This window comes from Nelumbo nucifera, chromosome 1, assembly GCF_055504915.1.
Source record: "Nelumbo nucifera cultivar China Antique chromosome 1, China Antique-T2T, whole genome shotgun sequence".
Classification (NCBI taxonomy): domain Eukaryota; kingdom Viridiplantae; phylum Streptophyta; class Magnoliopsida; order Proteales; family Nelumbonaceae; genus Nelumbo; species Nelumbo nucifera.
The window spans coordinates 56,202,355-56,263,302 of NC_142649.1; the positions used below are offsets into that span (position 1 = coordinate 56,202,355).

General features: G+C 42.6%; 1 protein-coding gene and 3 pseudogenes across 5 annotated transcripts; all 4 read right to left on the reverse strand.

Annotated features, from left to right (window-relative positions):
* Positions 1 to 6,354: 6,354 nt before the first annotated feature.
* Positions 6,355 to 9,963, reverse strand: LOC104591127 (dynamin-related protein 4C pseudogene; annotated as a pseudogene). The gene has a single exon (XR_016082179.1). The product of XR_016082179.1 is annotated as a dynamin-related protein 4C pseudogene (transcript).
* A 12,474-nt stretch (positions 9,964 to 22,437) lies between these two features.
* LOC104586025 (dynamin-related protein 4C pseudogene) lies at positions 22,438 to 24,814 on the reverse strand (annotated as a pseudogene).
* Positions 24,815 to 29,008: 4,194 nt separating this feature from the next.
* LOC104585996 (pentatricopeptide repeat-containing protein At3g62890 pseudogene) lies at positions 29,009 to 31,831 on the reverse strand (annotated as a pseudogene). Its single transcript, XR_016072954.1, has one exon. The product of XR_016072954.1 is annotated as a pentatricopeptide repeat-containing protein At3g62890 pseudogene (transcript).
* Positions 31,832 to 40,767: 8,936 nt separating this feature from the next.
* Positions 40,768 to 50,803, reverse strand: LOC104585995 (uncharacterized). Of its 3 annotated transcripts, none has more exons than XM_088896861.1 (3): positions 49,255 to 50,803; positions 47,334 to 48,973; positions 40,768 to 41,343 (listed from the first exon to the last, which is right to left on the reverse strand). In XM_088896861.1, the coding sequence occupies exons 1-3, from the start codon at positions 49,973 to 49,975 to the stop codon at positions 41,317 to 41,319; spliced, it is 2,388 nt and encodes a 795-aa protein (XP_088752987.1). In that variant the 5' UTR covers positions 49,976 to 50,803; the 3' UTR covers positions 40,768 to 41,316. The 3 variants fall into 3 exon arrangements, with proteins under 3 accessions (XP_088752987.1, XP_010241370.1, XP_010241371.1); XM_010243068.3 differs by having other exon boundaries at positions 40,768 to 41,463; XM_010243069.3 differs by having other exon boundaries at positions 40,768 to 41,457; positions 49,255 to 50,799.
* Positions 50,804 to 60,948: the final 10,145 nt, after the last annotated feature.

Below are 60,948 nucleotides of genomic sequence, written 5' to 3' on the forward strand. Positions count from 1 at the left end.
TTCTCCTCCCATTCTTGATACTCTCTTCTTCGGGCCTCCGAAGACTTGTCACCCGGACGATCAGGAGCAGGGTTCTTAGCAACTTTGTCCAATTTCTTGGACGTCAAAACCAGCATAATGTTTCAGAACCATTCATCATAATTAGGGCCCTTGAGTTTGTTATCGTCCAACAATTTGGTGAAGTTTCCGTTTGCCATTTATGGTAAAGGCAAAGCAGATTTATAAGTCCACAACTTAATTGATTAATGTCATCACATAGAAAGAGCTTTTAATCTATGTTCCATTTCCATTTTGGGCATCTCTGAGATTCCCTTCAGTCTCAATGACAGAGATAGTTGTGTCTCTAGAAATGTGGGAAACCACATGGGGTGCATGGAGCCAACTATTTCAGCTGTAAAACCCCACCACCTTCTGTAAAGGATCTCATCCACTCATCTTATGAGCTTTCCTTTTGGCCTCTGTCAGACAAGGTTCATAGCCATTTTATGTTAAAACTTTTTGTCCAATAAGTGCTCACCCATCATATTCGTGAACGCCAAGGTACCGTGAGAGAGTCTTCTATTTTAGGATAGGCCCCTCCCACATCGGTATATGACGCCCCTATCATCTTATGAAGGAATCCAACCAACTCCATTAGCAGATGGATAGCCCAATTTTATGGTGCATCTCTACCCACCAATACAACCAACCTTCATGCTAATGATGGAAGGCATTTAGAAAACTCATCATATGAAATTCCCTATCACATGCACTTATATTTAATGGAGGGAACGAAAAACCCCTAGATCTGATTTAGGTGAAACCAGAGTGACTCCCACTAACTTTCATAAAGCCAGATTCAAAGTGGGCTCAAAAAAGCTTGGGTTTCGGGGTGTTTCTCTTGGGGAGAAACTGAAGTGGGCCCCACTAAGAAAGGGAAACCATCCAATGATCTTAAGGGCACCATGGCAATGATGTGCATTCAGCCATGGTGTTCTAAAGAGCCACTATCGAATTAACATGGGCCAAGCACTTATGGCCCATGTACGCAGCATATCACATCGCATACATCACATGCATGAAATCCATAATTGATCCAATCAATTAAATAACTGTAAAACCCATAATTAAAATTTAATAACCTTTTCATCCCATTTAAAACCCATAATATTATCAAATAATATTATCTAGGTATATGGGCCGAACTGTTCTTTGCAGTTCGGCCCATATAGCATTTATGCTGAATTGGGCTAAAGCAGTTTTAACAAATCAAAATTGGGTATTACCGATGGGAGCCAAATTGCATCTTGCAATTAACCATCAACCCCTCGGCCCATGAAGGAAATTTTAGGGCTGAGAAAAGCCCCCTATCGAACCATAGACTCGGTCCAACCAGTTTGGTCCAATCTAGTTTGAATGGGTGTAGGGATTAATGTTTAATTCAAGATCCAATTCAAGAAACATGATTTGAAAATAAAGAAACTGATAATGACAATCAAGAATGCAGTAAATAATAGCAAGAGGGCTGTTCATAAGGCTGCAGCCCTACAAAACAAAAATTAGTTTGCAGTTTGCAGTTTCCAAAACTGCAAATATCGCCAAACCAAAACTAGCAAAATTTTCTCCTTCACGCTTCCAGCTTTGTATGTAAATGAAATAAAATAGAAAACCTAATTTTTCTATTAATATTACATCAGATTCAAATTCCTATACATTTCGTCTAAAATTAAAAGAATAATAAAAATTAATTACAGACCAAGAATAAACAGAAAAAACGCAGATGCACAGATTTCTTGCATTGTAGAAAGGTTTCGATCTCCTCCATATGAACAACCCAAAATTCAAGAAATATAAATAGAACAATTCTAAATATATAACAAAATAATAAAGATTTATTTTCAGATCATTCACCCAAAACTGGGAACCGATTTCCCAGAAAAATCGCTAACTGTGCAAATCGGTGTAGATCAAATCTGGCTCAATTTTGGTTTAGGAATCAAACCTAGCTCTGTTACCACTGATGGAGTGAGATATCCATCATATGGATGGCCGAACCTTGAGGAAGGTTTGGCGAATTTTCAAAAATTTCTCTTTCTCCCATCTGGGAATCTTATTCCCTATTTTAGAAAATTGCATTTTCAATGATCAATCTTGAACCAAAACCGGACCAGATCTGAAACCAATAAGGAGTATGACATAGTGCATTGTCCAGGGAGGGTCAATCTTCCAGAAGATGTGCGCTACAATGGCGACTTGGACCCTATTCATGCCGGAGCTCGAATGACCCAGTGCATTGTCCAGGTATGTCTTCTACACATTCTTTATTCTTGCTTCTAAAGTATCTTATTCCGATTACAATTTTTCGTAGGCAAACACCATCGGGCAAGTTCTGTTGGATCACGTTCATTCAGGCCAGAAGGAGAGAGCTAACATTCAGGTGAGCATCAACTTGCTTCAGTCTAAGATGTAGAAGCTTTGGGTCGATTCTGAGGGGGATCACCAACATTTCTACGAGGTGAATCAAAAGATGCAGCGCAAGCTGACCAGGGCTCGACGCAAGTTGGCAAAGGCACAGGCTCAATTGGAAGAGAGGTGATCGAAGTCTGCTCAAGATATGTGTTGAGCTGGGGAGGAAGTTGTTGCTTGTTTCCTAGAATCCCCTGAGTATGAGAAGTAGAGAGCAGAAGACGACATCCCTTCAATGAAGAGAGGCTTCAAGTTAGGCCACCGCTATTTGAATGTGCTGCATCCTTCCTTTGACTTCGGCTCTTTCTCTATGCATGATGTGTCGGGCAACCTAGTTGCACAGGTGGACGAGGAGCCCTTGACTCCCGAAGAAGAAGAGGAGGATGACAAGGGCAGCGACGATGAGGTCTGCGACAGTATTGATGGTGAGTAGCTCGGTTGGTCTGTTGATGTCGTTCTTCTACTTTTTCTAAGGGCCTTTGTGCTCCTATAGGTTTCCTCTTGGAATTGTGTGCCCTTTATCTGAACTGATGAAATCCTTTTTTTTTTGCATGTATTCCATGGGCCTTTTTTTTCATTTCAATGAAATTTGGTTTCCTATACTTATTGCTTTTTGGTTGAAGCCCTTCCTTGCCCCTATAGCTCAACTCAAAATATTTTCTGTCTATCTTGGCCAATTTGTTATTGCACCAGTCGACTATCTTAGTAGGATGTTGTGGTTGTAGCTCGGCGAATTATAACTTCTGTGTTCCTTGGCTAAGTTGTTGGTCGATCTCGTTGCCTTGTTGAGATCTAACAAATTTGTGAATGTAGCTCGAAACACTATTCTTCAGAGATAATATTTACTAAGTTGTCTATATTCCATGCCCGGGGTACTGCCTTCCCTTCGAGTGTTTCGAGCTCATATGTGTTTCCTCCTATAGTTTTGGAAACCCTATGGGGGCATTCCCGATTAGGACTGACCTTACCAACACCGGGCTCCGACACCATAACCTTCCTGAGTACCAAGTCACCAACCCTAATTTGGCATTTCTTGACTCGGGCGTTATAGTGCTGAGCCACACACTACTGGCATGCTGTGGTACGAATATTGGCTAAGTCCCTTACTTCTTCAACTAGGTCGAGGTTTGCTCGCATGTCCTCTTCATTGGACTCATCGTCAAATTCCTTAGATCATAGTGTCAATACTTTCATTTCCATTGGTATCACTACCTCGGTCCCATACATCAGGTTGAAAGGCATCTCACATGTTGTTGTTTTAACAGTTGTTCAGTAGGCCCATAACACATTGGGCAACTCGTCCACCCACAAACCTTTAGCTCGGGAAAGTCGAGCTTTAAGGCCTTAGAGGATGGCCCTGTTTGTTACTTCCGCCTGACCGTTCACTTGAGGATGAGTGACCGAGGTGAAATTTTGTCTTATTCCCATCTGTGCACACCAGTCTTGGAACTTGAGATCTCTTCAAAATGTTTCCCATTGTCTGAGATCAGCACCCTTGGTAGTCTGAATCTACACATAATGTTCTTCTAGAAAAATTGTTGGACGTTGCGAGTTGTTATGGTGACTAGTGGCTCAGCTTCTACCCACTTTGTGAAATAATCAACTGCCACTACCAGGAACTTCTTTTGTCCCTTCGCTAGAGGGAAGGGGCCTAATAAGTCTATTCCCCATTGTGTGAATGGCCATGGACTGGTTACTCCTTTACTCGCTTCTCCTCTTGGTCTTTCTCCTACTTGCTTACTCCTTTACTTGCTTTCTCTTCTCGAACAGCTCGGACCTCGAGCGTAGGGCTTATTCGGCCTCGATAAACTTGTCTGCAATGGCAAGAAATTTCTCCATTGTAGATGGTGAGTTCAGTTCAATCTCCCAGCGTAGATCGGGGTGTCGTATGCCGTTTTTGGCGGCAGTGAGCTACACTGCTGGGTCTGGGTCTAGAGTCTGTAGGCACTCCATATTAAACCTTTTTATGTAGTCTCTTAGTGTTTCATTAGATTTTTGAATTACATTTAACAAACAAGTGGCTGATTGGAATGTCTCTTGCTGGTGGCAAACTAATTGACAAACATGCGGGCAAATTGGTCCTAGCTTTTGATGGAACTAGGGGCTAGACTTGAATACCAGAGTCAGGCCTCTTCTTTTAAAGTTGTCTAGAAAGTGATGCAGATGCTTGCATCATTTGCCCCATGATGCAACATGAGGGCTTGGAAGTTGTCAGCATGCTCGATCGAATCTGTCTTACCTTTGTACGAGGGCGAGCACCCTGAAGTTCTTTGTTCTAGGAGCTTGGAGAATTTCTGGTGCCAACGGGGATTCCCGAGTCAGGCGCGGTTGTTCAGATAGGGCATCTACCCTACTTGTTGCCTTACTGTTCTCCTTCTTCTAAATTATGCTCCCTACTGGAGCGAGCTGGCTTTTCTTCCCGATGCGAAGTGCACGTCTCTCACGCCTCTTCCTAACGCGATGCGCACGTATCTACCCTACTTTTTGGTGCCTTTTTGCATAATTTTTGCATTTTTTGGTGTTTTCCATGCATTTCCTACAATTTTCTGGTATTGTTTTGCATATTTTCTGCAAAAGTTTCGAATTTTCTATACTTTTTTAGTATTTTTTGTAATTTTTCATATTTTTTGTATTTTTTACAATTTTTTTTTTCAATTTTCTGCATCTATCTACAATTTTTGCTTTTTCGGGTATATAGGTTGACCTGACTCATTTTTGTCATGTGACAATCTTGAGAGATTGGTTTAATCTATTTAGAGGATCTATTTAAAAATAAACATTGTTTTAATCTCTCAAATTAAAAACAAATTTATATATAAAAAATCAAATAAAATAATAACCTAAATTCATTTACAAAATAGATAATGGCTGTCAAACAAAAATTTATTAAAATACATACATAAAAAAAAAAGTCAGAATACGAACCCCTTACTTAATATGCGATCATTCTCTAGTACCAACTCAAAAGAGGCCGATAAGTTATAGATTTAAAAACAATATATTTCGTCAAGAAGGGCAAGAAATAGAATAAGTAGTTATTCCGTGGCCGTGCCTCCCTGGAAAAAATTTTCGGCTATAGAAGAAATGGCGAGAACAGAATCTCAATAAGATTGTGTTTGGTACTGTTTCTATCTATAACGTTTTGAGTTGATTAATACAAGTATGTGAAATAGATTTTCTTCTGTGAAACTATTTCGGTTTCTATTCAACATCCGATACCAATCCATAATCTCATTCAACATCCCACCCCTATCCACCACAATGGGCAGTTTTTTGTTTTTTTGTTTTTTGCTTGAATGATGGATTTTTAGTCATGGGATTCTACAACCCGTATGAGTATAAATAGATATGGTATTAGGCTAAACCCGACCCTTCCCAATTTGTATATTGTTAGAAAGCATGCATATAAGCTTTATGTATTGGGTGTTGAATTTAATAATATTTTGAATTTTATGTAAACGATAACTGATAGTTTATATTTTTAAATGTCTTAATTAAATAATTAAAAATTTTGTTATTTATTTATTTATTTATTACTTATATATAACAAGAAAATAAGAAATTAGATACAGCCATTCTAAAATTTGTAAAACCCTCCCCAAACAGGCCCCTTGCCGTCCCAATGTTGTTTTTTTGCCATCCCATTTAATATGGATTTGACATATCCGAAAAACATCTGACCAATCAATTGGAATCATAAACTTGGTAACAAATCAAGTGTTATTTATCAAAATTTATGGGTGGATTTTGATTGGTCAAAACTCTTTCCACACCATATCGTTTTCATATAATAGATTTTCCCCTATCAGACGGTTAGTGAAAGATTGATCAGACGGTCAGGATTTGGTTTGTTCTTGGCCTGTTTTGAGAAGGCAGTACTGCAAAAATTTTAATAAAGAGGCCCCACCCTTGGATGCATCAAACGGTTGCTATTCAAGTGCAAGAGAAACAGAAAATCCATCCAACTAGAGAAATTATAAAAACAAAACAACATACCAAACACCCTAAACATATTACATACACCATCTGTCTATGCTATCTATAATTCACCAAGGGGAGAGAGAGAGAGATGGGCCTGGGCCTGTGGACCTAATCAGTGGAGTTGTTGATGGGAGCAGCAATTCGGTCCATGATCTTGGCCACGACCTCCTTGGATTCTTTGAGTAGCTTGACGCTCTTGTTGAGCCGGTCTCGCTTCTGAGCCACAGAAGGGGATTCCTCAAGCAACCGTTCGACCCCACCACTGTGGGGCCCCATCAGCTCCATCACAATCTCCTTTTCCATCTCTCTGTTCACCAAGTTCTGCACACTGAACAGCAGATGAAGCGCCAGACTATCCACCAGCCTCTGCAACACAATCGTCCAGTAAGCTCTGATCCTCATTCTCAGGTCGTACGCTTGTTGCACCATCCCCCCATATTCTCTTAGATGCTGCAGTTCAACAGTCCCCAACCCTTCAATGTTTACAGAGGAACATTGGTAGGGATCGTTGAAGCTCTTCATGAAGATCTCTTGTTTCGCCATGAGCCCTCGCCAAGTTGACATGTAATCTGGGTTGCATGTATAATCCGTTATCTTCTCCATTTCCACGATCTCTGTTACTCGGTTAATCGATTGGTCCTTCATCTTGCCAATCAGATTCTGCGCTGCTCTTCTGGTGCAAGATTGAAGCTGTGGGTAGCTCTCTGAATGTTTCATCAGCACGCGTACGACCACCTCCTCTACGTAATTCCACACCTCTTGAACGAATTTGATGGGAGTGATCGATACTTCCTTCACTTTTCTCTGTAATATAGCGAGGAAAGCGGTGCGAGGGAGGAAATTGGGAAGTTCAATCCCTTTGGATTCCTCCAGCAATAGGATTTCCTCCATTAAAAACTTCTCCTTGGAGTCCTCTTGCTTCATATTGAGCTCCTTGGAGTACTCGTTGAGCTTGTCCGACAGTCGGGCGGTGCAGTGCATGAATTTGTCATCTGGGTACTCGTCAAACTCCCCTCTCACGAGGATTTTCTTGAGGGATTCCTTTGCAGACCCAAGAATCCGCATGAAAGCAGTCATGGCTTCCGCCGGGGAGGATAGATGCTGGGGCAATTTGTTGAGCTCAGAAACGTTGAGGTTGAGCTTGTCGTTGATGCTCTTCACGATGTCCGGCAAGCATCTCGCGAGACTAGCAGCTTGGATTTGCACCAGTCTCCTGGCCAAAACAGGTATGCCCACGATGGATTTGTCGATCTGCGAGAGAAGGGGATCCGACTGAAACAGTCTCGCCTCCTCAGCCCTGGCCTCCTGGTAGGACTCGTCCTTGATGCGATTCCTCACACAGACGTAGCCAAGCCCAATGTTCACATCGTCGGAAGTAACCTTCTCGAGCAGACCTTCAGGAGCTTTATCACATTTGGTAACCACCGCCAGCGTCCTCTCGCCGGTGGTATCAACGCGCTGAGACATTCTAATCGATTCGCAGGTCGGGAAATCAACAGTAGCCGATAAGACGTTCAGAATGATGCTCTCCTTGTTCATTCTCTTTGGTTTCAATCCACTTCTTTACTTGTCCTTAGATTTGTTTTATTTTCCTTTCCACTCAATCATCCCACGTTGGGGTATGAATGTAATAGAATGGTCTCTATAGACTTGGACAAATCAGTGGCACAGGACTTAAGAGTGAAGGCATGCGTATAGATTCTCCTAAAAGGACAAGGTACAAATAGGGGTGGCAATTTTCCCCATCCCCGATGGGTAATCGTGCTCCCCGACCCGATGGGGCCGGGGATGGGGGTACCTTGCTTGGCGGGGTCGGGGTCGGGGTCGGGGATGGGGACTGGGACGGGGAATGAAATCCCTGCCCCAACCCGTCCCCGATTAATATAATATATATATTACATATAATTTAATATATAATATATAATATCATATATTATATAAGTATAATAATTATTATTCATTTTTTAAATATTAAAACTTAAAAAATAGTAAAATCCTAAAACCCTCGATAGTAAACACAAAACACTTCGACAAAGAGGAGAGAACTTTGCCTCTTAACCTTCGTCGACAACTCTATCTTTGAACCTTCGTCTTCCACTCTTCTTTCGTCTTCGTTGCCAGTAGTCAATTCGTTGACCTTCGTCTCGTTATTGTCGCCACTCCCCATTAGACATCAAACAAAGGACAGAGGACAGAGATACTCGAGTGACAGAAAAGAGCTACTCAAAGAAGAATCATTGTCGCCACTCGCTGACTATTGCCACTTCAACCTTCGTCTATTTTTGCCGAGTCACCGACTGTTGTTGTCGTTGCCCGTCGGACTCTCTCACTGCCGACCTCAACTCTCACAACGGTCCTCTCTGTCTCTTTCTCTCTCTCAGTCTCAATCTCTTTGTCTCGAACTCTCAATAAGCATACATATCCCGTCAGGGATTCGGGTCTCCAACGGGGAATTCATCCTCATTGGAGTCGGGGATGGAGGGGGGACTCCTTTCCCCGCCGGGGATTGGGAACGGGGATTGGGGGTGATTTGGGGGTCGGGGTTGAGGATGGGGAACGTAATCCCCGCCTTGTTGCCATTCCTAGCTACAAATTCACTTTCAACTTTAATTTCCATTTTGTCTAAAAGTTGCTCTCAGTAAATGCTGATCAATTTGTAATTGATAGAAAAAAACTTCAATGCAAGTAATGAATAGCCTCCTTTGGTAAAGTAACGGGATGGGAGTGGGAATAATTGTTTATAAAGTGATTTCGTTTGAGTCTTCTTGTGAATCCTATTAGAGATTTTCTTTTCCTTGTCAGTTTCATAACTTCTAAAGTGGTTGAGATGAAAATTTTATTGCTTTGTATTTTAGTAAATAAGTTGTAAGGTGGTTTATTACTCATAGATTGCGTTTGGAAGGGCTCCTATAGTGATTGAATTTCATTGATAGAGCTGTTTCTGATGGAAGGGCCTCGGAGGAGCCGAGCCCGTGCCTTCTTGCGTTGGTAGCTCGATGGTGCATGCAGCCTCGAGTTGGCAAGTGGGGACCGTGCCTATCACAGGTTTGGACGCTGGGGGATCCTCTCGTATGCGGAACAGCATTCCGGGTGGACCGGTGCATACGTCCGCGGGGTCAATGGGTCGAAACTGGCGGGTTACGGTGAGTGGGTTCGTCGGTTTGCCCAGGGCATCATTTTGTCTTCCAAGGACATGTGCCCGATGGTGCGATGCGGTTGGATTGTGGAGGCGGAGGTCTTCACGGCCGTTGGATTTGACGTGATCTAGGCCATTTCCTGAACATTGTTTCATCTCCCGAGGCTAGGCGCCAAGTGGCATGCCATGGTTGGGTTGCAGAAGCAAAGGTCTCACGGCCGTTGGATCTGGCGAGATCTGGGCCGTTCATTTTTCTATAAATAGGGGCCTTAACCGCAACTTTTCTTTGTCATTTGTCTCTAGGCAACCCTGTTGTCGAGTGAATCACTGCTCCCAGACCTTCGACCAAGACACTTCATCTCCTTCTATTCTCATTTGTCTTTTTAGGTAACATCCCAAATGATGTCTCATTCCGACTCTGGCCCTGAGTGTTGTGAGCTTCTAACTGGTTTGGAAGGAAGCCCTCCTTTGACTTCTTCCTCTCCTTCTTCTCCAAGTCCCTTGGTAGTTGTCCTCCCTCAGCGGGAGGTGATGGTGCTGAAGGAGAGGGTAGCCTCTAGGCGAGGCAATGACCCTCCCTATGAGAGCACCACATCTGTGCACTGAGGGAGCTGGAGGGGTCCGTCTAAGCCGAGGAGGAGGAGACCCAGGATCTCATCCTAGGGACGGTGGCCGAAAGCGCTGCCCAAGGGGTGGCCAGGGCTAACCTTCCATGTACGGAGTTCGGTAGTTCTCTGGATATGCAGCCGGTGAGGTCTTTGGCTAAGAGGTTCTTCATACCTCGGTCTTATATCATTAGGGTGCCCGATGCAGGTGACCGACAGTGGACTCCCGAGGAGGGGGAGATTTGCTTCTACCAACACTTCCTCCAGTTTGGCCTTAGGTTCCCTCTTCACCCTTTGATTTCTGAGTTGTTGAGGTGGTATGGGATCACCCTCAGCCAGCTAGTCCCTAATGCCCTTCAAACCATAGTCGCCATGGTGGTGGTGGCTCGGCTTCAAGATGTGGATGTGATGCCGAAGCTCTTTCAGGCCATTTTCGTACCAAGGAAGCATTCTTCCGAGGCTGACATGTGTTACTTTTTGCCTCGTAGGGGTAAACCCGTCGACAACCCTACGTCTGTCCATAACTGGAAGATCAAGTTCTTCTTCATGTCTTACCCCAAGGGTTGGTCATCCAAGTCGGGATGGGAAGATGCCTGCACGACGGTTGAGAAGTGTGCTCCCATGCTTCGGTATGAGGAGGCCATTGACCTAGCTCACCTACTCATGCTAGGGAGAGTCTGAACCCAGCCTTTGGTGGAGCTAGAGCTCTCGTTGGTGTTCACAGGGCTCAGTCCTGCCCCCTTCGTTTGGAGAGGTCTTGTTGTTTCTTTAACACGTTCCCTTTGTCCGCGGCTAATGATGCTGGCGTCTTTCCCTTTTTCTTGTTTGTAGAGGTACCGATGGTTCTACGAAAGCTTCTACTAGAGAGTTCCCAAGCCAAGAAGAAGGCCCAGCCCTAGAAGAAGGCCAGAGGGCAGACTCCAAAGGGGCCTGCCAAGGAGGTGCCCGCGAGGGACGACCATACGCCTGCTCCCCCTAAGAGGGTAAATCCACATCAAGTCCCCATCAACCGAGGGGACAAAGGAAAAGGGTCGGTTGAGGTGGCAAGAAGCCGACAAGATACCAAGTGAAGAGGCTACCTGAAGTGGATGATGTCAGCGAGAAGAGGTTGATCGAGACAATCGAGGCCGACAAGAAGAGGCTGGCCAAGGAGACTCCAAAGGGATAGCCGCCAAAGAAGGTACCCCACCAAGAGTGCCCTGCAAGGGGCGCTGCGCCGATGAAGCCCCCTATGAAGGGGTGCGCCACCGGGCCTTCGTCTGCCCCCCCCCCCCCATCTGTACGAGAGGTTGTCGAGGACACCGGGCAGGTCTCAAAGATCTTTCGCCCCCATTAGTTAGTCCACAAGGGGGATTCTATTACTGAGGAGGGGGTCAGGAAGGCCCTGGTAAACGGGGTGATCCTGCTAAGGGATCGCTTCGAGATGATGCAGAGCGACCCCTAGTTAGTCTATGACGAGGGGCTCTACCACATGGATGAGGTAAGCTCTCATTTCGCCTTTTCCTTTCATAATTTCTTCTTTTCCTTACACGTTGTGGCTTTGCTGATGTCGTTTGATGCAAGTTTGCTGTCACTTCGTCGACCTGGGAGACAGAATGGATCTCACCCTAGAGTGCCTGAAACGGCTTGAAAAGATCAACGAGAAGCTCTAGGTAGCGGTTACCATTGTCGAGAGCAAGCAAGACAAGTTCTGGGCGGCCCACAAGGACGAGCAACAACTCCGGACGACTCTGGCAGATGATCTGAAGACCGCCAAGGCTCGCCTCGACAAGTCGCAAGAGGCGCTGAAGAAGTCTGAGGAGGAGAGAGCTCGCCTTGACAGAATCGTCGCAGAGGCCCAACGGTGGGTGGCACAGGCCGAGGAATGGGCAACCGAGGCTGTGAAGCAGGCGGCTAAGGTTGAGAAGCAGTGGAGACTATTAAGCAGTCACTCGAGTACCAGCAAGCCCTCGCGGACTATGCGTTTGTGACCTACTTGGACGGGATTGAGGACAGCAAGAGAGCCATCCTACAAATGATGCCTGAGTTCAACGTTGATGGGCTGAAGGTGATTCTAGATTCTCCCGAGGCATCTATTATGGTTGTCGACGGGGCTACTGAAGGCACCAAGGATTCCGCTCTCCCCCCGGCTAGTGGCGAAGCCTAGTGGTGTCATCTTCCTGCTTTTGTCCTTTGCTTGTTTTTCGCCTTCTCTTTTTTTTTATTGATGTACATGTGCTCGGCTCGACCACTAAGGCCATAAAAAGTTTTTGTAAAGGCTTTACAATGAATGACAATCAAGCATTTTTTGTACATTGTGTTCTTCTTCATGTCTTACCCCAAGGGTTGGTCGTTCAGGTCGGGATGGGGAGATGCCTGCACGACGGTTGAGAAGTGTGCCCCCATGCTTTGGGATGAGGAGGTTGAGCTCCCGTTGGTGTTCACGGGGCTCAGTCCTACCCCCTTCGGTAGGAGAGGTCTTGTTGTTTCTTTAACACGTTCCCTTTGTTCGCGGCTAATGAAATTGAATCTTTCCCTTTTTCTTGTTTGTAGAGGTACCGATGAATGCACGAAAGCTTCTACTAGAGAGTTCCCAAGCCAAGCAGAAGGCTCAGGCCCAGAAGAAGGTAGGAGAGTAGACTACAAAGGGGCCTGCCAAGGAGGTGCCCACGAGGGACGATCGAATGCCTACTACCCCTAAGGGGGGAAATCCACAGCAAGTTCCCGTCAACCGAGGGGACAAGGAAAAAAGGCCGGTTGAGGGCGGCAAGAAGCCGACAAGAGACCAAGCGGAGAAGCTCCCTAAAGTGGCCAATGCAGGCATGAAGAGGTCGATCGAGACAATCGAGGCCGATAGGAAGAGGCTGGCCGAGGAGACTCCAAAGGGACAGCCGCCGAAGAAGGTAGCCCACCAAGAGTGCCCTGCTAGGGACGTTGTGCTGAAGAAGCCCCCTATGAAGGGGTGTGCCACTAGGCCTTCGTCTGCCCCCCCCCCCCCCCCCCCCCCCCCACCCATCTGTACGAGAGGCTGTCGAGGACACCAGGCAGCTCTCAAAGATCTTTCGCCCCCATTAGTCAGTCTATGAGGGGGATTCTATTACTAAGGAGGGAGTCGGGAAGGCCCTCGTAAACGGGGAGATCCTGTTGCGGGATTGCTTCAAGATGATGTAGAGTGGACCCCTAGTTAGTCTACGATGAGGGGCTCTACCACATGGCTGAGGTAAGCTCTCATTTCGCCTTTTCCTTTCGTAGTTTCTTCTTTTCCTTACATGTTGTGGCTTTGCTGATGTCGTTTGATGCAGGTTTGTTGTCACTTTGTCGACCTGGGAGACCGAATAGGCCTCACCCTGGAATGCCTGGAACGGCATGAAAATATCAACGAGAAGCTCTAGGTAGCAATTACCATTGCCGAGAGCAAGCAAGACAAGTTTTGGGCGGCCCACAAGGACGAGCAGCAACTCCAAAAGACTCTAGAGGATGATCTAAAGACCGCTAAGGTTCGCCTCGACAAGTCGCAAGAGGCGCTAAAGAAGTCTGAGGAGGAGAGAGCTCGCCTTGACAGCATCGTCGCAAAGGCCCAACGGTGGGTGGCACATGCCGAGAAATGGGCAACCAAGGCTATGAAGCAAGCGGCTGAAGCTGAGAAGCGGGTGACCGAAGCGGTGGAGATTGTCAAGCAGTCACTCGAGTACCAGCAGGCCCTCGCAGATATGCGTTTGTGACCTACTTGGACGGGATTGAGGACTCCAAGAGGGTCATCCTACAAGTGATGCCTGAGTTCAACGTTGATGGGCTGAAGGTGATCCCAGATTCCCCCGAGGCATCTATTGTGATCATCAACGGGGTTGTTGAAGGCGTTGAGGATTCCGCTCTCCCCCCGATCGGTGGCGAAGCCTAGTGGGATCGTCTTCTTGCTTTTGTCCTTTGCTTGTTTTTTGCGTTCTCTTTTTTTATTGTTGTACATGTGCTCGGCTCGACCACTGAGGCCATAAAATTTTTTTGTAAAGGCTTTACAGTGAATGAAATGAATGACAATGAAGCATTTTTTGTACATTGTGTTCTCTCTTTTTCTCTTCCTCTTTTCTTCTTTTTCTTTTCTTATTTTTACCGAGGGGTCCCTGCCCCTCCAACCAAGAGATCACGAGGTACAAAAAGTAGCTTGTACCAGCCCGTTACACACACACCTTAGATAGTTAGGAGGGAGAGGCCGAGCTAGAGCCACGCACCCGAAGTGTGGCTCACCTAGCCCAGTTCCCTGTGTTCACCTTGCCTAGTTCACCCAAAGTAGGGGATGGACCAAGGAAGAGGTGTAGCTCGCCTAGCTCCCTTCCTCTCAAGTGGTTGCTTAGGCAAAGCCGAGGTGGTGTCCTAGGGGGGTTGGGACCTCTAGCTGAGGCGAACCACTGAGTTAGTCAGAGTTGCCGCCTTTACTTAGTCACGTTAAGTGTATAAGACCAAAAGGCCATCCGTCGCCGAGGCGGGTAGTGAGGCGTGCGATGCCTCAATCGTCCTGGTGTATTTTTCTTGGCGGGGTGTTAAGTTTAGTTGTTCGCCACTGGCCAAGTGCCCTGGTGACGGTCCGGCTCAAGCGCATGACCTTCGGGGGAGGCTGCGCGCTTCGACCAGTCGTGACACCGAGGGGTCCTAGGGACTTAGTGAAAACATACACTAAACGTTGAGCCGAAGAGGAACTTTGCTTTATTTATTCATCACTTGTTCATCAAAAGTTACATCCATTGGTAGTTCATCGGGAGGTTCTCTAAGTTCCATGTACGAGGGACAAGTCTTCCTTCTAAATGTTCCAGGTAGAAGGTGTCGGGGCCGATGACTTGTTTGATTCTATAGGGGCCTTCCCAGTTGGGGCCAAGTTTACCCACACCTGGTTCGGGGACCATCACTTTCCTGAGGACGAGGTCTCCCTCTTGGAAATGCCACTCTTTCACCCTTGAGTTGTGGTAGCGGGCTACCCGTTATTGATAGGCAGCCACCCTAACATATGCTTGCTCTCGGGCTTCTTCCAACATGTCTAGGTTTACTCTTAGTGCTTCACTGTTCTCGGCCTCGTTGTATGCTTCAACTTGAAGCATCGACTGGCCAATCTCTACTGAGATAATGGCTTCCTTACCATAGGTTAGTCGAGCGGGGTTTCTCCCGTGGCCGTCCGAGGTGTGGTCCAGTATGCCCAAAGTACACTACTTAGTTCGTCTGCCCATAGGCCCTTAGTTTGGTGAAGCTTGGTCTTCAGTCCAGCCAGTATAGTCCTGTTGGTGACTTCAGCCGGGCCGTTTGTCTGGATAGCCTATCGAGGTGTATTGTTGTTTGATGCTGAGGGAGGCACACCACTCCTACAACTTGGCGTCATCAAATTGTTTCCTATTGTCGGTGACCAGCATGTGGGGGAGGTCGAAACGGAAAATGATGTTATTCCAAAAGAATCTCTAAATTGCCCGAGCTGTGATAGTAGCTAGGGGCTCGGTTTCGACCCACTTGGTGAAGTAGTCAAAAGCGATGACGAGGTACTTCTTGCCCCCCCCGTTGCCTGAGGGAAGGGGCCGAGGAGGTCCATTCCCCACTTGGTGAAGGGCAAGGGGCTACTAAGAGATGAGATGGTTGTGGTTGGCCGATGGCACAAGTTGGCGTGTCTCTGGCATTGGTCGCACCTCCGTACCAACTTGGCTGCATCCTTGTGAAGGGTCAGCCAAAAGTACCCCTGCCTTAGTGTTTTTTGGGCTAGGGCTCTCCTGCCGAGGTGGTTGCCGCAGATGCCTTTGTGTATCTCTCGGAGCACATACTCGCCCTCTTATTGGCGGAGGCATCGGAGGTAAGGCAGGGTGAATCACCTTCTATACAACTTTCCCTCCAGTAAGGCGTAGTGGACTGCTTGACGTCGAAGTCATTTGGCTTCGTTCCTATCATCGGGCAGTTGCTCTATCAATAGGAAGTTGACGATGGGGTCCATCCATGATGGTTCGGCCTCCACTGGGAGCACTTGGGCTTCTTCTATGGAGGGTTGAGGTAGCTTCTCTACATGGACAGTGCGGCCGAGATTGCATCTGAGGTGCTTGCCAACTTGGAAAGGGCACCGGCTCTAGTGTTCTCAGCTCGTAGGACTTGCTGTAGGGAGAAGTGCTAGAAGTGGCAGGCTAGTTCTTGAACTTTGGCAAGGTATTTGGTCATGCTCTACTCTCTAGATTCATACTCACCATTGACTTGGCTCATCACCAGTTGTGAGTCACTGAAGGCTTCGACGTGTAGGGATCCGAGGTCTCTAACAAGCTATAATCCAACAAGTAAGGCCTCATACTCGGCTTCATTGTTGGATGTTGGGAAGTCGAACTTTAGCGCATACTCTACAACTACCTTATCTGGGGTGAGGAGGATGGGGCTCGCTCCACTTCTCTTGGCATTGGATGAATCATCAATGAAGAGCTTCCATCTGGGGTGAGCCTCCTCAACCGGGTAATCCCCTTTAGCATCTTCAGGGGCTCGACAGATGGTTTGACTGAAGGTGCATTCTGCTACAAAGTCTGCTAGGGCTTGTGATTTGATGGTGGGCCTCGGCTTGTATTGCATGTCAAACACAAAGAGCTCGATGGCCCACTTAGTCAAGCACCCCGTGGTCTTAGGCTTGGTGAGGACAGCCCTAAGGGGCTGGTTCGTTAGGGACCATTATAGTATGAGTTTGAAACTACAGCCTGAGCGAACCTCGTAAGCTGTCGAAGGTCTCGGCCAGGTTTGAAGTGTGTGCTTCGGTTTTTAGGCTCTTCACCACCATATTATCCACATAGGCCTCGACGTTCCTCCCCATCTGGTTCTTGAATACCTTGTTTATGAGGCATTGGTAGGAGGCTCTGGCATTCTTAAGGCTGAAGGGCATCACTTTGTAGTAGTAGGTGTCATGCTTTGTGATGAACGAGGTTTTCTCCTCATCTTTGGGGTGCATCTTTATTTGGTTGTATCCGGTGAAGGCATCCATGAAACTAAGTAGCTTGTACCCTACAGTGGCATCGACAAGGTGGTTTATCCTCGACAAAGGAAAATTGTCCTTGGGGTAGGCTTAGTTAAGGTCTGTGAAATCAATACAAATCCGCTACTTCCTGTTAGCTTTCTTTACCATAACCATGTTTGTCAACCAGTTAGAGTAGTATACCTCTCAGATGAAGCCAGCATCGAGTAGCTTTCCAACTTCCTCTCCCATGGCCTTCCAATGCTCTGGTGCAAAGTTTCTCTTCTTCCACCAAATTGGCCTAGAGCTCGGGTCCACACATCCTGTGAGTGATTACCGAAGGGTCAATTCCAGGCATGTCAGCGGTGGACCAAGCAAAGACGTCGGTGTTAGTTTTGAGAAAACTTACCAGTTTGGATAGGCTTTCCAGGAGAAGGCTGGACCCGACGTGGATTGTTTTCTCAAGCTCGGCCTCGTCTAGGTGAACTGAGATGAGGTCCTCGGCTGATTGGCCTCGGCTTGCTAGTTCCTCCCTGAGGTCGAGGCCCTCTAGTGGCAAGGCTTCCTTGTTCTTGCCCTTTAGTGCTGTCACATAGCACTAGCAGGCGGTATATTGGTCCCCATGAACGATTCTGGCACCGTGTTTGGTGGGAAATTTGAGGGCAAGGTGGTACAAAGAGATGGCTGCCCGAAGTGCATGAAGGGCCAGCCTCCCCATGATTGCATTGTAGGGCGAACCAATCTTCATGACCAGGAACTCGGTCATCCTCGTCACCTACCGAGGCTCGGCCCCTACCATGACGGATAGGGTGATTCTTCCCTCCAGTCTAACCACATTACTGGAGAAGCCAAATAGTGGGACGTCGGCTGGCTGGAGGCGCTCAGGCGCTATCTTCATCTTCTCAAAGGCTTCATAGAAGAAGATGTCGGTCGATGAGCCATTGCATCAAGAATCTTCTTAACTACGAAGTTTGCGATGACGACCGAGATCACCAAAGCATCATAATGGGGGACTGTGACCCCCTTCAAGTCCTCATCCGTATAGGAGAGGGTCTCCTGCTGCTTCAGTTTCTTGGGGGTAGGCCCTTGGATGTTTAGCTGCCTGGCATAGAACTTGCGGGCTGAGGCTAAGGCTCCACCCGAGGTCGTGCCCCCGGTGATGATGCCAACTATCTACTAATGTTGTTGTTGTTGCTGCTGAGAGGACGAGGCACCAGCCTCGCCCTCTACATACTGCTTGAGGTGGCCATGGTGAATGAGGGATTCTATCTCATTCTTCAGGTCGTACCAGTACTCAGAGGTTGGGTCGCACGCATCTCTTCGAGCACGGTGGTCATTCAGTACATCACGGAGATCCGAAACGTGTGGGGGAGAGGCACGATGTCGGCTCTCAGCACCTAGAGTGGGCACTGGGAAGACCGCGACGCCCGCCTTCATCCCTTGAGTTTTCCCTTCTGCGGCGGTGATGTTGCTTGGAAAGTTGACGACTGTCTTCGGACTGTGCTGGCTCTTCTTCCCTCCGGCTAGGAGGTCTGACGTTCCTCTGAGGAGGGCTAGCGGGTTGGCTGTTGCTAGACTCCGAGGATTCGGCTAGCCGAATGTTGGCTTGGCCAAGGGTCGGCAGCTCGTCTTGTTTGTGCTGACCCTGGTGATCTGACATCTCGGCAGGGTGGTCACCTCAGGAGGGACCTCCTGCCTGGGGGCAAACTTACTCCACACACCTTGCGAGGTGGTCCCGGCGATCAAGGACCGCTTGGAACTGTTAATGAGTGACTAGGCTTTGAGTGTTCCTGGCTCTTCGTACCATGGTGATCAAAGCTTAGGAGACCTTAGGTTTGTAGTGTTTTAAGGGATCGTCTTAGCAACGCTTCCCACAAACGACGCCAATTGTTGCTTCCCGGATTGATTGAGGGCAACAAAGTAATTTTGTTCCTGAGCTTCGAAGGGTGGCCAAAGGCTTTGAGGGTTTAGAGGAGGTGTGCTGAGGCCGAGGATTGTAGGCTGAGGTGGATCGCTACTTCGAGTACTATAGAAGCCGAGGGCTAGTGGTTGAGCACTGTGACTCCCTTAGGAGGTCAGAGGTTCTACAAGATAGAAGGTGTCAGAGGCCTCGAGTGAGAACCCGAGGCAGAGGCTCTAACGGTCAAGTTAGTATGAGGATAGAAGAGGGAGGTCTGGTGCAAACAAGGGCTTGGACAAGGTCGCTCGTAGGCACTAGGCTCTCAAGAGTTAAAGTCCTGGAGTGAGGATTAGAGTTGGAACCCCTTACCTGGAGGGGGGGTGCCTCCTATTTATACTTGAATTGCCTAGAGGTAAGTGGAGATGAACACTCCCGATGAGTATCATACAAGGGCAAGCAACTGGCACCGTAGGGACACGGGGGTATCCTGCGGTTGGCCCCATCGATGGGAGCAAGGTAGCCCCCTACCGTGCTGGATCGAGAACCCCGACTGGTGCTCGTGGGTTGGGCCCTCCAGCCTGTAATGGGCTGGGCCTGGTTACCCTACATCAAAGTGCAAATACAAATATGTAGAGTACGAATACATACAAAATACAAGATTTTGCACTCTACTTATTTGTATTTGTACTCCTTCCAAATGGAGCCTAAGGAAATAATGATACAGGAATGCTCATGCTTAGTAAAATTAGGGCTCAGTTTTGAAGGAGTACAAATACAAAAGTATATATTATAAATACATTCAAGATAATACAAAATATAAGGTTTTGCACTCTACATATTTATATCTGTAATCTTTTCAAACTAAGCCTAAGTGTTTCAAACATATGAGTGTCACTATAGGATCAAGGTTTTAAATGGCTAAAGGCGTAAGCCTCAAGGTGTTTAAAACCTTCAACAGTCCATCTAGAGGGGGCTCCCATCCTGCCTCCGGAGAACCTGTGCTATCATCACCGCATTCAAGCTCTGATTTCTTTGAAGAAATCAGTGTCTTCTCCCTCAGAATCCTGTCTGTGAAGAGAGAGAATATCATCTTTGGGGGAAGTAAATACATCTAATTCCATCAGCTGAATGAGATCTTAACCCCAACAGGCTACCAAACCAAATACATCTAACAAATTCACAGGAAGTAATAGCATGGTCCACTGATTCTTCCCCCGAGTTATAAATGGGGCATGTGGGGTTCGAGACAATCTTCTTCCCTAGCTAGAACCTTCCAGTGACTCCTAGATAAGGCTGAATGAGAGACTCTAGCCAACTAGTCGAGTTTTCCTTCCCCCTCTTCCTCAGATTTAAGGAGAAAATAGGCTCATCTCGCACTGAATTTTCCATGGATGTCAAGAGTCCAGATAAGCTGGTCTTCTAGGTTCAAGTTGAACAACTTAATTTTGAGGATTTCCTTTGCTTACACTTCCCCAAAATGGAATTGAATTGAACAAAGTCTAATTCCAGATCCTAGTTCCTGGGATAATGTAATCAGCTACCCTTTGGGGGCTCGAAGGGCCCAGGTTGGGCCCAATTGGCTTAAAACCATTAACCGTGAGGACCTAGGGGTCATCCCACGCTAATTTTGCTACCAAAGCTAGATTGAAAAGATAAGGGTCTCTCACCCCTCTCCCCTCGTTCAATTTGTTTCGAGCGACAAAGCCTTCCTTTCACTCTCCTTTCGAAATGAGAAAACATGACATGGCGTACGAAGGAATGGCTTCCATAACTGCTTTTATTCTCTCCCAGCTTGGGATAATAAAGACTTTTGCCACTTGGCAGTTGTACTTCCATGGGATAACAAAGATTCTTTTTCAAATTCTTCTTCATATCAATCACTAAAAGGTAAAGTTGCAACTTTAAATCTCTATTTTTTTTTATAAAGTTTATATTGTTTTTTCTATAGAAACCAGATTCAATAGAAATTATGTGGGTATTTTGAACATTTTTGTGCATCTTATTAGAGGATTTTAATAAAGAGTTCGACTTCTATCGGGACAAATCGGTTCTCGCACCCTTCGAGCAGCCCCTTGCAATCTTGTATTGGGAATATCTCCCATGAAATAAATCACATAACTACCGAGATATTCCCAACGCAAGGCTGTAAAGGCTGTTGGAACGGGCTTTGCCCTGACTGAAGCCCCTCTTTAACAAAAGGGGTCTAATTGCAATTGTACTAAAAAGTTAAGGGAGGTGATTTCAATTACCAAACTCCAGAGGAGGTTTCGGCTATGGTCAGAAACTTGAGGAAAGGTTTGAGCAATTTACCCAATAAAAAAGGTAAATTTCTTAAACTACACTTATGATTTAGTTAATTGACTAAATATATCCTTATTGTTTAAAAATTGACTGGAGTTATCCGTATGATTTAATGTTGGGTTACATAATGTCCAAAGTACCCTCTACATTCTCTCCGGAGGAAGGAGAGAGACCAGAGTCGGAAACGGAAGGGGAGGTCTCAGAATAGAGAAAGGAGAAATCTGACCTCACCGCCAAGTTTCTTTGCTTCCGGGAAGAGGCAAGCAAGTCTCAGCCGCCACTTTATTTTTTGAGGAAGTCTTTGTAGAGAAAAATCACGGTATCAGACCCTGTTCTCGCCTTCATATACTCTCGGGGACTTCCACCAGAACAAAAAGAACCATTCCTATCAAAGCCTGGCCTTCTCCAACTTCAATGAGTTAGGCTTCAATGGCAATGTCAATTTTTGGACTCTTTTCTGTTACAACCCAAATACCCTCCAACGCCTTTGCAACACCAGCATTGGCAGCGTCAATTTCCGCCTTTGCAGAACCGGCAACCTCTCGTGACGCCTTTTCCAGTAAGGGAGATGGAAACGATGACGGAGATGTTCTCCACCCCAACCCCAAATTAAAGTCAACGTAGGATCTTCGTCGGAGGCAGATACAGATCTGGGATCTTCGCTCATTGGCCTCGTGGTGGCGACACCATTCTTCGTAAATTTCAGCCCGTGTTGGTCCCTGCAACTATCACCATCATAGCAGTGATGGGGTTCCTCGCGGTGGGTTTCTTGATGCTAGCGGTGTTATTGTCTATGCAACGCATGCAGGATGCAGCAGGATACATGGGTCAGAAGATGGAGATGATGACGGAGAAGGTGCTCCACCCCAACCCCAAATTAAAGTCAATATGCATCTTGGCCGGAGACAGATACAGATCTGGGATCTTCGCTCACTGGCCTCGTGGTGGCAACACCACCCTTTGTAATTTTCAGCCTGTTGGTCCCTGCAACTATCACCATCGGTTTAGCAGTGATGGGGTTCCTCACGGTGGGTTTCTTGAGGCTAACGGCGTTATTGTCTATGTCTTGGTTACTGAAGTACTGAACGGGAGGGACAATGACAACTCCGCCCGCCTGCGCACGCTCGACTAATGAAGGAAACAAATGTAACTTTGCAGAAGGGTAAAATGGACATTTAATTTTTTCCGTCAATGGGTACATTTAGTCAATTAGTTGAACCATAAAAAATTTACTCTAAAAAAACACTCTTACCAATAAATACCTGCAAAACCAAATCAAAATGAAAATAATTCTGCATTTGCACTCTTAATTACCAAATGCAATCTTGAGAATTTCTCTCTTATTTTTTGTCAAACCAAACATATCCTAATAACAAATCAAAACACAACATGGCATTAGGGGAAAAAAAGGAAACCCAATCAAACCCGAAAAAGAAAAAAACCAAAAAAACTAATAACCCACACACAGCCAAGTGCATTAAATTAATAGCAGTCACCAGAATCCATGAGTTCTTGCACTCCTGGAGTAAAATGATACTCTTGTTGAGACACTCACGATTGTGGGCAACAGTGGGTGATTCTTCCAGGAGCCTTTCGATTCCACCCGAGTGTGGCCCCATCATCAACTCATTCAGGACCTCCTTCTCCAGCTCTTTTTTGTTCACCAAGTTCTGAACATTGAACAGAAGATGAAGAGCCAAACAGTCCACCAACCTCTGCAGCACAACCTTCCAGTAAGCTGTGATTCTCATTCTCAAGTCGAATGCTCGTTCAACTAACATGGGATACTCAATCTCCCTAAGATGCCCAAGCTCAACCTCACCATAACCATCAATGGTGGTGCTATCTGGTTTCCAATCGGCAGTCAGCTGCTGCGTGAAGGCCTCTTGCTGCGTCATGAGCGCACTCCATGTCTTCATGTATTCTGGGTTACATGTATAATCTGTCAGCTTCTCCATCTCCAGCATCTCCCTCACTCGATCAATCGACTGCTCCTTCATCTTTGCAATCACATTCTGGGCTGCCCTTCTTGTAGAAGACTGGAGCTGTGGGTAGTTTTCGCAGTGAAGCATCAACACTCTTACCACCACGTCTCTGGTGTAATCCCAGAACTTCTCAGCCAATTCAACCGGAATGTTGGATACTTGCTTCAGTCTTCTTTGTAATATAATGAGAAAAGCCGTGTGAGAGAGGAAATTGGGAAGCTCAATCCCTCTAGCTTCCTCTAAGACCTTGATTTCATGCATTAAAAAACTACCTGCTTCGGTGTTCTGCATGCACTTCTGTTGGAGTTCTTTGGAGCACTCATCCAGCATATTCGCCATTTGAGCTGCGCAGTGCATCTGTTTCAAATCTGGGTATTCATCAAACTCTCCTTTTATGATGATTTTCCTAGAGACTCTTTTGCTGATCCAAGAATCCGCATGAAGGCTGCAATAGCTTCTGCCGTAGTGGATAGATGGAGAGGCAATTTGTTAAGCTGGGAAACGTTCAGGCTGAGCTTCTGGTTGATGTTCTTCACGATGTCCGGCAGGCATTTCTCTAGGCTAGTGGCCTGAATCTGCACCAGTTTCTGAGCTAAAACAGGGATGCCCACAATGGATTTATCAATCTCAGAGAGAAAGGGATGGGATTCAAACAGCCTTGCCTCCTCCCTCCTTGCTTCCTCATAGGACTCAACCCCGATTCGGTTCCTCACACAGACATAGCCAAGCCCGATGTTAACCTCATCAGAAGTCACCTTCTCGAGCAGGCCCTCAGAAGCTTTATCAGCTTTAGTAACCACAGCAAGAGTTCTCTCGCCGGTCTTATCGACGCACTGAGACAATCTAATGGATTCACAGGTGGAGAAATCAACAGTGGCCAATAAGACATTGAGAATGATACTCTCTTTGGGGCTTATGTACTCCATTATAATGTTGGAAATCTGCTCGTAGATGTCCTCGGGTTGGCCATGAACGGGAACCCTCGTAATACCAGGCAAATCAACCATGGTAAGATCAGGGAGACCTTTCTTCTTCACTACTAGAGTCAGAGGGGTGTTGGAGATGCCCTTACCATTGCCGGCAATCTCGTTGGTGGCGACGCTGATGGCTTTAGCTACATGGGTTTCATCAGTCGGAACGATCTGGCCATGGTACTCCAAGTGAAGCTCTGGTTCGGAGGTTGGGTGGTGTTGCAGGCGCATTATGAGAGGAACACGGGTGCAGATGTCTACACCGCGAGGCAGGTTGACGCCGGCAAGGGACCCAAGAACACTAGACTTGCCGGAAGACTGGTCACCAACCACCACAATGGTCGGGAGTTGTATGCCTTCTTCCATGATCTTGAGGTGGCGTAGTTCATCGACGGCGTGGAGGAGAGGTCGAATCCGGTCGTGGTAAGCCAAGAAGAGTGGCGCAACAGCCGCTTTGGGCTGAGCTTCTTCTTGGGTGAGAGTGAGACTGATCATTTGATCTTCAACATGAGTAGCGTTAATCTTCAGGGAGTTTAGTGTTGCCATGAGAAGGAGAGTTTGAATTGGCTCTCTTTGTATGTGCTTTCAGTTCAGGGCGTAATATTGCATGGCACAACTCTCACTTCAGTTCAATTTATATCTTGTCATGGCCTGGTGATGATGATGCATGAGTGGTGCCCTCTGTTTTTCAACTTTCCACTTAATTAATCCCACCATGAATAAGACTTCAATTCACCATATCCATTTGACTAGACTTTCATTTATGTCAAGCAACTACCAGAGCCAGAGGAGGCAGAATTATATTCCATGGTTTATAATTAAAAATAAGAGAAAAATACCCACTTCAATTCCCCACCATTATCTTGATCTAGTTCTCTTCAACCTGGTGACCCATCAATATTTAGTTGCTAGTTATGACAGAAAGAGCTTGGAAAGGTCAAGCCTCATTACTTCAAACTAACATCAAGGATTCAAGGGTGTAGGGTGTTTGGATGGATTTTTAAGTCCCAAAACCATTGTTTTCTCTAGTGATCATTAACATTTTATAGGTACAGTTTACAAATATTTTAAGATAAACCATGGAAATATGTGCTTCATGATATCATCATCAAAACACTGTTGCACATGGGATCTAATATATTTTACCATTTTTTTGTAAATCTGGGTGCCAAATTTATAATAATAAGCCCCATGTTTTTGGGTAAATTACATATATATTCCTACCTTTATTTTGGGTAGTGGCAATTACCTCCTAAATTTTCATTTGCAACAAATATCCCTGAACTTTTAGATTCCAATAAAGACCCCTTCCATTAATATTCTGTCAATTAATTTTGAAAAAGATTCTCATATAACTGTTTAAACTTTTCTAAATCCTCAAATTATCCTTTTTTGTAGTTGATATTAATTGTATGTTGTATTTGTTGCAATTCCAAGTTTTTATAGAGTTTATTGGTTTTTTTTTCCTTTTTTTTGTTTCTATTTCCATTTTATAAAAATTTCTCAAGTGAATTTATTGGTGAATTGATTTTTACCATCACTCAACAGAAAGGGAGTCTTTGTTGGAATCTGAAAGTTCAGGGAGTCTTCGTTGCAAATGAAAGTTCACGGGGTAATTGCCACCACACCTTTTTCTTATAAACATGTTATGCTTTTACATATGTATATAAAATTATGGTTAAAGACTAAAAATATAATTGGATTGGGTCAATCAATTTTTGGTTTGGATCTGTTCTAAATTGAACCATAGTCTCTTTATAAACAGAAGGAAATCAATAATGATGCCCAATGATTTTGACTTATGGCAATGAAGTTTTATGCATAGCTACCTCACAACAATAACAATTATAAACTCATACCTTTGGTCTGCATTTGGCATACTTTCAGGGAATTAATTTTGATGGATTTTGTCATCCAAATGATCATTTCAAGTATTATGAAACTTGTTGGAACCAATCCTTCCTCTGGGCTCAGAACTCATCCAAAAATGAATTCTTTGAATCTAAAAGAATTCAAAAAAGAATCAATGTTGCCTCAGAAGTCATTCTGATTCTTTGAAGCTGAGTTTTTAATTGGAGGATTAGAGAAGTCAAATACCAAGAAAAAAGACATCAAATGGAATCATTGTGAACTGGTCTCATCACATATTTATGTTATTTTACAGCAAACTCATCTTTTCAAAGTAATAAAAGCATTTGATATTGTGAAGAACTAGATTGAACCTACCTTAGCATATTCAAATCTAACTGCTAAATGATAACCGATTTGGTTGAAGTAATACAGAATAAACTAATGCATCCCATGGGCGGAAACAAGTCAAAGTGGTTTAGATTTCACCCCCATACACATTGACAAGTCAGCTTAACTCAGCCTTAATCTCATAGTTGGTTCTTGCATGATCCAGTATGCATGAGATGAGACAAAACAAGAAGAGAGGTTTGTAATTAATAGGGTTAAACCCTCTAGCTGAACATTTTATTCTTTATTAATGACACCATCGAAACCCTTTCTGGTGCCTTAGAAAATGTAAATATTAATTGGGCCTCCGGTTTGAGACTACATGATAGAAAAAGCAAGAGATGGCAACCTAATCTTTGGTTTTTTGTTCCCTTTTTTAAGCCTAACCTGATCTTTGTTTAGTATATATTTAATTACATCTATTATATACTAAGTATCAATGCGAATCAAGGGGTTGAAACATCTTGTTGGTTGATTTGATATGCCCAATTACAACTCACAACAGGATCTCATTTTGATCACCATCTTCCAATATGGTTGACTAAATGAAAAATATCCATTTATCCGAATTTGAATTTGAATCAATCCAGTTTAAGGGTGATCCAGCTTTGATCCGTATACTCAAAAGTCAAAACGGTATTAGATGTTTGATTACAGAAATCATGAAAGTAAGAAAATAAAAGACAAAGACGCATTATTCTAAACCAACCATAAGAAAAACAGGGCAGATTGCAGGAAAAGAATTAGTGGTGAAAGGATCTGATTGAATGCCCAATATGTTGTTTACCCTCTTAAAAGAACTCTTTGTATCTTAACATTACATAAAGGGTGAAAAAGGTGTTGGACCTCAATAATCACATTGACACCAATAGGAAATAGCAAGGAGAGTTGTCATAATTATACAGTACACAGAAGTTCCAAGAGTAGGGGTGGGTTCGAGCCGAGCCAGCTTAGCTATTTGAGCTCGGCTCACCAAGACAGATGAGGCTCAAGCTCGAGCTAGAACCTTGAGCTCAAGCTCGGCTGCAGTCAAAAGCTCGTAAGCTCAAGTTTGGCTAGGCTCAAGCTCGATTTGAGAAAAATGGTTATAGTTACTTATTATATATAAAAATAAAAACATTATATATAATATCTTATCATATATATATATGATAAACGATCTTGTAAATTGGGCTCAAGCTTGGCTTGAAGCTCAGTTGAAATCGAGCCGAACTAAGCTCAAATAGGCATTTTCATTCTTAGCTTTTCTTCATATTTTAAACTGCAGGATTATGATTTATACTCATAATTTTACAATTATAGGGAGTAAAATGTATCTTTATGATCTAGGAACTAAAGAGTGATTTTCCAAATAAGGACTAATCAATAGATGTTTGAACAGCTCAAGAACTATGTTGCAATTATAGCACAATTGAACATCACTCAACAAATGTTCAAAAGTTCATGTATTAATACTAATAAGAAAAGGTTCACAAAGGTGTGACGAGTTCAGGACTCAGCATAAACCTATGATGAGCTTCAAGCTTGCGATGAATTTAAAGCCTAAAACGAGCTTACGATGAGCTGAAGGCCATTGCAGACCTGCAATAGACCCAAAGTTGTAATACCAAAGACAATATCAGAGCCATCGCAAACATGCGATGAGCATAAAGCCATCGCGAGGCTGCAATGAGCACAAGCCACTATGAGTCTGCAATGAGCTCAAGTCCGTTGCAGGCTAGAGGTGAACAAAGAAACGCGTGCTTCACCAACACCGCACGTGACAAAATGCCTAGTAGGATTAGAAAATACACGTAAGATTAATATCGATGTCATTCGTGCCACGTCAATCTAAGAGATTCGCAAAAGAAAATAGCATATGTGTATTATAAGAATCCTTAGGCAAAAGGAAACATCGTCCTTGGGATATCTCATAAGACACATAACGAGACCCTAGCGGTGCTCCTTAACAACTGACACCGAATCAAAAATTCATTTTCCTAATGGGAATAAAATACTTTTAGCTCCTTCCTTTCGAGACTTTGGGATCTCTCCTTATAAATATAGGTCTAACTCATAACGAGAACATCATTCTATCATTCCATCATTCTACCATCCTATCACTCAGAGCCTTTAAGCTTACACTTTACCCTTAACTTTCCTTTGTCCTTCAAGGAGGCCCGTTCATAGTCTTACCATCACACTCACAGGAAGGATCCAATAATGTGGGCCTAGCAACCCACACATTTTTTATTAATTATAAAATAGTCTCTTGAAATTTGCAAGTACCAAATAGTTTCAAGTAGAAAGTTCACTAGATGTCTCTGCAACTTCTTGGGTTTCATGGAATTAGGTAACCATGGCAAAAATAGATCCAATTTTTCAATCCAAAACACCAGGCCTTTGTGAAGTTGATCAGACAGGTGAAAAGGATTTTGAAGTTTGTTTTTCATGCTCTTCATTGTGCCTCAAAAAAAATTGCCATGATTTAGGGTCCATTTGGTTTGTAATCAGAATTAGAATCAGAACTGGAATCGAAATCTTTTAGAATCGGAATTGGAATGATCCATTCCCATAATCTATTTGGTTCAGACAGGAATGGGAATGGGAATTAAAATCAGTAAGAATAGAATTTCATTCCCAAGGGAGGGGCAGGGAATGGCCATTCCCTCAAATGGGGGAATGCCATTCCAGCAGGAATGAGAATGGGATTCCGATTCCGCCCAACCAAACAGTTGGAATCGAAATAGCCCATTCTGATTCCGATTCCAGACTCTTATTCCTGCAAACCAAACGGACACTTAGTATTGAAAACAAATAACCATGATTTGTTGGTGACTCTTGACACATCAAATTGAAAGCAGAATATTGTTCACCAATAGTCAGAGCACGAACAAGATCCATCAGCGAAGTGGTGGAAACGATTGCAATCTCTGATGATCATCAATCTATTGTAGTACTTAGAGACCATCTTCATAAAGGCATGGCAGTCATCACAAATACGAAGATTTTTGACAATACGAATAGGAGTTCCAGGATCGGTGCTTAAAAGTCCAAAAGCAACAGCCAACTTCTCGCTGTGATGCACAAGTGCTTGCTCCTTTTCATTGACATCCACATCATGCAGTGCAGAAGATGTCCTTGGGACATACCCTTCACTCTTCAGTCTTGCAACCATACCATCCAACATGTCATAAATCTCTTTGCAGCGGGGATGAGCTCTATCCCCTGCAAAGAATTCATAGACAACGCTATCCACCTCTATTGAGCTACATCCAGGCTTTTTAGTTACCCCCCTATGTCTCATTATCTTTCGCATCTTTGCAGCTTCGTCCCACTTACCAGCCTTAGAGTATATATTTGATAGAAGGACATAATTTGCACAACTTTGAGGCTCCAATTCTAAAAGATGAAGTGCTGCTTCTTCTGCTAATTTGAGATTTCCATGTATCCTGCAAGAACTAAGGAGAGTAGCCCACACCACCGGATGTGGCTCCATGGGCATGTTCTTGATGACTTGATGTGCTTCCTCTAAATGGCCAGCACGACCTAAGAGATCAACCACACACCCAAAATGTTCCACTCTCGGTGTCAACCCAAATTCTTCACTCATCAATGCAAAATATTTCATTCCAGTGTCCACCAAACCTACATGACTACAAGCCTTCAACAGCCCCACAAATGTGACATTGTTAGGCTTGATCCTCCTGCTTCTCATATAGCTGAAAACCTCAAATGCTTCCTCCGCCTTTCCATGCATAGCCAGTACCTCGATCATTGTGCTACACAAGAAGGTATCCTTCTCTACCGAACTACTGAAAATCCGCTTTGCATCCTCCACACTCCCACATTTACCGTACATGTCGATCAATGCAGTTCTTACATAAACATCCATCTTGATTCGGCTCCTACCTATATAAGCATGCACCCATTGTCCCTGATCTAAAGCTCCCAAATGAGCACAAGCCGGAAGTATTGCGACAACTGTGACTTCGTTGGGTTTAATGTCTGACAGCAGCATCATTCGAAACAACTCCAACGCTTTCGAGAACTGTCGACTGTGCACGTAACAAGTTATCAGCACATTCCAGGACACCACGTTTCTCTTGGGCATTTCATCGAAAAGTCTCCTCGCGGCCTCACATTTACCAAGCTTTGCGTAACCCGAGATCATTGCGTTCCAAGAGATAATATCTCTCCCCGGCATTTCGTCAAACAGGCATTGGGCGGTTTCCAAATCATCACATTTGTTATACATGTCGAGAAGAGTATTCCACGACGAGACATTACGCACGGGCATTGCATCAAAAAGCTCCCTCGCCCTAGTAAACTCCCCACACTTAACGTAGCCGGCAATCATTGTGTTCCAACAGATAATATCTCTATCGCTAATTCTGTCAAATATCAGGCGCCCGTGGTTGGAGAAACCACAAGCGCAGTACATATCGATGAGTGCAGTCCGAACGATGACCCTCAAATCAAAACCCGTTTTAATAACAAGGCCGTGCAATTCTTTACCTATCCCGATCATCCTTAAACTGGAAACCGACCTCAGCACAACAGGAAACGTGAAAGAATCGCAGGTGACGGAACGGACACGCATCATGGAGTAGAGGCGGAGCGCTTCGTCATGGTCTCCGGTTTCAGAGTGTCGTTTGATCATGGCGTTGTAGAAGAAGAGTTTCGGCTGATCAATTGCGTCAAAGATTCGACGAGCATAGTGCATGGAATCTGAAAGGGAGCAGCACAATAGGAGCTGCCCAACGACGAGATCGTTTCGAGTGAGACCGGTTTTGATGATGTGAGCATGGAGGGCCCTGAGTTGAGGGGGTGTTCTTGGGGATTTGAGATAAGACAACGTCCATTCCTCCGTGGACTTTAGGGTCGACCATGAATTCCAACTTTGAGGTAGGGAAGTGAATACGGTTGAAGGGGCCAATGCATTGGCCATTTCAGTTAATAGCTATCACCTGCGGCGGATTTCAGCTCATTCAATCCCTCCTCCTCCACAAGGCCTATTCGTTACCATCGCTCTCAGTCTCAGATGAGATAACTACAAAACGAAAAACAAAATGGATTTCCTGCTCGAATGGGAATTGTTTAGAGAAGAGAAAATACTAAACGATCATCGCTGATGGGGGCGATGGGTGGTTTGGTCCCGAATGCTATCATCAATTACAGAACGAACAGTGCTCCCACATAACAGTTAGAAAAGATTCTCACGATTGGTGCATTCGGAATCCGATACAATATGGCACGAACAGTGTTCCGACTTCCTGCTCTTTCCCTTTTTCCATTTCGAGCATCTGGAATTCTGGATAAATTGTTCTAGGGTAAATTGATGAAACCTCCCTGAAGCTTCTCTTTATTTCTGATACATCCCATGACATTCGATAATTTCAACCACCTCCCCTGAATTTTGTGACTGATTATGAAAGTGATTTATTATCCAAATTTGCCTTTTATATCAATCACTCCAAGGTAAAACTACAACTTTAAATTCTCTTTTTTAATATTTTTGTTTTTTTAGAAATAAACCTTAATAGTAATTGCATAGTTATTTTGGACATTTTTATCTCTTTCTTAGTGGATTATAACAAAAGGGTCTATTTGTAATTATGTCAAAAGTTTAAGAGAGATAATTGCAATTACCGAACTTTAAGGATACAAATATCCTTGTAGCCAATCAAGGGATGGCTCAATTGATATGTTAATTGGTTCGCACCACGGCCCTCATACTAGTAAAATGGTCTAGGTTGACTTAACAACAACAAAGCCTTGTTATTGGCCCTCGTGATTAATGAATAAATTCTGTATTTTTTTGTTTTTTAATAAATTTATTTATTTGAGAACGACAAGAGCTTAAAAAAGCACATTAAAATCTATAAGTGAAACATCTTTCAAGTAAAGGTCATAAAAAATAGTGGATTTGAGACTCTTTCAAGACATTGTTCATTGTCTTCTTCAAAAGGGTAATTTTTAATTTTGAAATATTACAAATCGCATATGACATCATGTGAGTTAGATAACTAACAAACTACTAATCACGGGTACTATATAGTTTTCGGGAGTTAAGGTACTACAGTGGCATGTTTTGAAGTTTGGGTATTAAAGTGAAGCAGTCCTAAAGTACAAGGTACTAATTTAGAATTTACCCTTAATAATAATAATAATAATAATATATAAACAATTATATACATCAAAATTCATATGAAATAAAATTGGACAAATTTCTCAAACTACGTTAAAAAAAATGGAAAAGACTATTTTATCCATCATTCTTCTTTAAATTTTCAAAATGAAACATTTGAATATAAGATTATTTTATTTTTTGTATCTTTCTTATCTCTTTGAATTCCACAAAAGCAAAAGAGAAAGCAACAGAAAAAACCCTAGATCAGTAAAAAAAATGTAGCACCAACAACTGAATTCCGATTCCAACACCATCCTACTTCTTTATTTATTGTTCATTTTTCCCATCAACAACAACCGTGAAACTCAAAAAGAAAACTTCAACAAATTCAGATTTTGGTTGTTTCATATAGATCCAACACCAAAGAAAGCAACTAACAAGAATAACCACTGAAACCAACTACTCCAACTTCAACAAAAAATCCTCCCCATTTCTACCTCTTTGCCATTCACACAGCCCCACAAATCCTATTTACAATGTTATACATCAAAGCGAAGAGAGTTTTTTCTGTAATTCCCGAAACAGAAAAGAAGATCGAAAGAACTAGGAAAAGGGAAAAGAATGCGAAACAAAAGAGAGCTCTCGATCTCTCTATCTCTTTGATGCGTCGCTGGCAATAAGAGCTGATAGCTAGAGGGTGAAGATGAAAGATAGACAGGCAGAGAAAGGGAGTGAAAGGCGAAAACAATTGATTTGTTAACCCAAAAAGTTGAACAGTTTTCTAGTTGGTGATCAAAACAAATCATCATTTTCAGTTCTAAACGTGTTTATTGCTAAGTGAGGATTAAAAAGGCACGGTATGCCCCTCTATGGAATTGCGCTGTTTCCTCTTTGGGTGACAATTTTGGCCCCGGATTTATTTGAACTTGTACAAAGTACAAACAACCTTGTTTTCCATGGGTTTAGAGTTTCCATAGCCACTATTGAAACCAGTAAATGGTTAGAGACTTTCCACAGCCATTATTTTTATTTGAAAATTTAAAGAATAATGAAGGGAAAAATCGACACAAAAGAGTAATCTTGGGTTTTAAAAAAATTATATGTCATGTGGTGTCACATGTGAATGGATTGTGACGGAATGCTAAGGGTAAGGGAGGATTTAGTTAATTGTCAAAAAGCTTAGGGATACTTTAAATCAATTTCCAAACAGTAGGGGTGAGTAAGTCAATTTCCTAAAACTTAGGGGTAGTTCAAAAAAATTTGCCCAATAAAATTTTAAGATTTTTTTTTTTTAATTTCATGTTTATCTTGTTAATTTATTTTAACTTTCTCATTAATTTTTCAATCTTTCTAAAAAAATTGTGTTGCCCACAGCCTGGATTGCGGCCTAACACGACATAAACCTATTCGCACTTGGGGGTGTTAATGGACCAGTTTTGTGTTGGACTCCGTCCAAATCAAAATCCATTTGAACGGATTGGACGGACCAATAAGACATTGAATTTGGATGGATTGGACGGACCAATATAACATATTAGATTGGACCTAGTCCGTCCATAATGATATATATATATATATATATATATATATATATATATATATATTGTCGTAGTTTTATTATATTTTATGTTTCAAATGGTCAATTTGATAAATAATATATATGACAATATTGGTTGAACTGTTTAATGTATTAAAATATAAACAATTTAGTATTTTACTCATTTTTATTATTCGATTTAGGTTATTATTTAAATAAACATATAGTTTTCAAAATAATCAAGTTTATCGGGTAAAACCCGATAGGACCTAACTATTAATTGGGATGGTTTTGGATCTGTTATTTTGTCCTGATTAATAATCGCTTCGGGACTAGTTCTTCCTTTGCTATCAATGATAGGAGCTCCTGTATGCGAGTCATCTATTTGATTTAAAGGAATTTTAAGAATTCTAGAAATGATTTTTTTGGAGTTTTCTTGATAAATTTTTTGAACAAATAATACTAGATTTGGAGAATTTGGCTTTTACACAGCTCTAATAAATTTATTCATAATTTCATTGGTTTTCAAAATAATTGTATTTATACTTGTTAAAGTGTAGACTTTGTACTTTATATTTTAAAAGTGTCAAATTCATTTGAATAAAATTTTTTTAAAAAGTATGTTTTTTAAAATAAAGCACCATTTACATTTGGAAAAAGTATAATAGTAAACATGTATGACACATGGCTGTCATGTATAATAGTAACATGTGACAGTTATATAATAATAACACATGTCAATTTGTATTGTTATATAACACATGGCAATCAGAAAATAGCAACATCTGTCAGTAACACATGTATAATAGTGATATATGGCAATTATATAGTATGTGTTTGATATAGCTTTCATTTATTAAATAAACGTTGGTACTTGATTTGTCTTCAAAATCAAGAAAAATCACTTGATAAACTGTTTATTGACAATTAAGCATCATTAGGTGTCATATAAGTGGAATAATGAATAAATGCTTAATTGTTGGAGAAAATGTTAAAATGAAGCTTCCCCCAACATTAGCGCAAAGATAAATCAAGACCAACTATTATCAATACCTATGTTTGAGCAAATATCCAACTTGAAAGATAATCTTGGGAAAAGTTGTGTTGTAGGGGTGAATTTGGAGGAGGGAGAGATCAAGGAGAGTGCTGAAGTATTGGGGTGTGAAGTCTCGGGTTGGCCTTTGAACTACTTAGGGTTGCCTTTAGGGGATAATCCCATGAGAGAGAGCTTTTGGAACCCGGTGGTAGAAAGGTTCGAAAAAAGACTGGTGTCATGGAAAAAGAACTACCTCTCTTTTGGTGGGAGAATTACTCTTATTAAGGCCACGCTTGCTAATTTACCTTTCTTTTTCCTGTCGGTGTTTAAAATCCCAGTGAAGGTTGCTAATAGATTGGAGAAGTTAATGAGAGATTTCCTGTGGGAACCGGGAGAGGAAAAGAGGGATCATAGAGTGAGCTGGGAGATAGTTTGTAGGAGTAAGACTTGTGGTGCCTTGGGGCTTGGGAATATTAGGAGAAGAAATATGACTTTGTTGGGAAAGTGGTTGTGGAAATTCCCATTGGAGAATGAGAAGCTTTGGGCTAGAATAGTGGCAAGTATTCATGGGCTGGAGCATAATGGATGGGACGCTGGAATCAGAGGTAGGACCACAAGCAATTCTCTTTGGAAAGCCATTCATGACCTACTACCAGTTTTCTCCCCTAATATCAGGTATGATTTGAATTCCGGTAACTCCATAAAATTTTGGGAACAAACCTGGATGGGGAGTGCCCCTCTAAAGGATCAGTTTCCTTCTTTGTTTGCTCTTTCTGATTTGAAAAATGAGCCAATCTCGTCTTTTACCACCCCGTCCTCTTCCATTTCTGGGATTGGGTGGAACTTGGGTCTAAGAAGGGATTTGAGAGACTCAAACTTTAACATTATTTTGAGTCTTATTGCAATTCTTGATAACGTTGTCTTAGACCCCACTAGGGTGCACTCTAGAATTTGGACACCTTCTCCCAATGGCATTTTTATTTGTGCTTCTTTCTTCTGTGCTTCTTTCTTCAAAGTCTTAAGTCAGTCCACCAGTCCTACCTCCCCTCCTTTTCCTGTTGATGAGGTTTGGTGCAGAGAAATACCTCCTAGGGTTGGTAGTTTTTGTTAGGAAGCCTATCTGGAAAGAATCAACACGGGTGCTTTACTCCAAAAGAAGACACCCAATACTTGTTTGTCACCTCAGTGGTGTGTTCTTTGTAAAGCAGATGGGGAGATTGGTTTTCACCTACTGGTGTCTTGCCATTTTGTGAGGTTAATTTGGGAATGGGCTTTGTCCCTATTTAGTTGTTGTTGGAACCCCCCATCAGACTTGCAAGACCTTTTTTTCCCCTTCTTTTTTCAGGTGGCGGATAAAAAGGGGAATGACAATGTGGAGAGAACTAAGGGCTGCACTTTGTTGGACACTTTGGGAAGAAAGAAATTTTAGGATATTCTCAAAAGCTCAGAGAGGAGCAGCAGATCTGAGGGCTATCATTCATATTAAGGCGGTACAGTGGCTGAAATCTTTGGAGTTTTTCACAGATTACACTGTGGATGACATGTTGAGGAAGTGGGGTGAAATTGCAAGTTGCACACAAACTAAGTCAGTAATGAGTGTGGCTTGGACCCCTCCACCTAGTGGATTCGTGAAATTAAACTTTGATGGGTGTAGCAGGGGAAATCCGGGACAATCGGGGGATTGGGGGTGTTTTTAGGGATGAAAATGGGGTCATTTCTGTCATGCTCTCAAGCCCAATTGGAGTGGGTGACTCCCTTAGAGCTGAGATCTTTGCAATTATGGAAGGAGTCCAAAAAGCTAAGGAGTTGAACATCAGGAAACTCTTAATTGAAGGGGATTCAGAGGTGGTGATAGGGTGGCTGCTTAAAGATCACAATGGCTTATGGAAGTACAATAATGAGAGGAGAAAAGTCAAGTGGCCGGTGCGGGAGATGGAGATTAAGATACGTTGGGTTAAAAGATCGGCTAATTCCCTAGCTGACGGTTTAGCTAAACAAGGGGCAGAAAGGGATTCACTTTTTTGGGCCAAGCTATAACTTTAGTGTGTTTTCTTTCTTTTCTCTTTCTTTTTTCCTTTTCTTGAGATTCTTTGTTGCTCTTGGAAGATAAGCATGTTTGTCTTCCTTTTGTAAATCTTCCATTGATGAATTAATGAAAGTGTTGTTCATCAAAAAAAGAAAAACAGTGACAGATGTCAATTTGTGTTGTTATATAACATGTGATAGTAACGCACTTATAATAGTGATATGTGACAACTACATAATGGTGGCACTTGTATGGCCATGCCACATGACATTTACACATATATTAATAACATGTGGCAATCACATAATAGTAACATATATATAATGATTGATGACTAGACCTGTTCACCGGCTGGGTCGGGACGGGTTTAGGTCGGGCTTTGCCTTTACATTAATAGAAAATGTTTAGGCCCGAGCCTAAGCCCGGCCCGACCATTGGGCATAGGTCATGAGCCCGAGCCCGGCCTGACTATAAAGCCCAAAGCCCAGGCCCGAGCCCGAGCTCGACTAGAAATTTGGAAAAAAAAAAGAGTTTCCTTTTTAATTCAATTAAAAGTTGTTTTATTTATACTAAAAGAGCTCAAAACCTAAAAAAACAATGAAAAGTCTCAGTATTACTTGAAAAAAGAGAAGAAAAATATATTACATATATGCTTTTTTATTATATAAAATATATTTTATTAATATAATACATTATCAAGTTGGGCTCGGGCTCAGGCCAGGCTTTTTTGAGAAAGCCTAAGCCCAACCCAAAAGAAAAGTCGGGCCCGATATTTTAGGCTCGAGCCCGAGCCCGCAGGCCTGAAATCTTGTCCAAGCCTGACTTAGATCGGGCCGGCCTGGCGGGCTACCCGGCCCATGAACAGGTTTATTGATGACATGTGGCAAATACATAACAATGACACTTATATGGTCTGAAATACATATGGTTGCCACATGACATCCACATTATATAGTATATATAATATACTATATATTTATATATTAATATATTATATATAATATATAATACAATATATATAATATATTATAATAATATAATATATATTATAGGTTATAATATATGATATTTTATATATGTTAATGAAGTTCTATTTTAATCAAAAATCGAACTAGAAATTTTGATTTTGGCTTGGTTTTCATTTTTTATTTCAGTTTTTTAAATTTTGGCTTACTCGGTTCGGTTTTTAATGAAATAAACCGAATGCTCACCCCTACATGAAACTAAGTGGAAATCATATGATGAAAAATTTGTATAATTTTTGGAATCCACTTTTCTCAATAAAAGTAATAAAATATTTGTATCTCCCTTAGTTACAAATGAAACAGGGCCCTGAACATTTTAAGGTCTATAAACATTTTAAGGTCCTCTTTTATTATTTTGTGAGAAATTGGTTCTACAATGTTTATTGAATTGACGCATTTGACAAGAAAAAGGCATGTTGAAAATTTTAAGGTCTATAAACAAAACTTTTAACAACTCAAAAATAAGTGAGCAAGACGATAATGCCAAATATAAATATCATCTTTATTAGGACTCACTAACTAAATGACAAACCTATCAAACTTAAATGTCATTGCACTATCTCTACTCTCTAGTGTGTATAAACCATCAACCATGTACCCTCTATTAGGGATCACAATTTCTACCCTACCAAGTGGGTACCCACCCCAATTGTGCAGTTTTTTTTTTAAATGACAGTTTTTGGGATTCTACAACCCATACAGGTACGAGTAGGGTAAGGTATTAGGCTAAACCTGACCCACATATTGTTGGAAATCATATAAACTTAATGTATTAGGTGTTGAAATTAAGAGTATTTTGAATTTTATGTAAATGATAGTTGATAGTTTATGTGTTTTCACATGTCTTAATCAAATAATTAGAAAATTTTTTGTTTGTTTGTGTTATATTACTTATTTATTGTTTATATATAACAAGAAATAATAGGAAATTAGATGTAGATTCTAAACCCAACCCACCCCTACCCTTAAATACGATGAGGGTAGGGTCAGGGGTTTTGCATTTTCATGTGCATAGAGGGATTCTCAAAATCCAACCCGCTATGGGATTTTGGGGTGGGTATGAGTTGGGAGGTTTAGGGAGGCAAGTAGGGTCTAAAATTTACAAAACCCTCCCTGAACCCTTTCATTACCATCCCTACCTTCTACCAATCATCCTCTTTTTAGTCAAATCCTGGAAAACACATTAGTAAGATAGAAAGTTATAGAATAATTCAACGGGTTTGTAATACTACCAATAGATATAAGATTGATAGGTAATTTAGGCACATGAAGAACAAGTGATAAATCAATACCCTGTTCGCTTTTCGGTAAGTTATTTATCCAAGTAAATGCTTACTTGGGTAAACTTTTCCTGGGAAACACTTACCTGGGTAAATGCATTTACCCATGTTCTTTTATTTCTTATATAAATAAGAAAATGACTATTTTATTCATAAAAATCCATTATTAAAAATGGCATTTTTGTCCCATTCAAGTGTTGGCAACTTTCCCCCTAGGTGGGAAAGTTATTTACCCACCTAAGAGACGGGTATTACTTATCCGGGTAAGCGATACCCAGGAAAATAAACTTTCCTTGGTCCCCACATAAATCTGAAAAAAGAACATGGGATTCTTGGTCAATGAGAACCACAATCACATTGACCAACTCCCCCCCCCCTCAAAATCTGAAAAAAGAACACCCCCTAAATAGTTGATTTCATCAAGGAAAATGATGCGCCAAGTGACAATCACATAACGATGACACTTGGAATATACATGATTGTCAGTGATAATCACATTTATAAATAGTAACATACCATCACTTCATGTAAACCAAAAGTACATTTGAATTAAAAGCAAGAGGTATGAAAAGTTTGTACTTCTGATATTTTTTGTACAAAACACTCTAAACAAATGGCAAATGATGCTTTTTGCACTTTCTTTTTCGTACTTCTAAAAAGTTTAATGCAAATTAGAATATCGAATTCAAACCTAGAATAGAGATGCATCAGATCCAATAAATTTGTTCAGATTTGATTCATCAAATTCAATAGGTTGCCAGTTAAGTGGTTATTGTCTTCAAACTTTTAGAAGATGGGGTGGCTACGGGGAGAGAGGCTACCTTCTCGGAAGGTATTGGGTTCAAAGCTGAGCTCAAAAGATCGGAGCAATACAAGCGTCTGACCAAAGTTCACAGGCAGTGGCGCAGCCAACCACTTGGCAATCACTTTTGTGATTGGAGATCAATCAACTCTGAGCAAGAGCTGGTCTTGTGTTTCCCCAGCAATGAATTCTGAGCAAGAGCTGGACCTCCAGACTCCAATAAGTGGGGCATGCTTCTTCTTTGCTTCTGCTTTCCAATTGAAAATTGTATGTCAAAAGAGAACTATATCAATAGCCAATTTGATCACATTGAACTCAATGAATTGATTTAGGCCTTCCAATTGGTAGTTGACTTGGGCCTCATCCTGCAACCTGATTAAGAGGATAGGATGATGTTGTTGCCCTGGAAACAGGTTACTCAAAACAATACGCATGTAGAAATGTGGCAGGCTGGCAGCATCATGGAAAATCCTTCCTCCTGTTTTTCCCCAAATTCATCTGACAATGATGTCCAACAAAGCAAAGATACAACTAAAAACAGAAAACATGAGTAGGAAGGAAACACTAGATCGTCATGTATTGAAAGTGTAGTCATTTACAATTAACTCAAGAGGTTGAGATTTGAATAAGGCAATGTTGATTGGCAGTTGAAAAGTGTTACTGAGTCTAAGGTAGGAAACTTGTTGCATTGTATCAGCACATGTATGTACAACCCCATCTTCCATTTTGGGAGAATATTGCCACTGCTTTGGCTGCAACTGCAAGGCTTTACACAGAGACCAAAGCCACTAGAATCTTTCTTTGGTCACCCACTCCTTGGAAAATGAGCAAGCTTTTTACATCACAATGTAGAGGCATTAGAATTTAGGCATCGGCCCACATTGCAGCAGCTCTTCATAGGTGGAGCCCTATTACCTGTCCCCATAACAAGTAATGGTTTGGAACTTTGGATTGATATAACAACACTGCTATTTCAGAAAACAAGGCCATGCATTATTGTGGAGAAGACCTTCAAGCATGCACACCAATGTTCCATATCTGCAAAAGAAACTAGCAATATTCATTGCTAATCAGTTGTGAAATTATCACTGTTCAGGTGCTTTCATGGAGTCCACAAGACAAACTTCGGCAACGCCGTTTCTTTGAGCTTACCTGAAACTAGCAGATAATCCAATCAGCAACGTCCATTCAATGTGTATGAAAGTACACAAAAGATTCAAAGGATAAGTAGAAAATTTTACCCAAAAAAATACAAATAAAATGAAAGTGCAGAGTATTGCTTAATTCTTTATCAGAGAAAATGATTAAAAGTTTTACATGAAACAACCAAGGGTCAACAATGAAGGATATAGGTAGATTTCAGATGCCCAAAAAACCAAATTGGATCAAATAAATACTAACACCTGCAAACCTATAGAGATCAAAAGGATGACTTTATTCATCATTTATGATAACATGTTTTACCTAATAAACAAATTAGAAAACTACAATTACAATTATTTCTTGTCAACACTTCTTCTACAAAATGGAAAAAACATGCTTGGTGGTGTAGGTTCTCCAAATTTGAAAGCCTTTTGAGCAGGCTTTCCTCTTTCAGAAAAATAAATAGATAAATAAAAGGGACAAATAATCCCATTGTAAGAGAATATACCCAACAAGTTCCTGAAACTAAGGTCTCAGATGGAGTTTTAAGATAAATTTTGGAAGGATTAAAGATAACGAAGATATATGGGGGTGTTCAAATATGAGAACAAGCAAAGATGGATTGGCAACAAAAGACAAAAATGGTTGAAACAAGGAAATTTTGGGTTTCAATGCAAAATAAAAGAAAACATTTCTGGATCAGTTTTGGTACATTATGGATGTTGAATAAATTCTTTGGTAAATAATTTGCAGGTTGATGTTTGTAATGGCAGCTTGCAGAATTAAAGAGAAGTTTAAAAGAGGAAAAAAAACCAGGAATCACTTAAAGAGTAAAAGGGGAACCTAGGCAAGCAAATCAGTTACCACTCTTATCATAAGCTATAAAGATCATAAATGAACTCAAATTATTTATTCCTCCACATGTTACAAAAATTACAAAATTGCCGGGAATCACTTAAAGAGTAAAAGTGGAACCTAGGCAAGCGAATCAGTTACCACTCTTATCATAAGCTATAAGATCATAAATCAACTCAAATTATTAATTCCTCCACATGTTACAAAAATTACAAAATTGCCACCATCATAAGAAAACTCCTAACCTACATATGCAATGCCTATGAACCTTTTATACATAAACCAATTATAACTAGATAAATCGAAGTACTAAGCCAAACCCCATAAAAACGTGTTAAATGACCAAAATACACCTACAATCTAAATAAACAAAAAAAATACATAAAATTCTAAAAAATCTAGTTTTGTCTCTTTGGCTCAGACATCACTCTCCCCCAATTAGGAAAAACAACCTCAAGTTTTAAAGAACTTAAGGATAAAATGAAATTCCAATATAAATATATAGAGCTGAAATTTTTCAACGAAAATTTATATAGATGTTTAAGGTCATTGACTGTATAGGGTGATTTAATTTGAAAACCTTATGAGCAGGTTTTCCACAAATGGACAAAAAAAAACATTTTTTGAGAGACTACCAAATTTCTGGATACTGAAGTCTTAGATGAAGTTTAGATAAAATTTAGTAGGAAGGTGATACAGATTTATGGAGAACATCCAAATATAAAGGCAACCAGAGATGATTTGATACTGTTAGAAAATAAAAACCTATTCAGGGACCTCACCTAACAGCTTAAGCTTTTAGGTTGAATGGTTCCTTGACATGGTATCAGAACCTATTTGACCAAGTGGCCTAGTGTCTGATCCTTAACGCCCATTATAATTAAATTTCAGTACAAGGTATGGGTGGGCTTGTGATTGCCCACACTTCAAAGCCCAATGGGCTTCTGCATGAGGGTGCATGTTAGAGAATAAAAACCTATTCAGGGACCACACCTAACAGCTTAAGATTTTAGGTTGAATGGTTCCTTGTCAGATACAAAAGGATAAAATGGCTAAAATTGAAAGTTTTTACATTTTAATGTAAAATAGAGAAAAGGCATCCTAGATCATTTTTGGTTTACGATGTAATCATAAGCCAGGCTTAGCACTTATGATAAGGGGCTATGTGAATCACACACACACACACACATAATCATCATCATCATCATCATCATTATCATCAAAGCCTTGTCCCAACTATATGAGGTTTGGCTACATGAATCCTGTTTAACCATTCCGTTCTGTTCAGTGCCATATCCATTGTTAAATTATGGGCAGCCAAATCATTTATTATTACTTCCACCCACGTCCTTTTCAGTCTGCCCCTAGCTCTTCTAGCCCCTTCAACTTGTAACAAAATTCACTTCTCCTAACAGGTGCTACCATGCTAGTGCTACAAATTGTCTTCTATGAACATGATCAAACCATCTCAATCTACTTTCTCCCATTTTATCACCTACTGGGGCTACTCCTAGGTTCCTTCATATGACTTCATTTCTAACCCTGTCCTTTCTAGTATTACCATCCATGACCCATCCATCTAAGCATTCACATTTTAGAAAAGAATAGGTTATGTACAGAATAAAACACAGCCCAGTTGTAGGTCAGCAATGCACCAATCTTTCTTTATTGCTTAGACCACAAGCTTCACACTTGAGAGGTAGTTCCCCAATATAACTATTTCCTGTTAGCTCATTGTTGTGCCAGTGCATCAGCCAAGGCATTGGCTGATGTGTCCATTGATATCTTACCACCAATAGTCTTTTTACTTCTCTTATCTATTGTCTATACCTCCAAGGACCATCCCTTTGTTGATTGAACCAGCTAATTTATACATCAGAATCTCCTTTTGCCACAATATTGCCGTAGCGCAAACTTTTCCCAATCCTAAGCCCTTGTAGAATCACCATCAATTCAGCCTTCGTAGAATTCCCTATTCCAATTAGGCCAGAAAATAAGGGTAATATGTTACCATCCTTATCTCTAAAGACCCCATCCAATGCCTGAATTACCTAGATTGCCAAAACACCACCCATCAAAGTTGAGCTTAATGGTGTTCAGATATTGCAGCGACCAATAGATCAGCATCACCTACCTGGTAATCAACAAATGTGCCACAGTGTGTCATTTCCTAATATATCATCTCTAGTAAAGGGCTGAAAGGTCTCCATTATCTTCACCCAGTGGGCTACACTCATTGAAAGGCTTTCTATTATTGATTCCTTGGCATGGCTCCTGTCTCTTAGACTGCGTTTGGAATCAGTGTAAAACGTCATCTGTGTAAAAGTACACCGATGATGTTATACACTGAACTGTCATTAAGTGACCTTTGTGTTTTTGAAAAACGTGATGCAATTGGTGTAAAGTTTTACATTGATTTTATCGATGTAGTATTTACATCGATTTTATCAATGTAGTATTTACATCGATATGTCAATGTAAAACTTTACATATGATGACGTTTTACATTGATTCACAACGTAAAACTCCACTCCATCCAAATGTGTGCAAAACTGAACCGGAGTGGAGCTTTATGTCGATCATTATTACACACTCTTTCCAAACGTAGACAAAACCGAACCGATGTAAATGTTTACATCGCTCTTGATTTACACCGATTCCAAACGCAGCCTTAAAAATCTCTCGTTGCTTTCTTCCCAAATCAACTATAATACCACCGCCCTAGTGCATCTCCAAAGAACCCCACCCCTCTTCTTGTTGGGTGAAAAGAAAGAAATTCTAAATAGGCTCCCCAGTTCCATGGGAAGATCTCACCTGTCACCAAAGAGTGCAAAAAAGAATTCCCAAATTCAAGATACAAAAGGACAAGAGATTACTAGGTAGTTATTAGTTTCATAACTTGCTCTACAAAGTAAACAAATGTGAGGAGACAGGCACCAAAGAGAACTTATATTTTGAATAAGCTCAAAAATATTCCTGCTCTCTCTTTTTGCCTCTTTTCATCACTGATAAAGGATTTCTTAAAGATCAAAGAAATTTCAGTTAAAAAGAAGTAATAAAGAGATAAAATAACATTTGCTAAGAGGTTATATGAAAATTGAGTCATATGTCAGTCATGGTACCCTCCTAATTTCGCTTTTGGTGCTTATATGAACAGACTGGATAAAACAATGTTCAGAGAACTGGACCAGGCATCAACCCGGAAAAGGGAGAGACTTTCACGGGTCAGAAGTTCAACCAGGGCCAAACCCATGATGATGTAATATATAACAATAATAAATAATATATGTTATTTATAACAATTATATATTTATATGCAATATGCTAATTATATAATATACACATAATAGTATTAATTATATATATACAAAACATATAATTATATTCTGCTATAACATATATTATTGTATTCTGGTTTTCATTTTTTTAATATAAAAAATTGATTTGAGGCCAAAAGCAGGCATTTTTGGCAAAAATAGTCATCACACAGACCACGAAACGTTACCCAAAATATAAAAAAAAAAGGTCACCCTAATTGGACAACCAAGCGCAAAGTTATGGCCTCTAGAAGCTTCTGTTTAAATTATAAAAAAATGAAAGAAAACCAGCCGGTTTTCTAGAACCAGGACCGGTTCACCTGTTTTCTGGAACAGTTTGGGTCAATGGTTTTGGCCAGTTTCTTATACGTTCTAGTTTTGGGGGTATAACTGAACCTGCCAAGGGCATGGGCATGGGCATGGTTCAACCAGCCCAACCAGTCGGTCCGGTACATTTTCTAGACAATGGATAAAACAACTATAGCTAGCTGCAGTTTTCTGTCAGAGATTGTCTTAGAAACCTTTTCCGGTGACCATCAGCTTGGATGAACCATTCACAAGATCAAAGCAATCCAGCATAGCCTTTGGACTGCCAATCAGCTCAGCACAAAGGGTTTCAAGGTGGAACCAATTCAAAGAATAACAAACAGCCAATTTGCAGCTGCAAGCTCAGCTTTTTGTCTCAGTGGGGCCAACATCTCATGTTTGTGTTTCAGTGCCATTTCTTCTGAAGTTGCATAGAGTAGAATAGTTGATTTTCTCACTAAATTGGGGGTAGGTCTAGTAATGAAATTTCCACACCCCAAGTTCAATAGAAACATAATACATTCTCCAGTGTTAATGGGTGTAAACACTCTTACTTGTAAATTATTTGTTCGTAAATACTATTACCTGTAAACCATTTTTTCACTTAGAAATTCTGGCCACAACCAAAGCATGTGCACACACACACACATACGAGAATGCACAGAACCCAAAAGATGAGCAGATGGAGGGAGAGATTTGTCAAGCTTGTCCAAATTTCATGGGAAAAGATCAAAAGGCAGGGGAAAAGCATACTCTATCCCAAAGATTAGCATTATATGATCCCCAAAAAATCTCTTCTGATTATTGTTTCTGATAAGAAATATCTCAAAGATTTGCGCAGAGTTTCATAATTTGTATCTGAAATAATTAAAATCAAGTCCAAGTGCCCAATCATTTTGATCAGCAATAACATTTGAAATACTAAACTGGGAACAGGTAGGTCAAGCTAGCATTAAGGATTAATATTGATACAACACACCCATATCAATATCGGTGTAGCAAAATAAACTTGGATACATACACTGATACAAGAGTTTTTTGAAAACTTTAAAAGTTTAAAATAAATGGTGGGACCCTCTAATACCTATAAAATTAAAAAAAAATAAAATAAAATAAAAATCAGTAAGTATCAGTGATATCTATACGCACCGATACTCACTTGAGGGTATATCGATATTTTAATCCTTGGCTAGCATGAAACTGTTAAGAATAGGCAGGCCTAAACTGTTCTGAGCAAAACCTATTGCCATCCCCATGGATAAAAATATAGAATATTGATAAAAATACTTCTATAGAAGAAAACAATGAATAACCCTGACCTTGAGAAACAAGATGCAGGTGTGAATTACTACTTTTAGCATTTTAAATAGAAATAACCATAGACCATCACTAACTATTACAACATACCTTTGAAGATGAAGGAGGTAATGAAGCTTGACGTGCAGCCCTTCCTGGTTCTTTTAACTGCCAAATTTCTCGAAGCTGGGTGACAATATCCTCCAGAAGTTGCAGCTGGAGTTGTTCCTTTTCTCTGTAGTCCACGGAAAAATTTAGCTTCTCTCTCCCTTCTTGCACAATTCGTAACCTTTCTCTAAGCCACTCAACTTCATTCTCAATTTTCCATCTTTCACTATCAGCTGCAGATTTGGAATTTCTCCACAAAAATAAAGGCAAAGCTTTACCATGTGAGTCATTTGCAGGTGGCATCCTACCACTTGTCATGTTTGAACTGCTCCGGTGAATGTCTGGTTCAATCTCTGCCTTACCCATGCTTGCACAGTCACTCACAACATAAATTCCCTTGTCACCAGAAGGGTCACCAAAAGAAAGAGGATACTTCCTTGAATCTCTGCTTACCCCCTTAGAATTATCATCAATGATATGAACATCATGAGGACTTGCTTCTTTCTCCTGCATAGAAATATATACATGACTATAGCCTAGTCCTGTATCTTTCCCATGCTTGTCCAAAGCTTCACTGTCACAATGAAAGGTGAATCCATTTCCAGTATGACCTTGATCACCCTTCACTCCCATTCCTTGGCATTTTAAAGGATTATCCTTTTGTCTTTGGTTTTCATCTATTAAAATAATAGTTTTGTCCAGTAAACCATGTTCTTGAGGGCTATTCAACTTATGCAAGCTGGCATCTGCCTCTAATATCGCCCCATCTTTATTTGGAGCAGATGGATTCTTGTCCATGGAGACCATTCCCTTCTCCTGAAACTCTTGGTTGAATTCATCCATAGATCCTCGTACTTGTGAATAATATTTGTCAATACCAACTTTTCTCTGAATATTACCTCGCTTCAGAAAGTCAGCATCATCATCCCAGTCCACTGATGTTGGGTGTTCTAAAGAAACATGGTTACTATTTAGTTCCTCCATAGTTAGGGTGATGCTATCTGATGGCTTTTTGGTGTTTTTCATGATTTCCTTCTTGCCAATGGATTCACTAATTTGATGCAGCATCAATACCGGATCCCCACTAAAATCAAATGGAAAAGTAGGCTTTTGTTCCAACATTTCGGCCAAATCATGCTTATTACCTTGCAACTTCTCATCTCTAGCAAGTACCACCTGCCTGTAAGATTCAACTTCCTTCTCCAAAAAGTGCTTCTCCCTCTCTCTTCTAATGAGGATCTCTTTAAGGATGTCCATTTCCTCTGCATCATAAGCAGACTTTTCTTCTATCATCCTCTGATACTGCCTAGCTTCCATTTCTATTGATGCCTTTTCCTTTTGCAGACGCAATATCATAGCCATGGCTTCATCAGCAGCAGTTGCAGCAGCACTTCTTTCTTTTTCTAACTCAACATACAATGCAGCCCGAGCAGCTTGCTCTTCTTCAAGTGCTTGTTCCAAGACTCTAATTGCGTTGGCATCCTTTCCATCAAAATCCAGTTCATTTCGATCATGGCATACAAGTTCTTCAACCAAAAGCCCACCTTCCTCCATGGACTTACTTTCACCAAATGGATCATTCTGTTCAAAGCCATGCAGTTTTCCTTCACCCAACCCGATCCCTCTGGAAACCCCTCTATCATCTGAAAGTTCATAAAATTAAGGGTTAGCAATTTTTTTTTTTTTTTGGATTGGTATAAATAATAGCGATTCTTGCACTGAAAGAACCAATCATGCAAAAACAGTGATGAATCAAGTAAACTTCACTGCAATTCATTATTCATGTGAGAGGTTACACTCAAGCAATTGGAGAAAAGAGAATCCTGGTCTAATCTAAAAACCTAAAGTGGGAGAAGAAATAACAAAAGGAACTGATTTCAAAGGTTCATTTGTGTGCAAAGCTTTAGAAACAATTCCCACTCACCATTAAGGCCGTCTCCTCCATAATTCACAGGCTCCGAGCTCTCTTCATTTATTTCATGGCCTGTTTCACTGACACTGTAAGGGGAGCGAGGGGCGTTCCGACAATTAAACCTTGGAGGATCGGAAGACGACACAGAAGAGAACTTCCCATGTTCGACAGCGGATCTGCGACGACGACGAAGAGTAGATCGTGGCTTCTGAGTCACAACCCCCTTCCCCTTAACATCAGACCTGCTTTCACGAGCAACAGGGGAATTTGTCAATCCAAACCTAATCATCTCATTCCTCGGTGACAGGTCCCTCAGAGCCAAGCTGTGCGATCGTCTCCTCGTCTCCGAGAACGAGCTGCAGGACGCTTCTCCTTCCATTTCCAGCAGCCCATCACAGCGGTCCCTATCTCTCAATAGTTTAACATTCAATTGGCACCCTTGGTCCTTCATCCAGAATGTATCGAAAGGGAACTTACTCTTAACAGACATTTGAACAGAAGAGATCTTCCCAGTTGGGCAGTCAACCAGCAACCTCTGCAAGCATTTACCTCCATTCGGAACACCAAAAAACCCGTTACAGGGACACGGCAAGTACAACCCAAAAATACCCAAGAACTTCGAAGCAAAAAAAGCAAGCGCCGATCCACAGAGCAGGAGATAAGCCAGAGCAAGATCAAGAAAAGCCCCAACTAACCCGCAGAACGTCCACGAACGAATCGCTTGGCAAGCCATCCTTCTCAGATTACACCAGCTCGAACAGACCCAAAAATTTTCTTATCCCCGAAACCGAATAGATTCAAAAATTAAAAAAAAAAAAAATGATTTCCCTTTTTTCCTGTCGAAACCAAGGAGTTTATATTGAAGAGGAAGAAGTACAGTACACCCACCCTGATAATTGATCGAGAGCTTAAACTATTCGAGGAAAGAACCCAAGAAAAAAAAAAAAAAAAAAAAAGAATCAAAGCGAACTATTCAAAACCAGAGACAAGCCCTTCTTCTTCTTCTTCTTCTTCTTCTTCTTCTTCTCTTCGGATATTACAGTAGAATTGAAGCTCAAAAACCGAGGAATACGAAAACCCTCATCAGGGCAGTTCGGATTAGATGACTGGGAACTGAAGCGTTACTTGATTTTTCTTTGCTTGTTTATATATGTTTCACCGTACAGAAGACGGGCAGAATTGAGAACTGTAGGGAGGCCAATACGGGCAGTACGGTCAGGGGGTTTACGGGGTTTAGGCCGCTAAAGTAAGACGAGGGCAGCCTCCTTGTCTTCTAGTTTATAGTTTCCATGAACATCGAACACCCGGCTGTTTTCTCGAAAGCAGTCACGGTCTTATCTCCAGTCACCGCCTTCTCTGTCACTGGTTTTCTGAAATTGAAAAACAAAAACAATGCCATCAATCGCCGGAGAATCTCGGGCCGGTGAACGTGCCCCTGATGAAGACTTCAACGTTGGGCCCGGCGGAGAATAATCAAAAGATTCAATAAAGCAAAGAAATGAAGCGAATCTGTGTACGGTAAGTCGGTAATAATGAAGGCGTGATACTCTGAAGAATATACGCGCTTTTGAAGTCGCGTAATACACGATCTTCGATGTATTAACTATTAACGAGCGAAGTAGTGAACCATATATAAATGTGACAAAGCGCGTAGAATCGCGACTGTAGTATGTAAAATGATATTATATTAGCCACGTGTAATAAATTTAGATGATGATAATCGCCTATAACAGTAGTTGTTATTTATGACGTCCGTTATCTATGGCTGAGTTTGTTAATAGTGCAAATGCAGATACAAAATTAATTGCAAGTAAATTTGTTTTTTACGTTATTATAATACAAATTGAGAGTTAAATTTGTTTATAAAAAAAAAATCCAAATTTGCACTCAAAGTTGGCTGATATAAATTTAGGGGGGAAGGGGTGTTTGACAACATGGTGGGTTTTGTTTTTGAAAACAAAATTAATTGCCACATCATGGTTGGTTTTGTTTTTGCTTACATGACTGCTTTTGTTTTTCAAAAACATAACCAACCATGTTGTCAAATTCCCCCTAAATAAGTAAATCCCAAAAATTTGCTATTCTAACAAAAAAGAATAAGTAAATTTCAATCTTGATCATCATCAACCCCAAACATGATAATAAATTTATCAATGCAAAAGCAAACCAAGTTTATATTTGTATTTTTTAATCAAATTTGCATTATTTTATTACTAGTTTATTAATAATTTATTATTTTATTATATTTTAGTTTTATTTTTTGTTATTTACTTATTTATTATTAATAATTTATTTATTCTTTTATGAATATTATTATCAACAATGTTTTCAACCCGTTATTGATCTGGTCGGTCGAATCATTCGCACCGTCACCTCGCCAGGATTCTGAATTTGGTTCAGTCAAGATCCATCAAACGGTCAAAACCGATGACTTGGTCAAGAACTGTTCGACCCGGTGACCGGGTCGCGGATTGCACACTTAATGCATACAAAACTTTCGGAAGCCATAACTTTGCATTCTTATGTCCAATTGGGATGGTTTTTTTTTTATTTTGGGTAACTTTTCAAGAACTATGTGTCCCAAGGAGTAGTAGGCGCCTTGGCTCGCTATTTTTGCAAAAAAAAAAAAAACTTTTTTTCCTCAAATTGCAATTTTTAATTTTTTTACAAATAAAAAATTAAAAAACATAAATTAAATATAAAATAATACATATATCATGTCTAAAATATATTTATACATTATTTATTGCTAAAATATATATTCATATACATATATATAAATACACACATATATATAATATGCATTTGACTTGGACAGCTGAGTTGTTTGACTCGGACAGTCGAATTGATGACCTGCGACCCAGAGGTAAAAATGGTTCAGCCTTTGGATTGGTTTTTAAAATATTCTTTTACTTTTTAAGAAACTCTAAAATGAGAATTCCATTGGAGGGAGGAGGAGTCATTAGGGGGCTCAAAAAAAAAAAAAGGTCTTTGCTATTCAACCCTTTCTCTATGTCGTCATGTTAAGTCACTACCATAGGAAATTGCTACCATTGTTAATTCATCTCTCAATCTTGCTGGTTTTAGAGCTGCATTGGTGTCACAGGGGTAGTTCTACAGCGGATGAAACCCGTGCGGCGTCCAGGCCAAGGTAGGCCAGGACAAGCCTTTGTGTGCTTAGAGGCTAGGAGTTGCCCGATGAGATGACTCTACCAAGGTCAGTAGCACTGGATCATGACCTCAAGTCGCATGGCCGGGGCACTCGGCTGGCTCAGACCGATCCATGGGAGGCACCGCTTACGTGCTAAAGGGGGACGGCCATAATGCAAGGCGGCTGTGCGCCGAAGAGGTGACTTGGCACTAATGTGAGGGGTCTCCTGTATGCCGATGATGATGGGCACCTGTGTGCCATGATGAGAGGCAACCGCTTGGGCCGAAACACACCCATGTGCTAGGGGCAACGGGATAGCTCACTCAGCTTGGGCGCAAGGGGCCGGCGTGGTGAAGGGTCATGCTTGAGCCAGGCCCACATGCCAAGCCTCCCTTGAGTGTCAGCAGCGCAGTGCAGGTCCATGCACTGTCCCCATGAGCATGTGTGCGCCCATGAGGAACCCTGGTAGCCATGCAAGCCATTAACTAGGGCCGCCCCACAAGGGAAGTTGGTCTAGGAGTGCCAAGGTCAGGCACCCAAGGAGGTCGACCATCCCTCCTCAAAGAGTACGTTAAGATTTTGGTGGTCTACCTGAAGATAACATCAATTCTCCCAAAAATCTTATAGGCGAAAATGACGGTGATGTCCCTTAACGTAAGCCTGCCAAGCGTAGGCAAGGCTAAGGTTGTGTCAGACTGTAACATTGTGGAGAGTTTCAACGCAAGTGGATTTGTCACATAAGTAACTTTGGTTGTCATTGGAGTTAAGAATCACAAATTAACTATAGTTGGATTATTTGGCATGGTTTGAATGGAGCAACGATCAGTTGATTTTGTTACTTGGTTCAAACTAAATTACTTTTAGCGGCAGTTTCAGCGACTATCAGTAAAACTCAAATGACAGTTGCTATAAGTCCCACCTTTAGCGGCACAGGAACCACTCTTTAGGTGACAATTTAGATTGTTAGCGGCACAGAAACAACTCTACTAAATGAACCCATAATTTATTTCACATTACTCGTTTTTCCTTCATTCATTCAAATTAGAATTAAATACAAAAGACAAAACATCAATTGCAATTAACACATAAAAGTTCATTCTCCCTTCAAAATAATTTTAAGTCACAAATACATCTCCCCCTTCAAGAATTCTGCTATATCTTGGTCTGCATGGTTTTCTCAGATAAGCACCAATTCCTTTTAATTTTTCAGCACCATGCCTCAAAGGAAATAGAAATGTTGGCTATTTTATAAATCAGATAAGTAATTATATGGCTCTAAAGGAGGTAAATGCATTCCATATTGAGCTAAAAGTCTACAGCTGACAACTACAAGTCAAAAATTTACTACTTTGATTTTGCATTTTTCATGGTAAGAACATCTCCAACAAAGTATTACTCTCTTGTATTCTTAAGATGAATCATGAAATTCAAAAGAAAACCCCCTTCAAAGACAAAGCCAAAATGGCCTTTGATGGTAGCGTGGGGGGAGGACTCACCCTGTGCAAGTGCCAAATCCGTGGCATCGAGGGAGGCCGAAGGGTCTCCCTTAGAGGCAGAGAGGGTACCAGTTACCGAGGTCAGCCCGAGGACAATGGCCGAATATGCTACTGGCATCTTCCGCACTCGGAATTCAACAACGTCTTCGACTATGACCAGGTTAAGGCCCTAGCTAAGAGGTATCATATCCCCCAGTCTTATCAACTAAGGGTCCCCGATGTTGGTGATCGGCCGTGGACGCCAAAAGAGGGGGAGATCTGTGTGTACCAACACTTTCTTGAGTTCGGCCTCAGGTTTCCCCTTCATTCGTTGCTCTCCGAGCTGTTGAAATGGTACAGGGTCACCCTAAGGCAATTATCTCCCAACACGCTCAGAGCCATCATCTTCACGTTGGTGGTGGCTTGGCTTCGAGACGTGGACCTGACGTTGAAGATGTTCCGAGCCATGTTTGTGCTGAGGAAGCACTCTTCTGAGGTTGGCATGTACTATTTCCACCCTCGCCGAGGTCGACCCGTAGACAACCCTTCTTCTGTCCATAATTGCAAGAGTAAATTCTTCTTTGTCTCCTGTCCTGAGGGGCTGGTCCTTTAAGTCGGGTTGGGGGGAGTTATACTTAGTTGCCAAGAAGCCCATGCCAATGCTTCGAGACAATGAGGTCGTTGCACTAACCCACCTCCTTGTGTTGGGGATGCTTCGATCAAGCCTCGAGTAGAGGTCGAGCTCCCTCTGGTTTTTGCGGGGATCAGTTCCGCTTTGCTCGATAGGAGAAGTCCCAGTGTCAGCTACTTCACACGTCAGCTTCCTTCTTTATTTTGTACGGATTTTTTGTTCTTTCTTCCAGAGACACTGGTGGACACCAAGCGACTGCTGTTGGAGAGCGCCCTAGCCTGAAAGAAGGGCAAGGCTGGGGGCACCTCGGGAGGGCAGACACCAAGGAGGGCCTCCGAGGTGCCACCTGCTAGGGTGGAGAAGGGGTTCGTACCCACCGGGGGAACCTCTCGACCACAGGCCCCCGCTGAAGGGGGTGACAGAGGGAAGAAGCCGGCCAAGGGAGGCTAGCAAGAAGAGGCCAACCGAGGTGCCACATGCCCCTCCCGCGAAGAGATCGATGCACAAGGACTATCCGACTGAGGTTGTTGAGCCAAGAAAGGGGCGTCCTACCACTTCGAGGAGGCCGCTTGCAAAGGGGCCTGCCCCCGGGCCTTCATCCGCTCCCCCTTTTGCTTCGGAGCTAGTTGAGGAGGGGGAGTGTCTCACCCGGTTGTTCCGCCCTAAGTGGAACATCCATGAAGAGGACTCAATCGATGCTTAGGGGGTCGACAGAGCCCTTGTCAAGGGGATGATCCTTCCTAGGAATCGATATGGAATGATGCAGACAAACCCCCTCCTCGTTTGGGATGAGGGGCTAGACTACTTGGCCGAGGTGAGTTCTATCAAATTTTTGCCTTGTTATTTGTTGTCTTTCGCTTGCTTTGCTGATGAAGCGTCTGATGCAAGTCTACCATCACTATGTCAGCTTGGGGGACAGGGTCAGCCTCCTCCTCGAACGTGTGAAGCAACTCGAGAAGAAGAAAAAAAGATCTCCAGGTGCGGGTAGCCTCCGTGGAGAGTAGCCGAGATGAGACTCTCTCGGCATTGAACGAGGATAAGCAACTCCGACAGACGCTAGAGAACGATCTAAAGGTCGAGAAGGCTCTTATTGCCCAGGCCAAAGATCGATTGAAGAGGTTCAAGGAAGACCGGGCTCGTCTTGATGGGATTGCTCTCGAAGCTTGGAGGGAGGCCGCATACGCTAAGGCTCAAGTAGCGGAGGCCAAGGCGAACCACCGGAATGCTGTTGCTATTTGGCAGTAGACTCCAGAATGCTAGAAGTGCTTGGTGCACTACTGGTCTAAGGCCTACTTAGAGGGGATCGAGGACACCAAGAAGTCATTTTGAATCTGGCGCCAGACTTCCCAATCAACAAGATGGAGGTGCTCCCCGACTCTCTTCCTCCCGAGGATGACGCCAAGGTTCCCACTGAAGTTGCTAACGCGGGGGCCGAGGACTCTGTTGTTCCTCCAGCTAAGGGCTAGGCATAGTTGATTCTTGTGCTTCTCTTTGTTTTTTCTTTCTACTATTGTAAATGTGCTTGGTCTCTTAGACCATTTTTTTTTGTAAGCTAAACTCTGAATATGAAATAGAGCATTTTTTGTGTACCTTGTGCCTTTGTCTACTATTTCTTCTTCTTCTTCTTCTTCTTCTTCTTCTTCTTCTTCTTCTTCTTCTTCTTCTTCTTCTTCTTCTTCTTCTTCTTCTTCTTCTTCTTCTCTCTCTCTCTCTTTTGAGGGATCCATGCCCCTTCCCTTCGAAAGGTCACAAGTTAGGCAAAAAATAGCTCGGGGTGGCTCGTAACTTGGACGCTCGCTTTAGGAAGTTAGAGGGGGTGGCCGAGGCCGAGCTATGTCACTGAGGTGTAGCTTGCCTAGATTACTTTTATTCTTTTGAGTGTCGACTTAGGCGAGGCCAAGGTGAACTGCCGAGGTAACCGGGGTCACGTGCCGAGGTGAACCGCCAAGGTGGTCGGGGTTATGATCCTCTTTCCTTCGTTGCACAAAGTGTTGTGGAGCCAAGGTGGCCGCTTGCCACCGAGGCTTGGGGCGAGGTGAGTGATACCTCTGCCGACATGGCTTGCTCTTTTCTGGCAAGGTGCTTATGCTTAGTGTTCGTTTGCCATAGAGCAAGTGCATTAACCATGGCTTGTAGCCGAGGCCCCTTCCTGTCCTCGCCTCCTTTATAGAGGTTGGACGGACGTTTGGCTCAAGACGAGCCATATGTTTCGACAACAGTCTAGTCTGAGTGCAGGGGCCTCAAAGGAGGCTATGCACATCGGTTGGTCGTGTAGTCAAGGGGTCCTGGCCACTTAGAATAAGAGCTTATGCGTATTAAGGATTGAGCCGAGGAGAAACTTTGCACTATTATTCATTGTTCAACCAATAGGAATTACAATCATTGGTAGTACATTCAGAGGTTCTCCGAGTTCCGCATCTGGGGGACTGATCTTCCATCTAATTGCTCGAGACAAAAGGTGTTGGGGCCGATGACTTGTTTGATTTTGTAGGGACCTTTCCAATTGGGGCCAAGCTTGCCTACGCTAGGCTCAGACACCACAACTTTTCTAAGGATGAGGTCTCCTTTTTGATAGTGCCTTTCTTTAACCCTTGAGTTGTAGTAGTGCGCCACTCTCTACTGGTAGGCTGCCACCTTGATCTGTGCCTGTTCTCAGACTTCTTCCAACATGTCTAAGTTTTCTCTGAGTGCTTCACTATTTTCGGCCTCATTGTATGCTTTAGTTCGAAGCGTCAGTTGGCTGATCTCTACTGGAATGACAACCTCGGTGCCATAAGTCATATTGAACAGGGTCTCTCCCATGGTGTTGTTCGAGGTGTTGTCCAGTATGCCCATAGGACACTGTTCAGTTCGTTGGCCCATAGGCCTTTGGCTCTATCGAGCCTGGTCTTCAGTCCTTCCAAGATAGTTCAGTTGGTGACCTCGGCTAGGCTGTTCATCTGAGGATAGCCTACCGAGGTGTACTATTGTTTGATGCCGAGGGCGGTGAGTCATTCTCTAAACCTCGCATCGTCGAACTGCTTTCTATTGTTTATGACTAGAATGTGGGGGAGGCTAAAGCGGAAGATGATGTTTTTCCAGAAGAAACTTTGAATCACCTGGGCTGTGATAGTGGCTAGGGGCTCAGCTTCAACCCACTTGGTGAAGTAGTTGATGGCGATGACGAGGTACTTTCTGTTCCCTGCTGCTTGAGGGAAGGGTCCCAGGAGATCCATGCCCCATTTGGCGAAGGGCCAAGGGATGCTAAGGGCCGATAGTGTTGTGGTTGGCCGATGGCCGATGTTAGAGTGTCTCCGGCACTTGTTACATTTTCGCACCAGCTCAACTGTGTTCTTTTGGAGTGTCAGCCAGAAGTACACTTGCCTTAGCACTTTTTGGGCCAAGGTTCTGCTACCGAGGTGGTTGCCGCAGATGCATTCTTGAATTTCTTGGAGCACGTACTCTCCCTCCTCCTGACGGAGGCATCGGAGGTAGGGCAAGATAAACGACCTCCAATAAAGCTTTCCCTCGAGTAAAGTGTAACGAGAGGCCTGATGTCAAAGTTGCTTGGTCTGGTTTCTATCTTCGGCCAGCTATTCAGTCAAGAGGAAGTTGATGATGGGATCCATCCATGATGGCTCGGCCTGGACTGGAAGCACATGAGCATCTTTAATGGACGACCAAGCTAATTTCTCCATGCAAACTATGCAGTCGAGGGTGGCACCTGAGGTGCTTGCCAGCTTGGATAAGGCATCGACTCTCATGTTCTCAGACCATAGGACTTGCTGTAGAGAGAAGTGTTGGAAGTGGTGAGATAGCTCTTAAACTTTGGTGAGGTACTTGGCCATACTTTGCTCTCTGGCTTCATACTCATCGTTAACATGGTTCACCACCAGTTGAGAATCGCTGAAGGCCTCAATGTACTATGAGTCGAGGTCCTTGGTGAGCTGCAATCCGGCGAGGAGAGCTTCATACTCGGCTTCATTGTTGGATGCCAGGAAGTCAAACCTCAACATGTACTCTTCTTCAGCATTATCTAGGGTGAGAAGAATGAGGCCTACTCCACTTCCTTTAGAGTTGGATGATCCATCAACAAAAAGCTTCCAGGTGGGGCGAGCTTCCTCGGTTGGCCAAGTTCCTTCTTCTGTTTCGTCTCTAGGGGCTCGACGGAGGGCTCAACTAAAGGTGCACTCTGCTACAAAATCTGCCAAGGCTTGAGGCTTTGACTACTAGCTTCGGCTGGTACTGGAGGTTAAACTTGGAGAGCTTGACTGCCCACTTCATTAGGTGTCTCGAGGTCTCAGGCTTAGTAAGGATGGCTTTGAGTGGTTGATTTGTGAGGACCAGTATGGTGTGGGCTTGAAAGTATGGCCTGAGCTTCCTGGCCGAGACCACCAAGGCGAAGGCTAGCTTCTCCACCTCGGGATATCTGGTCTCAGTGTTGCAAAGGACCTTGCTGACGTAGTAGATCGGCCTTCACACTCCATCTTCTCTAATCAAGACCAAGTTGAAGGCCTCATCCCTGGCTGACAAGTATAAGTACAAGATGTCTCTGGGGAGGGGACGAGTAAGGAGGGGAGGGGAGGCGAGGTAGGCCTTCAATTCCTCGAAGGCACGCTGACAATCTTCCATCCACTGGAAGTCCTTTAGCTTTATGATGGTTCAGAAGAAGGGTAGGCATCTATCGACCGACTTCGACATGAAGCGATTGAGGGCATCCACCCGGCCAGTCAGTCTCTGTCTCTTTCACCGACCGAGGTGGTGCCATATTTAGTATGGCTTGGATCTTCTCTAGGTTGGCCTTTATATCTTGTTGAGTGACGACGAAGCCCAGGAATTTGCCTGAGGTGACGCCGAAGGCACACTTGCTAGGGTTAAGCTTCATGTTGAACCTATGCAAAGTATCGAAGGTCTCGGCTAAGTCCAAGGTGTGCACTTCGGTCTTCAGGCTTTTCACCACCATATCATCCACATAGGCTTTGACATTCCTCCCCATCTGATTCTTAAAGATTTTGTTTACAAGGCGCTGGTAGGTGACTCTAACGTTCTTAAGGTCGAAGGGCATGACCTTGTAGCATTAGGTGTTGTGCTCGGTAATGAACAAGGTCTTCTCCTCATCCTTGGGGTGCATCTTGATCGTGTTGTATCCAAAGAAGGCATCCATGAAGCTGAGTAGCTTGTACCCTACGGTGGCGTCGACAAGGTGATCTATCCTCGGCAAAGGAAAACTGTCTTTTGGACAAGCTCAGTTGAGGTCTGTGAAATCAATACAGATCCATCACTTTCCATTAGCTTTCTTTACCATAACCACATTTGACAATTAGTTAGGGTAGTGTACCTCTCAGATGAAACCGACGTCAAGTAGCTTGTCAACTTCTTCTCCTATGGCCTTCCAATGCTCTAGTGCAAAGTTCCTTTTTCTTTGCCGAAATGGCTTAGAGCTTGGGTCCATGCTCAGCCTGTGAGTAATGACCGAAGGGTCAATTCCAGGCATGTCATTGACAAACCAAGCAAAGACATCGACATTAGTTCTGAGGAAACTTACCAATTCGAATAGGCTCTTTGGGAGAAGGTTGAACCCGATGCAGACTATTTTTTCAGGCTCGACCTCATCTTGGGGAACTGGGACAAGGTCCTTGGCCGGCTGGCCTCAGCTCGCTGGCATTTCCCTGAGGTCGAGACCCTCAAGTGTTAGTGCTTCTTTGTTCTTGCCCTTCGGTGCCGCCACATAGCACTAGCGAGCTTCTTGCTGATCCCTCGAACGACTCTGACGCCGTGCTCGGTGGGGAACTTGAGGGCGATGTGGTAGAAGGAGATGGCTGCTTTCAGCGCGTGAAGGACCAGCCTCCCGATGTAGGGGAGCTAATCTTCACAACCAGAAACTCTGTCATCCTCGTCACCTATTGAGGTTTTGTCCCTATTGTGACTAATAGGGTGATTCTTCCTTCTGGCCGAACTACATTGCTAGGCTAGATGCACTCGGGTGCCAGTTTCATCTTCTCAAATGCTTCGTAGAAGAGGATGTCGGCCAAGGAGCCGTTGTCTACCAAGATCTTCTTCACCAAAAAATTTGTAACGATAGCTGATATCATGAGTGTGTTGTCATGGGGTATTGTGACCCCCTTCAGGTCCTCGTCTATGAAGGCGAGGGCTTCATTCTGCTTCAGCTTCTTGGGGGCTGGCCCCTGGATGTTCAGTTGCCTAGCATCTTGCGGGTTGAGGTTGAGGCTCCACCCACGGCTGAGCCTCCGACAATGATGTTGATGACGTCGGCGAGCTGTTGATGTCATTGTTACTGGTGCTACTAGGAGGACAAGACCCCTAGCCTCACCCCCGACGTACTACTTGAGGTGACCGAGGCGAATGATGGACTTTATCTCATTCTTCAACTCATAGTAATACTCGATGTCATGGCTGGTGTCTCGATGGTACTTGAAGTACTTCTTCGGATTTCCCTTCTTGGGGTTCCT

Excerpts from the sequence above, each read along its gene's own strand:
- LOC104585995 (XM_010243068.3), bottom strand. The coding sequence starts at position 49,975 with ATGGCTTGCCAAGCGATTCGTTCGTGGACGTTCTGCGGGTTAGTTGGG. Across the intron at positions 48,974-49,254 it reads TGGAGGAGACGGCCTTAATG|ATGATAGAGGGGTTTCCAGA; the intron begins GTGAGTGGGAAT and ends ATGAACTTTCAG. Across the intron at positions 41,464-47,333 it reads TACCTCCTTCATCTTCAAAG|TTTCAGGTAAGCTCAAAGAA; the intron begins GTATGTTGTAAT and ends ATTATCTGCTAG.